This window comes from Coloeus monedula (assembly GCF_965178545.1).
Source record: "Coloeus monedula genome assembly, chromosome: 2".
NCBI classification, from domain to species: Eukaryota; Metazoa; Chordata; class Aves; order Passeriformes; family Corvidae; genus Coloeus; species Coloeus monedula.
This window is the reverse complement of record NC_138782.1, coordinates 16289535-16354961: the sequence shown is the minus strand read 5'-3', so window position 1 is coordinate 16354961 and position 65427 is coordinate 16289535. Positions and strand designations below refer to the sequence as shown.

Genomic DNA, 65427 nt, shown 5'->3' with positions numbered 1-65427 from the left:
CTCCAGCCATGAGCTGCCAGTGACTCGTGAACTTCCAGTCTTTCTGTCTCAGAGCATCTTCCAAGACTAACAGCATCCTGCTTTGTATGTGAGGGGGGAAAAAAAGGGTAGAATTTGTAGATCCTGAGATGTCTGTTTTCAGTGATGCCCATGGGGTGCTCAAAGGAGAGGAGCTGCTTGTGCTCCTCAGCCAGTCTGTGTAACTCGAGGACAGCAGCTGCAGCTCCTGGAGGAGAGGGTACAGTGACAGCAGTGGTTCCCATTCATTCTCCTTCTTATCTTTTTCCACAGTTTATGACTTGTATCTTCCTGGTCATATACGAGCTGACTCTCTGTTCAGAAAGAGGATACATTGCCAGCTTTTCTTATTCTTCCCTCACCATCCCTTGGCTCCCTTCTGTTATCTCTTCTCTCATCAGGCAAAGATGAGCTGTTTCCCCACTGCACACACCTCTAGGTTGGCTGGAATATGTGCCAAGGGAGGATAAAGCCAGCTCCCCTCACAGTATTTCCAACAAGGCCGGGTCCAGGGACCTCTGCACAGGCCTGCTGCTCTCCCCAAGGCTGCAAGACTGAAGCTGAGAGCTTTCATCTGCCTGTGAAATTAGTCCAGGGAAAAGTATCTGTGTTTGTGAGCACAGCTCTCAGCACAGAGTTTTCCTGTAAAGCCTTTGACTGCATAAAGTCTGTGCTGAGGTCTGAGCCAGCTTGTTCCAGGACACTACATCCAGCAAGATTAGTGGCAATCAAAACCTTGTAGGTGAGAAAAGCAAACGCTCAATCAAATATGAAGTAACTCATCTAGGAGGCATATCCTGTGGTGTAGTTTTAAATTAACAGCCTTTTTTTCAGTTTGCTGTAGACAGCAGACTGGTGAAGCTCTGAATGCAGACCCCTGCATGATCTAAGATTTGCAGGTGCACTGTCTTTCTAAAGTGAAATTGAAACGTTTCAAAAGTTGATACAGCTTACAGACGCAGCAAAGGAACATGTAACTGGAGTGAGAGAATGCATCCAGCAGAAAAATTCTCATCTGTGGTGTTAATAGGATGTTAGAATGGGAATAATATATTAGAGAGCTTTCCCTGTAAGTGCCTTGTCATGGGCGTAATTAAAGGGGTGTAACACACATCAGTGGGTGCCTGGAGCAATCTGCTGTGTGGCTCATGTTTGATCCAAATCACTGTAATGCTCTTCCTTGTGTCAGCAGGACATGGGCGTTCAGACAGTTTAAAAGTGAATTTGCCCCTCCAAGGAGGGACTTGGATGTACATGTGCAAGAGCAATGTGTAGGTAGTGCTGGTGTTGTCTTGCCTTCTCTACACAGCTGAGTGAACACGGGTGAGCACACCCTCAGTGGCCATGGATTCTGTCAATAGACATCTGCTGAGAACTGGACTGAGATCCTCCAACCTTTCCATAGCAATTGCTGAACAGATGGTGAGCCATCATCCTTGTTATTTTTTGTTCCAGATTCATGGAGAGATGTGAGCTGGCAATTTCTTTTTCTCAGCTTGGGACCAACAGACCTTTAGAAATCAAAACATTATTATTATCCCATTAATTTCTAGGGAATTGTTAAGATTTGGATGCCTCATTCTAAGTACATAGACAGGACAGAGGCTAGTAAGAATTCCCAAACAGTTTAAGTCAGTATGGATCAAATTTTGGCATAAATCTGCAAGACATACCTAAATTTCCTTTGTCCCAAGCCCACATTTTGCTACAAAGGGCATTGTTTGGGTGTTATCAGGTGGATGAAAAGTTACTATCCCTGCTCCCAGCTTCTTCTGACAATAACCATTCATGATACACTCCTGATTTTTGTAGTGACCTGCTGAAAGTGCCTTACCTGTAGTCATTTTCTGTCCTGTTGGAACAGAGGATGTGTGTGCATGCAGCTGGTTACTGTTTGGTGCAGTGCAGTGGGGATCTCTGGCTCAGGCTAACTTTTAAACCCCTTTAGTGTGATATCAAGCATTCACCTGATCACACCATTCAAGTCAGATGGTTAGAAAAGTAAATAAAAAGATCTTGATTAACAATTCATGGTGCCAAAGCTGAGCTGAGAAGCTAAAACCCACCAGCATTGTCTCTGTTAGACAGCAAGGCAACAGAAGCTACAACAAACCGTTCTTACATAACGAAGCAATTATGTTTTCTCAGTCTCACAGGTTTTTGACAACACAGCTTTCTCAGGCTTTTCACTGATAACACTTTGAGGCTCTTCAGGGAAAGTATGATAAATAAGCAGTCACTATTGCAAGCATGGTTTTGATCACCAATTTTTACTGAAGAAATATCTTATGTTTTACATCTACGTTGATATGCTCTCACACCTGAGAAAGGTCACGTAGCTGTCACTGAGGGAAGGTGCAAGTCAATAAGGGAAGATCCCATATGGATCTAGAAACAAAACAAAACAAAAGAGCCATTGTATCTACGGAGGGAAGCCAGAAGCCTGGGTTAACTCTCATGGTTAGAAAGAGAACTAAGTAATGAAGCTGTCATAGAGTTTCTACAAGCCATTTTTTATCCTAATCTTCCTGAAATATTAAATTGCATGAGCTGCAGTAGCAGGCTCCCCAGACAAAACTGTACCGCACACACAAATTAAAAATAAATTATAAATGGCTCTGTACAGGAAAATGTAATTATTCTCATCAAAGCATTGAATGGCCTGCGGAGAACGTCTCTTAGGGCTTATAGAAACACTAGAAACACCTAGAGAAGGCTGCCATTTGTTGTTCTAAGGCAATAAAAACTAATGTTTGTGGCTGAATTCGGCATTAATCTTTGCAAAGCAACAAAGGCAACTAGGACTCTTTAAGCTAATACTATGAAAAATAAAGATGATTCCTACACCCAGAGGCCAGGTGCAAAAGGGTGTTGCATGGGTGCTTTGGAGATCCAGACATGAAATTGCACATTCTAGTTTGGCAGCTCAAGCACACCTCCGTGCTAAGAGCAGGGCCCCTAAGGACTTAGCCTGTTTTCAGAATGCATCACCTCTTCAAACCCTGGGAATGCCAGGAGTGCATGCAGAGAGCCCAAGCACTGGATGCATCAGGACCCCCTCAGATGTGCAAGTGTGGATTTCTGAAGGCACATTCTCCTGGTCTTAATTGCTCTCGGACGAGGAGAAGGAGCTTGGAGTGTTCTGCAGAGCTCAGCTGCCTCCAGAGCTCACACTCCTTTGGGACCAGATTCAGAAATATATTGAGCACCTGCAGCTCCCTTCTGCACTCTCTAGAAACTCCAGGAGGCTGCTGGATGGGTCAGCATTTGATTCTTCCATAATAGCAGCTACTCCCAAGTGCCTGGGAGAAACAAAACCTGTAGGTTTGGTATTGTTGCAGGCAGACAAAGGGACAAAATTACTGAATCCAAGTGAAATTCCTGGCAGGGTTTTCTAACATGAAGTACAGCCTGCTACCTGTAAAAATACCTATATACATAGTTTAGTTCTTGGTGGGGTAATAATTCTGAGCTCTTTAATGACCATAGATGGCAAGGGCTCCCTCTGAACGTATTTTGAATTGTAGTAGCTATAATAACTCAGCAAAGAACCCCAGCCACCTAGCTGAACTCCTGCTGTAGAAATGACTCAGGGGCAAGAGTGACGATTCAGAAGGTGAAATACTACTTCATGTGGCATGTGGGTGTTCTTCTAAGGTTTCCATCCAAGGATCGACCTTGTTTGGTTTATGAGATCTGGCAAGACCTCACAGCCCTTGCTAGCAGACTGTAATACAGAGCACTGCACTAACTCAGAGGTGTCAGATCCGCCACCTGAGATAAAATACACAGGTACCACTCAAACTTCTTATTAAGCCCTCAGCCTTTTCTGGAGGAATAATTTTAAAAGGCGAAGAGAAAATAAAGTCAAGTTACGTATGGAAAATGCTGCTGAAAATAGTCTAGGAAAAATAATGGCAGTAAATAGCAATGTTAGTACTATGTGAAGGTCTATTAAAATAATCAAATTTACACATATATCACATTTATTCTCAAAGAACCTCATAAACATTAGTTTTAATTAAACCCTTGTGCTATAAAAGTATAGCACCTATTCCTCTGTTTTATAAAGCTGTGTCAGACTTCCAAGGAAGAGATCATATATTCAGAAAGCAGCAAAGACCTGGCTGTGACCCTGGAGCCTTGGTGACCTTTGTCCATCTGGAAAAGGTTAGGACTCCTTTGTTACTCTATTTACTCAAGTAGGGAAAACAGATAGAAAGGTCCCTGTCAGAGCAGCTCTGCAACAAGTGTGGTTCTCACTGCAGCTACATCCCATAACCACCACAGAGAATGAACAGAGTGCTGGGAAATTCCCTTTTTCCAAGAAAAGGAGGAGCCAGGCAGTTCTGGGCTCCTGTTTTCATGTTGCTGAAGACTCCAGCCACATGCCCATCACAGTGTCACCTTGCAGTGTAACCCCCTGGCAGGCTGTGGTTGCTCCCTGCCTGTGAAGGTGTCCCTGAAAAAAGGGATGGGTGCGTGGTGGCTGGATGAGGAGCCTGGCAGGCAGCTGGGATAGGTTGGCTGCTCCTCCTGAAGAATGTGCTGTGGAGACACTGCATGATTTCTTTCAGACACTAGAACATGGCCATCATCATGTTAGGGAATGTCCATGAACAAGTAGCCTTTTAACCTTACCAAAAATAACCCCCAGGTCATCAGGTACTAGGGCATAAATTCATGATTAGGGCTGAGAACATAAGGAACATAGATAGGGAGGTGGACTTGGAAGAGCATCATTAAAGACCTGTACAGGTAGCTGGTTTTTTCAGCTGGGAAGGTGCTTGGAGTCAGCTGAGCCCAATTCCTGGCTAAGGTAGTTGATTAGGGCTCTGGAGAGAGAGAAGGGTAGGAACATGTGGAGGGCACTTTGGAGTGCAGTTTCCCACCAATGGTCTAACAGCTGCCAGGTAGGGAAGGGAATGTTCTTCCCTCAACACCTGCATGGTCCCGTGGCTTTCCTTTTACCAGCTCTGGCATTTATTTGGCCACAGAGAAATTATATTCGGCTAGCAAAGCTGGCAGAGACTCCAGCTCCACAGAAGAGGAGGAACAGATTTTCACTGATTCACAGTGGCAACAGGCTGGGAAAAGGAACAGAGCAAGGACAGCTCTGAGCTGAGACCAGTTGTGAGACAGACTGTGATTTCAGGTCCCCTCAGGATTCTCTTTGGATTTTACTTTATTTTGCTTTTGGAGGGCTTTTTTCCTTAATTTCTTTTCCTAATCAAAAATATTTTATGTGACTCAAGTCGTCAAACATTTTGCTTTAAAAGAAGTGAATGTCAGCTCCTGTGAATAACTACTGACTTAACTGCAAAGGCCTTTTACTTCCCCTAGCAACTCTCTGGTTAAAGAGAATCGTGCTGGAAACAGGCCTCGAAAATTCATTTTCAGGAGATTAAAGTCTGATGGAAACATGCAGCTCTTGAATGAATGTCCTTTTGTTATGCTAGGATTGCCTACAGAAATGCTTGCAGAAAATCTTCAACTACCACTGTGTTTGTAGGGAAGGAACAATTTAATTGCAATAATAACAAGGTGATTCTGAAAATATAAATCATGTCTGCAGCAAGCCATGCCTTAAGTGTAGATCACTTTTGCAGTGACATCTCCAAGGAATTGCTCATCACAGGAGAAGTCAGTTAGCATGGACTGTGGAGCTCAGTGACCCAGCGGTGGGAATGTGCTGGGAACAGTTTTCCTGTTATATTTCCTACCCTAACCTTTTCCGAGGAGTGAGGGAGAAATGATGCTATGGAAGCTGAGATTATTTGCAAGAGGTTATCACAAGCAAAATGGCCTTTTCTGGATGAGCTGGACAATTCTTGGGGAAAGGGGAGAACCTAATTAAATAATTGTTATTTGTGACTGGGAATGGGACTCGAGTTCTCTTGCTGACAGACTGCCAGCTGGGAGCAGGAGTCACTGCCACCCTTTATCCTCTGAGACCTAAGGGTTGGCTTTGGCAAATTGAGTCTGAGCCTCCTCAGTCAGCATAATGACAAGCTGGGAAAAGAAAATGGAGACAAAAATATGGAAATGTTCACCCTCTTCATAGGTGCTCTGTGGGCAAGTGAAATGAGGCATTCGTTAACTTTTTTTTGAATTGGATATATAATTAAAATAAATAATGCAAACTGCACTTGAATGTAATGGTAACACATATTTCTGGAAAGAGTTATTAACTTCTGGAAAGTATAGGTAAAAGCTGTGCAAATCAGGAAAGATTTCATTATGTAGTTTGGTGCAATTATGCAGTTGGTTTCTTATTAAGGCAAATCTCACCTTCTACATAAGCCTAACTTTTTCCTCCTGCCTGTGACTGGTCGATTTTATTCATTTCTTTAATATTTGTGTATATTATGTGTGTGAATATTCTCCTAGTATGATTCTTGATCACCAGGTGGTTTGTCAGCTCTGAATTTCAGAGGGGCCAGAGTTGATAGGACATGGTGGTCCAGAGGTAGAATCATAGAATTGTAAAGGTTGGAAAAGATCTCTAGGACCATCAAGTTCAACTGTTAACCCAGCACCACCATCACATTCACCACCACCAAACCATTTTATCCAGTGCCATAGCCACACATTTTTGGAACACTTCCAAGGAGGGTAACTCCACCTCTTCTCTAGGTAGCCTGTTTCAATGCTTTCTGTGAAGAATTTTTTCTTAATATCCAATCTAAACCTCCCCTGGCACAATTTGAGGCCATGTCCACTCATCCTGTCACTTGTTAGCTGGGAGAAGAGACTGACCCCACCTGGTTACACCCTCCTTTCAGGCAGTGATAAGGGGTCCCCTGAGCCTCGTTTTCTCCAGGCTAAATAACCCCAGCTCCCTCAGACACTCCTCTTAAGACTTGTTCTCCTTCACCAGCTTTGTTGCCCTTCTCTGGACATGCTTCAAAACTGAGCCCAGTATTCCAGGTATGGCCTCACCAGTGCTGAATATATGGGTAATTCTGTTCCATTTATGTTGATCATGGAATTCACGTGTTTGCCGTGGGTCTGGTTCACTTGGGTGAGTTAATTTAAACCCCATTGTGCCTGTGCAAGTATATACATCAAGAATTTCATTTTCTTGAGCGCTGAGAAATGAATGAAGAATGAATTAGCAAAGCCAAAGTCATTCAATTCTGCATTCAAGCAAATACCCAGGCAGTATAATTGAGCAAATGACTAAACTAAGCATATATCTGGGGACTAATAAACATAGATGCTGCTGGTACTCTGCTAGGTGCATAGAGCACTGTATATACTCTGAATAACCAACAGGGACATGTATTACATGTACTGAAATTAAATAGAGTTGCAATCATGCTGCTTCCATCAGCTGCTGCAGCCGCAGCTTATTTACATAGAGGGAGAAGACCTTTGGAAGCCATTTCCTTTCCTACAGGAACTGAGGGGACCAGCTCCTTCTAAAGCACTGGAACAGATCAGCCAGTTCAAATAAACCAAAGCAGGCCTGAAATTCTGTATTTGGATTCACATTGCACCTGTCTTGGTTAAGCAAGCCAGCATAAAGTCACTGACTTGGAGAGCAGGGGAGTTCAACACTGAGCTGTTACAGTAGAATGCAGACTGGATCCTGCTGTTTTCTTTCCTTACAGTGATGAGGAGAAAAAAAAAATTTTTTTTTGCAGTTCTGAGTACTACTTTGCCATGTGTTTAACCTGGTGGGAATCAGAAAGCAAAATGCAAAGAGCCCCTGGTCTCTCTATGCCATGGTTCCTTGGGGGCCCTTGGAATGGAGTGCAGCACAGTCTGCCCTCACTGAGAAGTCATGAGGATAAGGGAATTAGGTCATGAAGGGGCTAAGTTAATGGGTGAGTTGCCTGAGACAGATATCAAAATATAGCTTCCTTTTCTCTCATCTCTCCTAGTTACATGAAGCATTTGAAAGAACTTTATTATTCTGTGTATTACACTGGAATATAATTTATAGCATTTGTCAGTAGAAAGTGACAGAAAAGCCACCACAGCAACAGGCTGCTGAAGGAAAGTTTGATCCTTCTTTTGTGTGTGTGTGTGTGTTATTTAGCAAGAAATACAAAGACTTTCTCACATTTATTCCTGATGACTTCCTTCTATGTTGAATCCACTGATCTTCCACTCAAATAATAGTTTTTTAGACATGCTTCAGTTAAACAGACATCCAGAAAGATACGAGGTTAATTTGCTGCCCTAAAGATATTCACCCCCATGAGCACATGCTAAAGCAAAGATGGAGCCTGTCACTGTGCAGCAGAAGCTTCTGCATGCCCAGTATTTTGAAAGATGAGACAGCTAAAACTCCACCTCAAATCTTGTGCTTTCTTTTCCTCATACTTTGTAAAGACCCGGTTTCTAATAAAACAAGATGTTCTGCCCTGACAAGCCTTTCACTTGCAGCATTTGGCTAAGCTCTGTCACTGTGAGCTGGGGTGCTGTGACTTGGCCAGATGATAGCATTGCCTCTCAGACACACAGATTTAATCTTCAGTCTCATTTCATTCTGTGATTATTTCTTGCTTCTCCGTGCTCTTGTTTTGATAATTCAGAAGGAAATATTTTCATCAAGTGTCCAAAGTGTGACCAAATGGTGGTGTAGGGTTTTTTGTGGCAGCTTTTTTTTCTTTCAATTCAAACTTCATTCTCCTTCTCTTTAGCAAGATCATAGGTGAAGGTATGCAATGGCCCAGATTCATTCCCAATTGCTTCCCTGGGAGTGTGCCTGCTAATCAAATGTGGGTCTTTCTTTACCTATTGCAATTCCTTCTGCTTTTTTTTCCACGCGTACGCACCACCTTCCATCCCCTCAATTTCTCTGCAGCTCTATTCACTTCTGAGTCATTTCTCTGTTTTATGGCTGCTCCTGGTGTAGCCCCTGGGATTCAAGAGCAGGATTTGGGACCAAAGAAGGCTGGATGAAAGCACTTCCCCTGATGCAGATGTGTCCTGTCACATCTGCATCAGTGATGTGAGAGGGCACTATAAAAACACTAAGCTGGATCCAGACTGAAAGAGCTGACAGTTTTGTGATTCTCAAAGCTCAGCTGCCTGGGAAGGCTTTAGTAGTTGCTGTGAGGTTCACAGGAAGACTTTAGTCAGGTAAGCACCTAAAATTCAGTGCAGAAACTCTTTATGCAGCCCTTAGTCCATGTGCCAGCCCTTTGTAGATCTTTGAGGCCTCTTCAGTCCTCCAGAGTGGCACAAATATGCCACCCAGTTCCTTCCACAGAGACAAGGGAGTCGGTGAATGAGCTCTCAGGTTTAATCTGAGCCATCAGCTGTAATGGAAATCAATGTTAATTAAAGAAAACTCATCCTTGTTCAGGATGAAGCAAATGCTAGTTCATTTGCAGAATTAATCACTCCAGGGGCAGACTGGCATTTCCCCTTCTCTTTTGGCATGGGTGGAAGCCACCTACATGTTTGTAGCTTCCAACTCCCTCCTGCTGCGTGATGGCACAAAGGGGCAGATTTGTCACTCTCTGGGGACCAACCACATGAAACTGTTTTATTTGCTCAGTCATTTGCAGGGGGTGTGGGGAGCAGAGCTGCGTGGCTGGTTTGTGCCTGGGAAAGCCAGCTGGTATGGGTGGCTGCTCTAACAATTAGGAGAGTGCTGTTACTGCTGTCTGTGGGGGAGTAATCCATCAAAGACAGTAAACATCTCTTCACCCACCACAAATGACCATCCCCACGTGCAAGGAGCTAGGAAAACCTTCCCAGCTCACTGAAAAAGAAGTCAGGGCCAGTGCAAGGATCTAAAAAACCACAAATACTGATTTTCCTGGGGAGCACAAGGGTGGAGGGGACAGAAACTGAAGCCTCAAAGGGCTTTTCCTTTCCCTTGTGATAGATTAGGAAATGCTAACCTTTATTACAGCATTCGTGTCAAACCCCTGTGTCAGAAACCCTCCAATTAGCAGTTCTCTAACTCTTCCAGTGCTGCCACCTTTGAGCCTCAGGCCCCAGCAAAGGCAGTTCTGGCTCCCATTCTCCTCTTGCTCACCTCACCCCCTTGGGCTCAGATTTAATGTTATGTTCTGCATGCCACTGCCCAAGGAAGCTGGTCTCAACAGGGATGAGAGAGAGGGAAGAGGTGAGTCCAGGAGCTGCATTCCCTGAGGTTGCTTCAGCCCTGATGGGACTTGATAAACTCTTGTCACGCCTGTGAACAGCAATAGCTGAATGGGTAAGTTTGGTGTCCATTCAGGAAAAAGAGCAGCTGGCAGCTGTGAGAGAAGCCCTGTGGGGAAGGAAGATTTGTCACTGTCTACTGACAAGTGGTGGAAAATAACTTACGAGGGCAGGTCTTTTCAGGTACAGGGAAGTTTGGGGCATTTTGTCAGCTAGTGAGGGGAAATAGCCATAGTGACAAAGCTTCATCCTCAGGCTGCACTGTAAGGGACCCTAGAAAAAAAAAGAAAGGGAGGTTGAGGGTTTTGTTTGTTTGCTGATTTGGTTGGCTTGTTTAAGTTTGTCCATTGTTGATTGTTTTATGGCATTATTTAATTACAAAATCTCTGATAAAAATCCTTATAAGATTTAGATGGGTATCTGGGTGGATCCGAGGCAATGGACTGGCACTTGGACCATGGCAAGTGGCTGTGATGGCTTTGAGGAGGTACCCCAGCTGCTGGGGAACAAGCACTGGAGGTACCTGAGGGATGGGAATGAGGCCAGGACAGCCAGGGCTGAGCAGACAGCCCTCGGTGGAGGTCTCCTGTTTCAAGAAATATGCACTAAATTTGTTCCCTGGTGGGGGTGTGTAGTGGTTTGGTCCAAAATACTCATTACTGTTTATCTGCTGTGAGATAAGAATTAGGAGAAACGCAAAGCAGGCACCAAACTTGAAAGAATATAAAGAAGTTTATTAACAAACCTAAAAGAGGGAAGAAAAAAAAATTATACCACCTTCAGAACTCTCCTCCTCCCCCCACCTTCCTCCCTTCTCCCACTGACAATGTGAAAAAACAACCCTTAAGATGTTCAGTCTGTTTACCACTTCCATAATAACCTTGTTTAGTCCATTTAGAAAGAGAAGTCTCTTCTTGCTCATGCTAGGAAAACATTATCACAACGAGACAGCCGCCCACTTCCAAATATTGTTCAGTCCATTTAGGAAGAGGAGTCTCTCTGCCTGCGTGTGAGTCCTTTCCCCCGACTTGCAGCTTTTCCCGCAACTGCTTTCGAGGGTCCACTCTTGAAGTTTTTTGGGGTACAATTTTAAGGTTGAGCCGTTCAGAAACAAAAACAGAGGCCCTTCTCCTTCCCTGGGAGCAAAGGGTCTTCATCATCTTCATCGTTAAGACTATCTCTGGGAGCTCTCTAGGTACTGAGGTTTTCTCCTTTCCCGTTTGGAGCAAAAGTCCTCATCTGGTTCATCTCTCCCTGTCCAAACTTCTCATGAAATTACAGCTGCGTCAGCATCTGCCTATCTCGGCGCAGGTGCTTTTGCTTACGAGTTGAACACTCCACCCCCCATATCTTCATGAAATTACAACAGGATACTCTGATATATCATAGCTTCACAACAGAATTTCAGCTTTAAGCATCTCCTCTCTCTCTTCCCTCAGGTTTCAGCTCTTCACAGCAGTAAAAGGGTTAATCTCACCTCGGCCTTGCAGCTTTGCAGCTGGAATGTTGAATTTTTCTTATCGCAGTGGAGAGGGGGGAGAGCCGAGCCGCTCCGGCTGCCCACGGCAAGGCAGTGGGGGGGGTTCCACGGCTGGAACAGGTCCATGGCTCCAGGATGGCCGTGGCCCGGCCCGGCCTGGCCCCCACACGAGGCCCGCAGCCACCTGTGCCAGCGCCAGAAACGAGAGAGAGCTTGGAGGGGGAGTTTGCCCATTCTTAAATGTGGATCACAGAGGCGGTCACAACTTTAAGTGGCTTAGAGAATTGTCCATATTCAAACTGGCCAGCTGATAGGTTCTATCAGTTCCCAGAGGAAACTGTAAGCACCCCTTAGCAAGGACGTCCCTTCCGGGACTATGCTTGCTAAACTATGACAGGGTGAAGGGAGGCATTCTGGAGTAGAACAACAGTCAGGACTGCTGGAAACTGGAAGAAAAAATGAGTGAGGCATAGAGAGGCAGTAAAAGCAAAAAAATTGTCTTGTAAGAGCACCTTCACAGCAGGAGGACTAGGATTAAGAGAGCTGTCTGCTGCCGTCTGTCTGTCCTTCCCACTGCCTCACTCCGTACCCAACTGTTTTATACCACCAGCCTCCTGAGGTGGGAGGGCTCATCACCTGGGCACCAAGCTGAAATGTCACTGCCCCCCTGTACAGAGTGAAGGGTAACACTGTTCAAGCTTTTCCCTGCAGTGCTTGAACCCCAATCCCATCAGAGCCTTCCAGGACGGCTTCAGGTGCATTCACCAAACAAAAGTTTTCCCCTTCCTGCAGAGCTTGTAGCCTAATCAATACAGCCTAAACACAGAGCAGCCTACAGCTGTTTTCCATGCTGCTGGTTTTGGCCAGGAGCAGAACAGCTCTGTTATTATAAACCATGTGGTCCCACAAGCCTGGAAGGGGAAAGAAAATAAAATCCAAGTGCAGACCCAGCAGGGAAGTGAGGCCTGAACTGAGCACAGGCAGTGCAACTGAAGGTACTCCAGGCCTTACTTCTGATCCAGTGGATAGTTTGGAACAGAATACATAATGTCCAGTGCCCTAGCCTTGGCCTCTTATCAAAGAGAGATTGATTACTGTAGGAGTGGTGGTGAGCCATGGGCATTTGAGAATCCCCACGTTAGAACTTCATCTCAACTTTCAGCCAGTTCTAATCAGAATCTGATTTAAGGTTCAACATTTTTTAGGCTGTGCCTGGTCACACTCAAGTTTTATTTGACCTTTAAGCACCCTTCTCCAAGTTACGTGTTCCTTTGGCCATTTGCCTACCAGCCCAAACACAAAAGGTCTCTCCAGCTGGACAGAAGTGTCAGGATATTTTCTACGTGTCTGACTTGCAGCCTCCCCTGTCTTGTAGTAAAGGCAACTTTCCCTTTTATGCTCCCTACAACAGATGGATGGGCTTTTGCCCATTTGCTAGCAACTGTACTGCGAAATCTCAAGCACTTGATATTAATTGAATTATTATCAGTTAATAACAGCTTTCTGTGAAGTGTAAACTGATATGCTAAGGAGGAGTATGCCTAGCAGTCAAGCATTTTCTAGATTACTCTTCCATTTACTAAAAGGAAGCATTTGCTAAAAAAAAAAAAAAAAGACAGATTTTGTCTTGCTGTGCAAGATGTGCAGTTCAACAGCTGCAGTTTTCTCAGAAGGCTTTTTGGAGTTAATCAGCAGAAGGGCAAAGGACAGGCAAAATCTGGGCCAGGAGATTTTCTTGGCGGATTTTCAAGTCCATTAATAACAGCTCAGTCACCGGCAGGGTGGGGGAGCAGATGAGATGTGGGGGTAAAGCCAGAAGGGCTGAGCTGCTGGAAGGAGTGCTGTGCTGCACTGTGATGGCTGAGAAGGCAGAGCAGTCCAGCTTCCAGACTGGCAAAACCACAGCACCAATATGTGGCACAAAGCACTGAGCAGGCACTGGAGAGGCACAGTGTTTTGTTGCATGCATTTCTGTGCCTCACCATGGAATCAGGACCTGTGACGTGTGTCCAGCCCTAAGGATGACAGCAGGGACCTGCCCCAGGAGCCACTCTCTTGCCCAGGACTGCTGCCTCCTTGTTTCCCTGGCTTCTCACTCCATCTTAGCATGGGCTGAGGTTTGTCTGCATCGTTTCTGTGTTCATTTTGCTGCCTCTCAGAGAAACAGGGCACTTGGACCTTTGCTTCTCTCACCACAGCTGGCTGGGGGGATCGATAGGTACCTGTGCCAAGAGCAGAGGTACATGTTGCTGCTGAGTGGTCATTGGGAGAGGTTTCCTGACTTATTAACAGCACAGATGTGTCTGGGAATGGCACAGAGAGAAGCTCCTCTGTATCCCTGTGTCCTGGCATAACAGGCATGTGCTGGGACCAGCCCCTGCCTTGCAGCTCCCACTCCCTTCAGTCAGCTGCCACTCTCAAGTCCTGTCACAGAGTCATGAGGTCTGTGCTTCGCTCTTGCTCTGCTGTTTGTGTTGTCAGTGGAATCTGGGAAGACTTTCTTATGCCATGCTTGGATGCACTCTGGATGCCACTCCAGACTGACTCCTTTTCTCTTCCATGGGTCAGGAAGCCTCCCCTCTGTGGTTAGCAGGGCTGGCACCCATATGTTCCATCCCTCGCTACCTCCCCTTTGCTCTGTGCTGTTGGCAGGGGCTGAGAGGATGTTTTCCTAATTTTGTGGCACGAGGAGCAGATGGGCTGAGCCTGTTGCTGAGTCTGCTTCCTCCCCTTGAAGCATATTTGGCAAAGGGGAGGAGATGCTGGAAGCTTGGTCTCTTGCTGGACTTCAGTTGGGGCATAAGGCTGGTGCTTGGTGCAGGTCCACAGCTGAGTTTGCAGCGTGGGCTCAGCCCCATGGATCACACTGAGGCACAGCATGAGAGTGTGCAGACTTATATAAATCTGGTTCTGGCTCCTGGGGATGTGTTTGTTGGGGTGAGATCCCTCCTGTTTTCACTCACACCACTGCCCACAGGGCTTGTAGGCATAAGCCAGCCATGCTGCAGCAGCTCAGGCGAGCAAGCAGAATTCTGAGGCACACTGAGATGGTCCCACATGGGTGAAATTGCTCTTAGGGGTAAGCTGAGGAGGAGCCTAGTGGTATTAGTCTTCACCTGAAATACTTCAGTTGGATGTCTTGGATGGGATGAATCCATATGGAGAACCTTGCACCAAGCACGTGTTCTCCAAAGCACCTTTCCCCAGCAGTGTTTTCCATGGTGGGTCCTCGAGCACCCTGCAAGTGCTGGGTTTGCCCTGCCCCACAGCATCCCTGCTCACAACATTTATCTGGCCCTGCAGCATCCACTCTGGCTGCTGTTTAAGGAGTGTGTCCTCCAGCTTGTAGAAGCCCTCCCTGGGCACTATACCATTCCAGTGGGCCAGCGTGGAGACGGGGGGTAAAATGAGCACCAAATTGCACAGTACTATGGCTAAGGTGCACTTCAGGAGGCTTGCAGGGGATGAATTTCATAGAGAAATAATGTGCACATCTCCAGACAGATTTACAACCTGTAGCACCCCTAAACAACAGCTGTGCATCCTGATGGACCAAGCAGGGAGTTGAGTAGGCTGCAGCAAAGTGTCCATGCTCAGGTGATCTGAGACAGGGTGGAGGATCTGGATGCTTGTTAGGGTATTTCTAATTTGTTTTAGGGTTTTTAGGGTATTTCTTTTATTCTTCTGGTTGTCCAATCAACGAGAGAAATGAAATACATTTTTGTGGTCCCACAGCTAGTCTAGATGGTATTATGTTCCAAGCCTGTCAGATTCAGGCAGTTTGTTAAAATTAGAGATGATAGATTTATGGCCCAGAAGGGATTGCTACAGCACGCAGCAGGCCAGACTTCCCTCTCTGATTTCAGCTTTTCTAGTCCTCTGCTACTCTCTTGGTGTTCTCCCCTCTAGGGACAAGGCTTTCAGGCACAACTCTGACATAAACAAAGAGGAGCAGTAGCCCAGAGGCTACTGTTTTGTGCAGACTTGGCCATGGCCACTGTGACAACAGTAGACCCTGGGTGCTGTTCCATTCTGGCCCAGGGATCTGCCTCAGCACCTTCCCTTCTCTCCATGTCTGCAGCTCAGGACAGGAAAACAAATATTTGAAGGTTTAAGAGGAAAATAAGGACAGGGACAGAGATCTTCACTGTTCTTTCAAAGAAGACAATGGCTTGCAACTTCGACCTCTAGCACCAAGGATTTTTCTGGTGTGTCAAACTGGGATCAGATCATCATTCCTATAGCCCATTTCCAGCACACTTTCCTCCTTCTTGGACCGGGTCTGGTTTTTTTGTCACTTCCCTTGACAAAATATGTATCTCAGCATCTTTCTCCCCCTGCCACACTCTTTTCCAGGCTTTTCTGCTTTACTTTGCACTCAAGCTGCTGTCACTTTTTAATTGCAGTCCTAGTACTTGACTCAGCTCTTGTCCAGTGGGGTGAGATGAGGTGTCAGGCAGTAGCTGTGGTGTTTGGAGTGGACATGCTGTCACATAAGTGCAGCTCCTTTGCAGGTTACACAGCCCCTAATTGCTGTGAGTCTACTTTTTTTTAAAGCAACGTTTCTACCATAGTTCCATGGGGTAAGAAGCTGATTAAAATGTACCAAACCGTATCATCTTTAGTGCTTTGAAAAATCCCTGCAGCTGGTGGGTGGCTGTGGGGGAGGGAGTGATTGATGCAAAATGTCCCCTCTCCCCAGGAGATCTTTCTCCCCCACACCCATAATCCTACTACTTCGTACTTATATAACGCTGTCATCTCCTATAGCACATATGCAACTGATTTGTCACCAGGAGGAAGCTCAGACAGAAGTTGGAGCAAGGGACAGAGACCTGGGGGGTCCTGACTTTTGTTAGTGGGCTCCTGGCTTTGGTTTTCCTCTCTGCAAAGGAGATCCTATAGATTTTTGCCCTGCTCAGCTGATGTGAGATGAAGTACATGTTGACAGAAATGTTTTGAGATCCTTTGATGGAATGTGTTAATTTATTAATGGAACCTTCTTTAATCATCACATTTCTTTCAATTAACTAACGAAAGCCCTTTGTGAGGGCGTAGTGTGCTGTTCAGCAAGCAAAACAAACCCCCTGATCCTCAGAGAGCTCCCCCAGCCGTGCGGAGAGAGGCAATGTTGGAGTCCTAAAGGGTGGCAGGACAAGAGCTCTGCTGCTGCTGCACACTGCCAGGCTGCACTGGGGCTCAGTAGCCTGCAGCACGTGGGATGGGCTTGGAAAGGGTGGGTATTTTTAGGGAGAAGGGATTAGGCAATATGGACAAAATGAATCTCAGCCGAGGGGAAACACTGAGAGATGCTTAATGTGTATGTACATGATGCATGTATGTTATTTTAGGAGAAAGCTCATCTGCCTGTCCCCTAAAGCACATGACAGTGCTGGGACAGTGCTCTTGAGCTCTGTCAGCCCCCATCTGAATTGGGAGAGATTTATTCAGTCCCAAACACCACAGATATGCCTGTACTCTTGGCTCGGGGGGCGCTAGGGGAACTGGTCAGCCCAAACACATTTATAAAAGGTTTTGCATCTATGTAGCAGCAATGGGAGTATTAAATTCCTGGCACCACTGCCATGTGTCTGGGATATGACCAGAAAAGGAAAGGCTGCTACCCTGCCAGAGTGTGGAAGGGGCAGTAGGGGAGGGAGAGAGAGTGAGCAGTCACTCTGCAACAATGGGGAGGCAGAGTTAATTTTTGCCAGCTATACAGTTTTAGTGTAACACCACTCAATTCATCTCCTGAGCTTTAATATTTAAATCTTGGTATTTTTGCATATTAAATCAGGAGAAGCAGTTCTTGAGGCAGGAGCAGGGATTGTTTGTGTTCTTGCAGCCTCCAGGTTGGGTGGCTGCTGTACTCAGCTAGCAGCAACAAGTATCATTAGGTTTAATTAGTGATCAATATGTCATTTCAGCTCATGTGAGAAAGTTTACCAGGCAGACTGTACTGGATTTTCTGGGAACAACGCAAGGAACAGGAATATTTCAAGAATCCTTACAATAAGCAGATACTGCTGCTAGGCCAGGCTCATCCTCACAATGTGGAACCTACAACACTGGAGCTCAGTCTTTGTGCAGGGTCAGAGGGATGCCCTTGGTCCCTGGCTCCCAAACCCCTTTTACTACTGCTCAGCAAACTCCCTTGTGAGCTTGCTGACTTCCCTCTTGAATTATTAGGTTTTCTGACTTTGAAATACCTGCTGTTTGTCTGCTCTCTGAAGTTCAGCCCATTGCCATTAGAAACAGGGTGTCTCTATAACTCTAGCCAGCTTTTTAGCAGAAATTCCTCCCCAGCAAGGCTCCCTGCTTTGTCAGGGCCATCCCTCCTCCAGTCCTGCACACAAGGCATGCACTGCACATGGTCCTCGCTGTGGGATGTCTGGGAGGGCAGCAGGAGCAGCTGCAGCTGGCCCCAGTCCCAGCACTGGGAGCACATCCTCTAACTCAAAAAGTTCTGACACACAATTCCAGCCAGTGGCTGTGCAGCAGTGTGTCACATCATCACATCCAGTCTGAGCTTTAGTGAGTCTGTTTTTTTCTGGCTTTAGGTTCATCAACAGCAGCCTTTTTTATTCCTTTCCCTCCATCCAAACCTTGGAGCTGGTCTTTTTTTATAAGAAAGTATCTCTTACAATGGCTTTTTTTTTGGTCCCATAAAACATGAATGCTCAGCTGGAACTTGTACTGAATAGAAGATAAGGAATTCCTTTCTTGGTTAATGTAGCCTAGATGCTTTGTAAATTGCTTACTTTTTTCTCCTGAGGCTTTACTCTCTAGTTAGATGCTGGGTTGTGGTGGTACCAAATTCACAGATACACCTGGCAGAAACAGCGAAAACAAGAAAACACCAGATTGGGGGATAAAACTAAAAATGTAGAACGAAAAAAAAATAAAAAAGAAAAAAAGGATTAAAAAGAAAAAAGAATTATAGTTCAGTTTTGAAGGCCACACTATTCCTTTGGGCCACTGAGTTTTATTGGCCTGTCTGGGGCTTTTGCTCTTTGCTGGGTCCCACCAAGCACTTTCCATGCACCTTCGGGAAATAGCACAAGCTGGGGGGAAGCAACTCCCAGCCCATGCTTCACACGGAGAGCCCAGAGTCAGTTACACCTTGCTGCCTACAATCCTGTACTTCTCAGAGGCAGCAAAACAAAATCAAATCTAATTAACAGCCTCTGGGACCTGGTACATTCTGTGTCTCTTGGGCTGGCAAATTGGAGCAGCCAAGGATGACTTAGGAGTAACTTCAGAAACAGGATTCAGAACTGAAACACAGCTACATAACAGGTTTGGATTTAAAAACACAGCACTTCCACTTTTTGCACGAGTTCCAGCATCCTGAGTAGCAGAAACCAGCTTTTTGCAAAGGCTTCCTGCTAATGTTGGTTGAAAATTGCATGCTCCTAACACTTCTTTCTACCCAAAAAATACGGTGACCTTTTGATTTTAGATTAGAAACAGGGTATTGTTTAGAAAATTAACACTCTACCCTCTAAAATCATAAGACCTTCCACATCTTTATTAAACTTTATTATAACCAAAATGTCCCCCACAAAAATGTCAGTCGTTGGTTTACCACAGCATTTTTCCCTTATCCGTGGAGAGCACCCAACCCAGAGAGATCACTGTCTGCCTGGACTTCTCAGCATATGTGATTTGCTGCTCTTCCTCATTAGCAGATGTCAGCAAGCCCTCAGCCTGTCATTCTTCTGGCTTCAGATCCCCGGGCTTGCACACCAAAGGAACCAGAAGGTTCCCACCTAATAAGTAACATTTGGTCACTGCAACCTAGTGTTAGAACCATGGAATGGTTTGGGCTGGAAGGGACCGTGAAGATCTTGTAGTTCCAACCCCTCTGCCATGGGCAGGGACACCTCCCACTACACCAGGGTTGCTCAGCGCTCCATCCAACCTGGCCCAACAGTGAGAGATATGTCCTGAAATTGGAAAACATGCAGAGCTGCAAAGTGGAAGCCACAGGCACGAGGTACGTGGTTGCCACTTCAGTGACATTTTTAGACCTCATAGCTCACCTGCTTCTGAGCTGTGGGACCCACGAGTCGTGTCACGTGTTGGAGGAAATCCCAAGCGGGGACGAGGCAGTCCCACTCACTCTGGCAGCACGCACAGGCAGCAGCATGTCTGCTGAAGTCATACTCAAGCGGTATTTTTAACGTGGCTTGAAAGAACTGCCAGCTCCTCTGCTGCTGAAAATGGGGCTATTTTTAGCAATTAGCTGTATTCAAATGTTCCTTCCACGATCTGCACAGGCAGTAAATGGTTTAGTGGATTACCAGAAAGGATCAGACATTCCCCTAGATAAAAGCAGTGTTTGGTCTGTTAAAAAATGCCAACTCAGATGGGAATCTTCGCACTTCACAGTACCAATTCACCCTGGGGCAGGGTTGGGAAAGGGATATAACCTTGGGGCTTCCTGTTAACATTTGTGTGTGCCCCCATTCTGAGGAAAACTTGACTATTCATCTACGTTGGCTGGTTCCTGATAGTGCTCTGCATTACTATAGCTTCTTTCAGCTCACAGTCTCAGACCTCTCCCTCAATAACATGGAGGTGGACAAGATAATCGGTAGGTGAGTGGGATCTATTCCCATCTGGCAAACTTTTGCTGTTGAATGTAGTCCTCGATAAAATCCATTTGAGTTTCCTGGCATGTGGCAGTCTGTGCCTTCCTATAAACTATATTGTGTTGTTAATAATAACTATAATAATGGTTAAGAATAACGTTTCTTAAACAGGTCTTGCATCAGCCATCAGGCTGCCATGGGGTGGCAGGAGATGGATGGGATCTGGAGATTATATGCACTGTTACAGAATAAGAACTGTGCCTCAGGTGGCCCTGATTCTGCAAATACTGGAATTGCTTTTTCGCAAAGCATATGCTTACACTTGGAGTCTGCAGTCGAGGAGTTTAAGCAGAGACACAAAATTAAACAAGTGTTCAACAGATTTGTTATAATTTTAAGTCCTCTATTTGTTTCAGAGGGCCTGGCATTCAGTATTGCAATGCAATTTTAATGCCTCTTGCATGATCTGTAAAGCTGGGGAGTTATTCAGCTGGGGAAAAATGCAAAACATTGGTTGCATGCAATCAGCAGCTTTCCCTGACTTCTGGACAGGGGAGAGCCAGAGGCCTGCCAGATTCAGTGTTTCTTTGATTGGAGTATGAGAATGCTGCAGGTAGTGGGTGCTGGAGGCAGCTCTCCCATCACTCAGAGCCCTTCAGGAAGGACTGGATGGAAAAAGCTCCTTTCAGTCATAAAATCACCTATGCAATAGATTAGCAGAGCTACACCAAGACAAGTTCTTTCTTCTGCATGGTAGGGAAGGGAGGCATAGTCTGCCTTTTATTTCTCTTGGTGAGAGTTTCTGTGAGTCAAGATTTCCTTTGCAAGCCAATATGGAAACTTTAATGCCTGACATTAAATATTCTTTTTAAAGCTGTACTGAACTGAAAAAAAAAGTTAATTAGAGCTTCTTGCAAAGGAAATTAAAAGTATATTAGTTAGAGTAGTGACATTTCCTTTTGATAGAAAGCTGGTGTTTCCAAGAGTCTGAGATAAAGGCTAATAGGCAGGCTAATCAAAGAACACAGGAACAAGTCCTTATGCAATACCTCTGCCGTCTGTTCAGTACAAATCCATTTGATCTTTACCACTAAGCAATGGAATTTAGCTTCATGCCACAGAAAAAGAATCTCTGGGAGTACATGAGAAGAGTTGTGTCCGGGCCACAAGCTTTCTGTCTGGGCTCCCAGGCACCCTTCTCCATGGTCAAGTTGCAGTGAGATGTGGAGCTTGTCTTGACCTACTGTAAAACCACCCACCAGCCATAAATGTAGGTCTCAGATCCTGAGGAGATCTCAGAACTCAAGGAGGTATTAGAGCCTGAGCCCCAGACTCATATTTATGTCTGAGATGTGGGGAAAGTGCTACTCTGCAGCCCAACTCTGGATCTTACATTGTCCTTCATGGTTCTCCTTCTCTTTTTTCTGTGTTTCTATTCTGTTCCTTTTCACCCTCCTCCCAGTTATCCTCTTCCTTATCTGCTGATACGTTTCTCTGTAGCATCTTGCTCTTTCACTGTTTCACATTGCTGACACTAAAACCCCCATTTCTAAAAGTCACAGGTGATCATTTCTTACTCCAAAAAGCATTGCATCTAATGTAGGAGGAATGTTGTATTAGAACTCCATTTTGTGGACAAGATTCACTGGGTGGAGAAGTAGGAGCTCTTGTTTTGGTGCAACCAGTGGTGCTTTGATTACACACAGAGCACAGCATCCATAGGTAATTCATCAGGACAGGGGTCAGGCTCAAAAGGGCAGAACCATACTTTCTCCAAGTGTGGGGATTTTTTGTATCTTCTTAAAAGATTAGAGTTCTGTTGCTTGTAAAGCAAGCCAAAGAAGCTGCCTTCAATGAGCTTTCCTCCTCACTCAAGAATGAGATAGCCAAACAAGCGTTTGTATCAGGCAGTCTAGCTTCTTCAGGCAATGCTGCTCTGGTTCTGAGTTCAGGCAATTTCTGTTTCAAATAGCCAGTGGATTTCCTTTTCTAACTACACTAATTAGCCTCAATCAAGAATAAAAAATCTGATGCTTCATCCTCTGGCACTGCATGTTCCTTGATAGAAAAGAGACAATCTGGTGTTTGTGTCTTTCCCCATGAAGAAGAAAAGCTTGAGTGGGTTTTGAAGCCCGGTGTGAAAATTGGTGAAAATCAGAAAGCCATCCAGAGCAGCTGAGGCCACCAGGGAAGGAAGTGAAGGGAAATGGTTGCAATTTCAGCCTCCCTTCAGAAAGCCACGATGTCACCTTTCTGTGAGGGCTTTCTGGTTTTAGCTATAAAAAGGGATGGGGTGTGCACTTTGCACACACCTTTGTCAGACTCCACCACAACGTGTATGCTGAGCTTGAAAATTGAGGCATCCATCCCTGCCTGTATTCACTGAACCTGCTGGACATTTTGCCATGCACATTAGTGTGAAGAGGATCTCATACTGATTTTCTCTCTTAAAAACTGATATTACAAAATGACGGACAGCCTCAAATTCCATTAAGCTCAATGCATGTGCTCAGCTACTGATAGGATTTGGTCTCTAGGCTTATATGTGGTTTATATCTCTTCCTCCTTAGTGGCATATCCAATGCCATATTACCTCATCAGTCTTCACCAGGAACACAAGAATTACTGCTCCATTTAAAAAAATAGTGGAAATAATTACTTTTTTCCAATGTGCTGCTAACAGGCTTCATAACAGTCACAGGCTGGGGTGAATGGAAAGGGACCACTGCTGGCCTCTGCTCAAATCTAGTCCAGCAACAGCAGGATGCTCAGGGCTTCATTCAGCTGAATTTTGAATTATCTTTATTATCAATATTATTATTGATGGAGATCCCACAGCCTCTCTGTTGAATTGCTTCATCACACTCAGGATAATCCTTCTCTCCTTCTATCAAAACCACAAGCTCTTTTTTGTTTCAAATCTATTGCCTTTCATCCCTCTGTTGTACACCTCTCCAAAGGGTCTGGCTCCACCTTCTCTAAACACTCCCAATTAACAGAGTTTGTGTCACATTAAAAAAAAAGATGGGCAGAGTTGCAGAATGCATACCCAGACTGAGACTTCAGATATTATGACTCTAGCAGAGTTAGTCTGAGCTACTGGCTCAGATGATTGGTTCACTGAGGATCAAAAAATGTACAAAAATCATGTTTGATCTGAGAGTCAAACATCACTCACAGCTTCGCACAGATTAAGGAATTCGGACCAGATTTGTCACTAAGAGGAGCCGAAAGGAAACCTCTCCAGACAAGTTTCCAAATCAATTGTCCAAATTTCTTTTGAAAAACCCTGTAAGTGCCCCAACACTTTGTGGTGGTCATGTCTGAGATGTCCCTTTGTCCTTCCAGGTGGATTTGATATGTGATGTTAAGTGCTGATCCCCTCAGGAATGCAGATTCCCTTTAAAACTGGCAGGTGTGAAGCCAAACCAGAGTAAAAGGCTGCAATTCTGTCACTGTTCCCAGACTTCAAGGGCAGCTCTGGATTTGGCTTTCTGCATTGGTCACCTGATGGCAATGGCAGCAATGTGGTATCATGGGAGTGATGTCTGTGAAACAGGAAACCTTAAGGAACTGTGAGTAAGAGGTCTCTTGGGAACTGTACTCTCAAGTATCTGAAGAGCTGTAGTCAGTCTCTTCTGCTGAAGCTCACACTTTTGGGTGCTAGAGCCACCTTGATAGATAGCATGTAATGCAAAGTTAGGAAGGAAATGTGTGTCAGGTTTAAGGATCCAACGGGCTTGTAAGTGTGTGTTTGACTCTAGACAGGCATAGAAGACTTGTGCACTTGAGTGAGCTCAGAAACATTGCTGCATCAGGACTAGGGTGGGCTTGTTCCAGCAGCAGGGCCAGGAAGCTCTGACCTCTGAGGTGTCAGGAGGCCAAAACTAGAGATGCACTAGGGAAGCTACACCATACAAAAGCTGGTGGAAACCAAAGTGCTGCTATACATTTATTTTCTTTTTTTTTTCCTACTTTGTCCTGAGAAGCATACAGTGTCATACTCTGGCCTATTTTGATCCCTGGGGATGTGAATAGAAATATGACTCATGATAACTAATTAAGACTAGTTGCAGAACGATTAAGCTAAACAGTATTTTCCTTTGGGAGAACCACAACTATTTCATGCCCTGGATAATTGATTTTAATATGCTTTCCCTTGGCTAGGAAATGCAAGCTCCTTGCTACACACTCCCTGCTGGTTTTGGTCACTGAATTCTTGATGTTTGAAAAGGAGATAATGAAAGTTATCATATCCCATTTATTCCTAGAGACTCTCGGTTCAGTGGGGGGTCCGAGCATTCCTTGCCGTCAGCAGTAACGATAATGGGTCTCACTTAATGAGCAGCCACAGAGATAGGCATGCACAGGACAACAAATTAGCAGCTACACGTGCAGCCTTGATAGAAGGAGGACCACAGGACTCCAGGATCTCTCCCAGAGGCCACTGATTTGTGGGTCCTTTAGGTCTCTGCAGTTAGCTGACACTGTAAAGGAGGACGGCTCTTTCCAAAAGCAGTTTGTGAGATGTAACTGCAGACTGTGGGGTCAGCAGAGGAGATGTGACCAGAGGAGGCTGAGAATAGCAATGAGGCCTCTGCCGAAGCTGACCCTGGGGCAGGTAGGAATAACTCCCTTACTCAGAGAGAGCTAAAGCAGGGATGAGACAAAGTACCTGTAGACAAGACCTGGTGAGCAGATTTGGGGCCTTCTGCTTAGGGAAATGTCAAAGGTGGTTTCTCTGCAGCAGCAGCTAGCACATCAACGAGGGCAAGAGCTGCTTGCCCTCTGCATCACCCTTCACAGCACTGGACCATAGCCAGCAGCACTGAGGGAAGTCAGGGACATTTAAGCTCCCTGTAGGTAACTAAAAGTTGATTGTATCTAAAATTAGCTGCCAGCAGCTGAACGTGTGCTAAGCCGTCCCCAAGTGGGTACCCGATTTCAGCTCTCTCACAGGAGGGATGTTCCACCTCTCAGCACCCATGGCACAGCAGCTCTGGCTGCCTGCAACCTGAGCAAAGAGGAGCATGCCCTCCTACACCCACCAAGAAGTCAGTGTGCCCAGAAATAAGATGCGTGAGTGGCAATACTGGCCTTGTACTGCCCTTGTGCAGTTTTCTCTGGCTGAAAAGAGGACTCCAGTTTCCAGCACCACTAATCCTCTGTAAAGTTCACTTGGTAGCTGGAGAGATTGCTGCAGCTTTAGTGAAAACAAACATCTTCCTCTGAGATGTGTTGCCTTTGGCCAGGCTGATGTGTTTATCAAGCAGTCACTTTCGTCATTGCTTGCTTTATTTTATGCCATCTATTACCAGTGCACTGTGTGCCTTAGCTCTGTGCTGTGTTTTGTGCATCGTTTGTCTGCAAACAGTGCAAACAAAGTTAATCTGATTGTAGCTGGTTTGCTGTAATTAGAGCAACACTGGAGTGTGGGTCCTCAGTGTTGACATTGTTCTCCAGGATGAGGAGAGCAGACACCAGGACTCCTGCGTTTTGCTGCCAGCCTTCCCTCTCTGGGCCATCCCTCTCTGTGCCATCCATTGTGTAAACGGGATCTGTGGAATTAGAAACCTGAATAAATACAAGCTGCCTGGGTTAGGGACTGAATACTTTGCATATTTGTGAGTGCATCAGATGCCCTTAAAAAGTGTATTTTTATTAGGACAAAGAAATCAATTATCCTTTAATCAGGATATCCCCTAACAGTTACTAGTCACAAAGGAAGACTAAGATTCCCTAACAAGAGTATACAATTCAAAAGAAGACTGCCAAGATAAAATGCGTGATTGTAATAGAGCTGAGAAATACTTCAGAAAGTTTATTAAATAAATGGTCAGTGCTCCTCGTTAGGGCATTTACCAGCAGTTCAGAGTTTTCTGAAAGCCATGGATTACAGAGGAACTAGATTGTTTTTAGCAAGTTATAACTCAGGCAGAAGTATTTAGCTCTTCCAAATAGTGTAACCTTTGCTGAGCTCTTAGCTAAACCCAGGGCTCTAGCTAAACCCAGGGCTCTATAGGCAAGAAGCACCTCGCAGATTTTTTACAACTGAGGAAGAAGGACATTCACAGTTTCTGGGACTGGACACATTTCTGTCTGAAGGTAACTGAGAATGAGAGAGCTGTAAGGAGAGTGATGAGGACAGGTCTGCCCAGTGTAACAGGAAACCTTCTCATCAAGAGGCAAGGGAGATGAATTATGGGGTAGTGTAGCCTCCACTGTCACCACCCATTTGTTGCACTTAATGAATTACTGGAATCAGTCACATAATGGATGCTCAAAGACCAGAAAAAACATCCTGCTGCTCACCTGGGCAGAGCTGCAGAGCACCCAAACAAATGCCTCAGGCCTTTGCCTGACAAAAGGAGCCAGTGTGGGTACAAGCAAAGCAAAGTCTGTCTTTAGCTGGGCTGGGAAAGCAAGGTCTCAGCTGTCTGTGTCTATCAAAATCAGATGGGATTTAAATTTTGGGTAAGTTATGGGGACTAGCTGGGTCACTAACTGGACATGTTTCAATTCCCTGTGCAGTTTCACTGCTCTTTAACAGAATGCTGTAAGAAATCCCCATTTCAAAGGTGGATTTGTTTTAGAGGCTGGTGGTGCCTGTGCAAAGGGCCTGTGCAGCCTCCATCTACCACAGAGCACCTGCTGGACTGCAGAAATGTCATTTTCTTCTATACCAAATTAGCACAATGCTACTGAGAGTTTCATTGGCTCCTCTGTCCCTTTTAGCCCTCTGGCTCTGCTGGTTTGCTTTTCTTTATTCATTTTCAAGGATCCAAACTGGGAACCATATGCAGACTCTCCACCTGATATCTTGTGCTGCCCAGTATGTATTTTGGCAGCTGTTCTGGACCAGAGGATACCCAGACTGCTGGCACAGGTAGGGCAGGTATCTGCCACCCCAGGGATGTGGCCATCTGCCCTGGGGTGCTCTAGTCAGGAGTCACAGCTTGGCTTTGAGCCTATGTGGAGACAACATGTATTTGGGATTAGAGCTTCAGATGGGGAAGCTGCCGTCCTTAATTAAACTCCTCCATAAGGCTGTAGCTTGGGATTGGCACACACAGATCTCTGAGCACAAACTTTGCAAACTTCTCTCCTTGTTTCTGCTCTTGAACATTTTCAGTGCTGCAGCTGGTGCTTCCTTCCTTTGGCAGCAGAGCTTTTTACAAGTGGCATCCACACAGGCAGGATTCCTAACAGCCCCACAGCGCTACAAAGGGGAAAGGTGGTGCTTGGGAACTCAGGTGGGAGAACTCAGGTAGGCAGCATCCACACAAAAAAAGGTAGCAAGGTAGCCCATGAGGGAGTTTGCCAACATTTTTCATTAACTCTGACCAAGGCTGACGGAATGGCTGTGGGATTAGCCCAGGATTTGGGAGACTCTACTTTTTTCTTGGGTGTGATTTCTTATTCTTGCTGGCAGGTAGCAGAAATCAAGAATGGACCACAGCTGCCCATTCAGCAAGTGCTCCTCTGTCTCCAGCTCACTGGGCTGAGCATTTCCAAGGTAGGACCCATGGTGAGACTGAAGATCATCTCTTCCCCATACAGAATCACACACAGATTCTGAAGATCATCTCTTCCCCATGTTATGTCTCCTCATGGTCATCATAAATTAGGTATGGACTTTATCTCCAAAGCTCACTCTTCTATGTCCCTTTTAACATTTGCAGTTAGGAGAGCTCTAAACAACTCCTTTCAGCATTACTTTGCCACAACATCTGCCTTTGGCTGTAGGCTCTGGTTTAATTAACCTGCCACAAGAACAAATTTCCTTCTATTCTTTTTTAATTTCCCACTCTCTAATTTCATCACATAGTGATTTGTGTCTCGGTTGCCACAAGGGGACAGTAAACCAGGGATAATGGCACAGTCTTTCCTATATGGGGATAATGTCAGAGTGAATAACCTCAAAGCCTGGCAAGCACCCAGGTACTAACTGTGGCAAGTTCTGTGGCTGCACTCGGCTCTGCCACTGGCTTTGGAATATTATCTTCCTCAGATTCAGGATATGCAAGCCACACCACTGAATTAAGTCACACCTCCTTCCTTGCCTTTTCCTACATCTATTTTCCTGGGCATCTGGAAAGCTAAAAAACCAGGTTTACTTAAGGCAGCTTTCTAAAGAATGGAGGGACCTTCAGGGCAGCTTCACACAGAGCTCTGTGCTGGACTGTAATGCAAAATTGCTCAGGAGGGCTGAGAAGGAGGCCAGCTCTGGGCGCCAAAACTTCACCTCTGCCCTGCAGGAACACTCTAAATTCAGCTAAAGAGATTGCATATGCTAATGATCATCCAGGAGAGAGGAGCCATGGGAAGTTATTAAGCTATTCAAAACATATTTTAGAACCCCCAGACAGGACAACAAGCCCTCTGATTTATTCCATGGAAAGAAAAGACAATAAGATGCTCAGTTATGGGGGGTGCACAGCCTCACATCCCTTTCCCACTGGTGTAGTCTCAGGGATGTCAATGGGATGATCACTTGCATAAGCAAGAAGGCACAGCTGAGCCACAGCAGGGGTTGCCTGTAGCCTCTTGCCTGGATGCAAACAGGGTCCTCCCAGCCACACTTGATTATATGCAGTGGCATGAAAAAAGTGGGTCATCAATACAGACAGGACAACCTAGCACTGAAAGGGTTTTTGTTACAAAACTCTCGAGCTGTCTGATATCAGAGGCCAAATACTATAAAGTCTCCTGCAGCAACAAATCCAGGCTTGAGCAAGAACAGCTCTGACTCCCCTACAGGCTGTGAGCAATCGTGTTCCCTATATATGTCCCACATTTTCTCACCCTTTGTGAGATGCTTAGCAGGGTGGAAATCTTGCAGGGAGACATCTCAAGCATGTGTCAGAAGTGGAGCCCAAAGCAACACGGTCTGGAAGATTTCGTGCTCAGGGTTCTGTCAGAACAATCCGAGGGGAAGCATTTGGTCCTGTGACACTGAAGAGATAACTTATGTCTTCCTGGTACCAGGAGTTTGACATACTTCCCTCTGCCTTTCAGGGGAATCTGATGCAAAATGGCCCAGAAAAGAAAATATAATTCTTTGTGGTGCCCTGAAGCCACAAGCCAGGCACCTGAATGCTTGGCACTGAATTTCACAGTCTGAGACGCTCAAAACTGCCAGAGCCGGGCTTTCTTGGGCCATTGTTTTCTTCTTTACTCTGTTTGTAGGGTTTGCCTCTGGTGAACAGAAGTTGCTGGGGGCATCCTAGCGGTGAGATTCCAGAAACAGAGGCTTTAAGAAAATTCCAAATACCCTGACATTTATGATGAAGCCTGCAAATCTGACCCTTTGATTATACCCCCTTCCTCACCTCGGCTCCTGTCTGCAGCACAGTGAGCTATGGGAGCCCACGGGCACGTGGGTGATATGGGTTGGTTTTCCTGGGAAGTGCTGCTCTGAAAGCACCAGCAGCCAGTTTGGCATCTCAGCGTCAGTATACGGAGATAAGCAAAACACCTCTGAGAATAACCACGAGCTCTACTCTGGTAACTGAGAGGAAACACAAACCATTGGTCTCATGTGTTGGTGCAGCACTTGTCATCCAACAGGATCTCAAAAGTCATCGGTCCACTGAGATGGGAATATTGTTAGAAAGGGATGTAGACAGCCTGTGAGGGATCATAAAAATATTTCCCTCTTTAACTGCCCTTGCTCCTGCTGCGTGCAGGCTCTGGTAAAACCCAGCAGCTAAATATGAGAGCTCTGGAAAAACTGGATTAACCTAAAGGGATGATTCCCCAGAAAAGTGGCCACTTCTCCTAGCTGCTGCCAAAGCATTCCCTGTTTTGTAACAACACTTGGTATCCTCGGAGCTGTTTGTGTTAGCACTGACTCACTGGTCCCCCACTGCCCTAGGAGAGGGAAGGGATGTGCTGTGATCCACATGTCACACTTGGGAAGACACAGAGTGAGGCAGCTCTGTTGAGATCAACACATTTATGAAAGGGACTGACATGATTTGGCAACTCCTGACACCAAAAATCAGGACATTTTGCCTACAGATGAAATTACACTGCAATAAGGACCATAACAATGTAATTCCTGCTGTGCAGGCATTCCTGTTTCAAAGCAAGGCACTGGTTGTAGCCAGACAAACTCCTGTGGAATTCTCAAAATGAGGCTGAAAAGGTAAAGTGCCCAGAGCTTTGAGCCTGATCCTTTCAAGCAGTGTTTGAGCTCATTTGTACAGAAGAACCACCTACGCCTTTCATAAAAGAAAATCCACTAAACCCCATTTTGAATAGTATTAATATAGTATTCATTCATAACCCAAAAAGAGAGAAAGGTTAAGCTTTGAACAGCCATTTGTTACAGTCACTTTCTTTGCTTGTTTTCATGCTTGCATGCCAGAGGAAACATCAACAAGAAGCCATTTCTCTTTTGCTCAAACACTAGAAATAAATAATACAGAAACAAAATAGTTTTTTTCAGAGAAACTGGACAAATCCTTAGAAGAAAAATTCCCCCCAGGATGATGGCGCACAGGAAATCCCTGAGCCACAAATCTCGTGAGGCTGGGAAATATTTGGGAGATCAAGTAGTGCTTGTTTGGCCTTTCTTAGGTCAGGTCTTGGCAGAGGCAGGATCAGGGTGAAACAGGCCATTGACTTGACTTAGGACAACTCTTCTGAGTCAATCCTTAATTGTTTGTTATTTGCTTTCCTCTTGGATGCCCTTGGATGGAGCAGGGTGGCAGCAGTTTTGCTGAACTGGGTGAATGCTGGTCCACGCTTCTCTGCTGGTCACATTCAAACAGGGCAAACCCCATGGCAAACAGTGTGAGGGGCAACCCATCACGTCACCCAGATGAACTCTCCTGGGTTTTCTCCTCATTTTTTCCCCAGGGTGGGACCAAATGCACTAATCTGCCTCTGAACCACTGGCGTCTGGGCCAAGACCTCCTGGAAGTAATTTGCAAGGGCAAAGATTCCGCTGTGTGGAGCACCTGGATGTCTGACTGTGTGTTCGCAGCACCATCTAGTGCTTCGCAGAGATTTGTTTTCCTCCTTCCCCAAATCCCCGGTGATGTACCCAGGACCCATCCTTCCCACGCGGAGTCCGCAGGCTGTTGGGGGGCTCGCTGTGAAGGCAAACTGCGTTCGTTTGACAGCCTGGAGATGGGCAGCACGGGATAAAAGGTGTGTCAACATCTCAGGTTTGCTGAGATGCTGGTGTGCACCTCCGAGTGACACCTGCACATCCTGCCTTAGTTGAACCCTGGTTTCAGAATCTCTATAAAATTAATGACAAATATTTGGCAAGGGTTTGGAGTAACTTCAGTGCTCTCCTCGTCCTTTCTCCAGGGAAGCCGCAGAGCCAATGCCCTCTGGTGATAGTAGAGGATAATTATCTACTGTGAGGTAGAAAAAAAACCCAGATTTTTTATCGAAGTGCTCTTCTTTGTTTTTGTCAGCAGCCCCACTGTTATTTCTAGGGGCTGGAGGATCAGAATCACAGAACTGTCAGGGTTGGAAGGGACCCCTGGCGATCACCCAGTCCAACCCCCCTGCCAAGGGGGAGCAGGTCACACAAGAACGAGTCCAGGTGGGGTTTGACTTTCTCCAGAAAGGGACTCCACGACTTCCCTGGACAGCCTGTGCCGGTGCTCTGCTACCCTCATGTAGAGAAGTTCTTCCTCATGTTGGGGTGGAACTTCTTGTGTTTTATGGCCATCGCTCCTCGTCCTGTCGCTGGGCACTACCGAAACGCCTATCTGGGAACGGCATCACGCGGCTAACATTTATCTGCGGGAGAGCTGCTGAGCTCAGGTTCTCCCAGGACGCGGGAGCCTGCTCTGTGCGGGGTGCGGGACAGGGATGCAGGGGGACGGGGAGGGTGGCGGCGAGACTCGAACCCGCGTTCGGCACGGGGCAGCGCGGCCCCGCACCACGAGACGCGCCGCCGCGCCCGCCTCCCATTGATACACAGGAGGAACCTCCAGGCGCGCTTAATCGATGCCCGAGCGGTAGAGCTGCCCGGCCGGCAAGGCGGGGGTGCGCGCTCGGCGCTCGGCTGGCGCTGCCGCGGGCGGGGGCGCGGCGGGCGCGCGGCGCGGGGCGGGGGCGCGGCGGCGGGAGCGGCGGCGATGGCGGAGCCGGCGGAGAAGCTGTACCGGGCCGAGTATGCCAAGAGCGGCCGCGCCTCCTGCAAGAAGTGCGGCGAGAGCATCGCCAAGGACTCGCTGCGCCTGGCGCTCATGGTGCAGGTACCGCGTGCCGGGGCCGCCGCGGGCGGGGGGCGGGCTGAGCTGGCCGCTCCGCTCGGTACCGCCGGCGGCGGGGCCAGCCCGGGGCTCCGCTCCCTCCGCCCGCCGCGGTGCTCCGGAGCCGCTCGGCCGCACCTTTCGCTGCCGCGGGGGCGAGCGCAGCCTATTTTTAGCAGGGACGCCTTCGCTCGCTGTCGTGTCCGCAGCAGCGCCGGTGCCCGGGGCAGCCCCGCTCGCAGCGCTCCCCGGGGCGGGGGAAGCCGCTTCTCCCGCACCTCCGGGCTGCAGGGGCGGCTGGAGGCGAAGCGGTGCAAAGTTCACCGTACGGTGACATGGTGGGGCCGGGGGCGCGCACAGAAGCGCTTTGTTGCCGTCCGGAGGGCGAGGCGAGCTCCGCGGCTCGGCTTTTCCGTGCCCCGGGAAGCGCCTGCCACTCGCAGCGCTCGGTGTCGGGGCCGGGAATCCCCGCTCGGTGGGCGCTTTGCACACGAGACGGAGGAACTGCGGCCCGGAAGGTGTGGGAGGCCTGGGGCAGCCCCAGGATGAGCCGGGCCCCGGTGGTCTCGCAGAGCTGGCTGCCGCATGGCAGGCGTGAAACAGCTGAACCGCGATGGGCGAGCGGGCTGCGAGGGCACGGTTTGCTCTCCGCTGCCCTCACGCTGTTATTTGCCTTTTGGGGAAGAGACTGCTCGGCTTTCCTTTGGAAGGAAGGGAAGAGCGCCGTCCTGTATTGGGGGGCTGGGAGCTGTGCACGGACCCGGCATCCCGCCCTGCTGCGGGAGGATGCGGCGGGAATCGCTGCTCTCCTGGGAGGGGGGTACTTTATCCCTCGTGGCTGCAGCAGGGCAGATGGGAGGGGGCACCTGCAGCGTGCTGGGGGCGGGCTGAGTTTGGGGGTGTTGCTGTGGAAGGTAAGCAAAGGCATATGCGTGTATCTGCGGAAGGCGAGCAAGGACGTGGCGTGCGAACGCCAGCGCAGAGCCCTGCGGATGAAGGGGTGCTGTGGCCCCCGGCCGCCCGAGCAGCCGGGGACGTACCTCGCTTGTGCCCCCGGGAGAAGCACCGCTTGTACGGGGCGGGGGGGGAGGAAGGGCCCGGTCCCCCCTCGCCCGGGCTGCGGGGGCCTGCTGGCTGCCGGGCGGGGCTGGCAGGTCTGCCGGGGCTGGAGGCAAAGCTGCTGCCCCGGAGGGGAAATACCTGCCTTTGCCTTTGTTCCCCAGAGCCTCCTTCCCCTGGGAAAGATGTGGGACCGTGCGGTGCCAAGCTGCAGCGTTTGCTCGCACGTGTTCCTGTGCCTCTCCTTTTGTCTCCCCGGCTGCCCTCAGCCGCTCGCTGGAGCTGCTCCTCCTCCCCTGCTCCGGCTGCTGCTCCTCGGCTTCCTCACGTTTGTTATCCATTCCTGTCTTGCCCAGCAGTTGAGGCTGATGCGAGGCGTGTTGCCCTTCCTCAGCACCGGGGCCAGGGGTTGTGTTCTGGTTCTCTAGGGTTTGTTTTATGGAGCGATCTCCTGGGGACCATGACATTCCTCACAGAGCCGGTGCTTTTCATTGCCAGACATCTCCCCAAAACTGCCGGCCTTACACCAAACACTTGTGTTTTTATTTATTTCCCCCACAACCTCTTGAATTTGCTTGCTTTTTCCTCTGCCCACTGCCAGTTTTTGTACCAGCAGAGCACACCCTGCTGCTGAGCATCACACTGTAAATGCATGAATTTCACCAGAGCACGCGGGCCCCTTGCTTTTTACTGGGGAAATCCCCTGCAGAGCAGCCTCTGTGCCAGCATCAGTGCATCAAGCGTTTCTGCAAATTGTGCTGGAGAAATTAAAGGGAGGCCCAGACCAAGTCCTTGGCTGTGTTTGCTGTACCCCCCCCGCCCCCTTTTTGTTTTGGTTCCTCAAGTGAAGAGCTCTGAATGACAGTGGGATTCTGGGTGCTTGGCACAGAGCAGGCACCCAGGCCCTGCAGGACCAGCACCAGCTTTGCCTTTTGCTTCCAGCTGGAACCGAGCGGTTTCTGTTATCTGAATGTGCAATATGAAAGCCAATCGGTCTCTTTTTTTCTTAGTTTGTTTAGGAAACTATGGTCTAGAGATAGGTGAGCGGAGAGAAGTTGTGTAAACAAGGCCTAGCCTGCCTGGAGGTTTCATTTTCCACACAGAGAAAAGAGTCTAAAACTCTGTGTAGAGGAGATTACTCACTGCTTCTATGGTTGTCTTAAAGACTGAGCCAGCTCTGCTCTCTTTTGTACACCCCAGTGCCTTGAGCCCCAAAAGCTTTTGTGTTAGGAACAGCCCTGAGGAGTCCTCCAGGAAAACTCTAGGTAAAAGCCCAGATGGGTCCAGCTTTCAGTGCCAAAATTGCATGTGACTTACAGACACATTGAGAGCAACCGCAGGGTGGCTGCTGTGGTACTGTGAGGGTAACTGGGTAATCCAAGTCCTGGCTTGTGGGAAGAGTCCATCTGGAAGTAAAAATGTCCTCTTACAGTTTGGGTAGATGGTTGGTTGTAGTTAGAGCTCCCAGCTCTCCTGGTTCCATGCTGTGGTCTTCGAAGCCCTTTCCTTCCTGCTCATGCACGGAACTCTGCGGTTGTTTTTGGCTCCCTCCTGTTAGTGAGTGACACATGGAAGGTTTTCCTACGTCGTTAGTTCTGTATCATCAGTAATAATAATTGTACTGCACCGAGTATTATTAGTACAGCAGCTGTTTGTGTGTGTTATTTGGAGCCAAACCACTGAAAGGTTATTTTGCCTGGTGGGTAATTGGAGCGATGCCAGGATGGTACCTGTTGTGTCTGAGTTTTAAACAAGAAGAACACTCGGAAAACAAGTGCTTGGTGTGCAGCAGGGCACTCTGGAGCTGCACTTTAAGGAGGACTTGGGAGATGCTTCTGTCCTGATCACAGAATCATGGGATAGTTTGGTCTGGAAGGGACCCTGAAGATCATCTCGTTCCAACCCCGTGCTGTGGGCAGGGATGCCCCCACTAGACCTGGTTGTTCAGAGCCCCATCCAACCTGGCCTTGAACACTTCCAGGGATGGGGCTCTGGGCAGCCTTTCCCAGGGCCTCACCACCCTCATCACCCTATCACTACAAACACTTGTGAGAACTCCCCTCTTCAGCTTTCTTGTAGGCCCACTTCAGGTACTGGAAAGTGTTATAAGGTATCCCTGGAGCCTTCTCTTCTCCATGCTGAACATCTCAAAATCTCTCAGCCTGTCTTCACAGAAGAGATTCTCCAACCCTCTGATCATCTTTGTGGCCTCCTCTCGACCTCTGACTTTATTTGGGCTCTGGTGTTTCCCTTGAATTTTGTCTCTACATCCTACAGGCACTCAGGAATTTCTTCAGGCTACAATCCTTGGAGCTGCCCTTTTCATCTTGTGTCTGACATGGGTTCTCCAGGATATGGACAGTTTGCTTGAGAAGTGGCTCTCAAAGGGACTGTGGAGTGAGGCCAGCAGCCTCTTGTGCTGCACAGCCTCACAGGGGCTGTGTGAGGCTGTGACCTTTTTTTTTTTGTTCAGTAAAACAGATGGTCTGAGCAGCAGGGCGATGAACTGGTTAAGCTAGCTAAATGCTCCTTCCATGTCTGTCCCTTGTGGGATATCTCTCCAGCAGCTTGTCTGTCTTATTAGATTTTCTTCTTAGACTTTGTCCTAAATAGTATCCATCTCTTGATCCAAAGAAAAATAAAAAAGAAAAAGAAATCACATGTGTTTACCCAGATACTCCTTTTTATCTTGGGCTTTGTTTTTTGTTTTGTTTTTTCCCCTTGGTTCTGCTTCAATTATTTCATCTTGGCCTAATGTGCTTTTTTCCTAGTCGCCCATGTTTGATGGCAAAGTCCCTCACTGGCACCATTACAGCTGCTTCTGGAAGCGGGCTCGAATCGTGTCCCACACGGACATTGATGGCTTCCCTGAGCTTCGGTGGGAAGACCAGGAGAAAATCAAGAAAGCCATTGAAACTGGAGGGCCTGGAGGAGGTAGGTGGAATTACTCATGATGTTTGGAGTTCAGCTGGAACTGTGCTCTCTTCTGTTGGGCTGTTATTATGGTGATTTGATGTCCATGTCCCTTCAGCAAGTGATGTCAGAAGAATTGTTGAGGTGTCTCCTCGCTCCAGGGCTAGGATGCTGACAGTATCATCCAGAATGTCAAATCAGTGAGGGGAAAAAGCCAAGTCAGTTGGCAGATATATTGAAAAATATTTCTTGTTGTCATGATTGGTGTTTTTAGTTTTCAGTTCTTTAATGTTAGCAGATGCTGTTGTAGTGTGTTGTTTTTATGGTACCTTCAGTGCAGTGCATGGTTAGGGTGGCTCTTGGATGCTTTTGAGCATGGACTGCTTGTCTTGCTCTGTATTCAAATTCTGGACAAATGAGTGGCTGGAACACCAGAGGTTTATTAATGCAGACTGCTAACAATCTGGGGCAGAGAATAAGAGAATAAGGGAATGCATATTAAAGCTGAACTCTGTATTTGCTTTGTTCTCCAGGAAAAGGAGGGGAACAGGAAGGAGGTGGTAAGTCTGAGAAGAGCCTAAATGACTTTGCTGCAGAATATGCCAAGTCTAACAGAAGTACTTGCAAAGGCTGTGAGCAGAAGATAGAAAAGGTAAAAAGTTCTCCATCTCATCTTTTCTTTCACCCGTTTCAATTCAAACAGTGGCTTTTATAATTGCTTCCTGTCTGTCCTACATATGGAAAGCACTTGCAGAGCTGCATTTCTCTGAGGAGCAGCTGTGTCCTGGACAGCTGACAGTAAAGGCATCCCTCAGGCATGGTAGCCTGGGCTTCAAGCCTGGTGATCCCTCCTTTCAGTTGGGTCTTAGAGCAGACTGGGAACGCTGCTCACCAGCATTTCTGTGGCAAGACGAACACCACTAACTGCAGCTTTTCCTGCTTGTTGCTGGACTGCAAACCAGCTACTTGTTGGGCATCTGAGAAGTAATTTGCAGAAACAGGGTAAAATCATATTAGCGTTGATGTTTGGGTGGTAGGGACATAAAGTTAATTTTTAGATTTACTTTTATGAGGCTTGTTCATGAGAGTTTCACTTGGTAAAGCTTACTGGAAGTTGGAATAAAGACAACAGGATTACCCAGTTTGAGTGGATTTTGAACAGAAAACTACCTAAAAAAGTAACTTTTTCAACCTAGCAAGAGCACTGAAGAAAGCAGAGGAACTGTAGTGAGAGGGCTTGAACAAAAGTTGCAGACTTTGAGAGAGGAACTGTTACTGTTTTACAGATGTTTAGGTAACTTGTTAACATCCTGCTCCTTCCAGAATGGCCTAACAATTGCTCTTGTGTCACTTTAATCTACCTCAGGGCCAGATCCGGATTTCCAAGAAGATGGTGCATCCCGAAAAGCCCCAGCTGGGAATGATAGATAACTGGTACCACCCGGACTGCTTTGTGAGCCGCCGAGCAGAGCTGGGCTTCCTCCCGGCCTATGGGGCCACCCAGCTGCTGGGTTTCAGCATCTTGAAAGCTGAAGATAAAGAAACTCTGAAGAAGCAGCTTCCAGCTACCAAGAGTGAAGGGTAGGTGGTTAGTGTGAGAAATTGTGTTGTCTGGAGGAGCCATTGCCTTTAAATACATCCATGATAAATGTTTAGCGACGTTGTTGTCTCTGTTAAAAGAATATTGGTCGTAGGAGGGTTTGGTTCTTCCTGTGGCCTCAGGCAGATGACAACAGACGTTCCCTGTCCCTGGGAACATGTAGTCCAGTTGCCCCCCGTGACTGCCTTGAGGAAATGCAGAGACCTGCAGCTGTGACTTGGAGGGCTGACGTAGGGCTTTCAGCCATAAAATAATGTCTGTGTAGTACAACTGGATACTGGACTCTGCATCTCCTTGTGTGATACTGTTATCAGCAATGGTTTCTCTGCTCAAGAGAATTGTTAGAGAATTGATTTGACATCTCTTGTCTATGAGCTGCTGATCTGTGACAGGCACTGAATCTGATAATGGTGTTTATTGGCCATGTAGTGCTTACACTTGGATGCTTTCGTTTGCTGAATCTGTTATAGTGTGTCTGAAATTTCATTGCCTTGCATTGAGATTTTCAGTGGAGGCTCTTGGCAGAACTTGTACTGACAGAGAAGTGTTTCCAGGTGACTTGTTAGCTTTGTGAATCTTTCTTTGTTAATGAAGGCTTTTGTTACTTGTTCTTGAAATGACTTTGCCTAGAGTCAAACACAAACCTTCGTAACACAAACCATTGTTGCATTGTCCCTGTGGAGGAAGGAACATAGAGTATATCTGGATCCTACAAATAAGAAAGATCTTGTAACTGGAAAACATTGGGCTTCTCTGTGTACATTTTAGACTGAATTCAGCTTTGCTTTTGCAAGGAGTCGCCGTGAAAATGTCCAGTGAGGCTGATGTTTGTTCTGAGAAGCCGTGTCAAATGTGTGGCCATGTCAAATCTGTGCAGTCTCTGTCAGTATTGGTCCTTCAGATGTGCAGCTGATGTGTATGGTGTGCAGTTGCTTGGCAAGCCACTGCTCTAGAAGCATTTGGCAGTGGTGTGGGTGCTGTGGGGAGGGTCCTGCAGTGCCACAGGATGGGGGCTTTGGCCAGAGCCCTGCCAGGTTCTATTCTGTTCATCTCACTCAGCTGAACTGGCAGAGACCAAGAGGATCTCTGTGCATCTGTTGGGCAGCCTGCTGTCTTTCCATGCAGGGATTTTACCTCTGTGTGCATTGCTTGGTGTAAGCAGAAGTGCAGTATTTTAATGCACTTAGAGCTTTTCAAGTAGTCCTTTGCTTTTTGTGCTGAGATGCGAGTTCTGCTTTGTCCTAGAACAGTGAGTTTAATAGGGTTATTTGTAGTTTTCTCCCATGTCCTCAGCAAAGCTCCAGAGATTTGACTGTGTAAGTGCTTCTCTTGTCTGTCCTGACTCTGCTTTTCTGGCCCATTTCTGGGATGCAAAATATGAAGGCTTTGTAAAGGAAGGCCACAAAGTAGTTTGCCAAGTCACTGTGTAAATAAAAGCCTAGAATTGCAGTGGAAAAAAAGCTTACGCTGGTGATGTAGAGTAATGTGAACCAGGATCTCACACCAGAAAAGCAGCAGGATGTCTCATCTTTCCTGCTTTCTGAGCACTGCCTGAACAAGCCCCTCAACTGTGAAGTTGCTGCCTGGCTCTTGTGGTCCACTACCTTGTGCTGTTTGGGCTGTGTGCTTGAGCCAAGGGTGGTAAGGGTCAATTGGAAAAATAGCTGTCTGTCAAACAAACTGCATGAGCGAGAGTGTAAATAACAGCATGAGTGGAGAGGTGTGGTGTGCTAACTATCTGGTGATTTGGCTGCCAAGAAAGCACAGGAGTTATGGAGAAGCCAAAAGAGCACTCTAGAAACTTGAATGAGATGCAGTTACCTCAGATAATTCACCTTGTGCATTCGATGAGATAACAGAAATTAACAACAGAACTTACAGCCGCTTGCAGAAATTATGTTAGTGTCTGTTGCAAGTGAGATTCTCAAAATGATCTTTAAAGATATTTCTAATTGTGCTGTGTTCAAATTATATTTTGACTCAGAAGTCTGTGCAATTCAGATGTGACACATCCAAATTCAGGTGCTGCTACTGCATGTCCAGCCCATACTCTGAGGAGAATCTCAGACTTTGGGACTGCCCTGTGAGGCCTTTGTGTAAGAGTGGCATTGTGACGTGCCTTTTCCAGATGGGAGAGGTGAGGTGCTGAGCAGGGCTACCAAGAATAAGTTGGAAAATCCTTGTGAAGGCCAAATATGGGAAGATTTACTGCAAGGGTTGTGGCTCCTTTCCTCAGCCAGTTCTGGGTGAGACATGCAGCCCTCCCTTGGGCTATGGGCTGTCCTGTCTGCAGCACTCTGCAGACCGGGGAAAAGAGGCTCTTGTGTCCTTGCCTGTGGCTTCTCTGTGGAGTGAGTGCCTGTATGCTGGTGTAGGAAATGCAGTAGCAGCTTGTGAGCTCCTTTTGACAGTATTTCTTTGGTTGTGTGTGTTTTGCCCTCCTGCTCTGAGCTGTAATACTTCCTGTATTTTCTGCCTCGCTTGTTTAGATGGAATTGCTGCCCAGGACAGGAGCAAAGTGTCACTCTGGAGATGTTATGCAGCACTGGATTAGCTGCAGAGGTTGCCTGAGGCAAATGCTAAGTGCTCAGGTCTGGCAGTGCTTTACAGGGAGGTGAAAAGGGGAGTTCTTGTTCCTCCCTGCGTGGGCTGCTTGCTTTATCCAGGGTTGCTGTGACTGTCCTTTCCACCTTTTCATTGTAGGGAGGGGAAGAGGGGAACATGAAAAATAGAGTAGATGGTCAGGAAGGGCCACGCTAGAGTTGGGACAGTTCACTTCCCTCTTCATCTTCTCTGAAGTTGGAATAAATCTTGTGTGTCCTCCATGAAGGTGAGAAGTGGTTTGCATTGCCAGGGAAGTACCAGTCCTTCCAGGCAAGCTATTGAGCTGTGCCTGTCAGAGGTGTAAGACTGTCCCTTCCCCAGCAGGAGAAATGGTGTGCACAGTAGCACCCCACTGCTGTGAGCAGCACACAGTATTGGGGCTCAAGGATGGAAGACCCTTGTGTGTGTCTTCTCGATATGTGTCAGTCAGGGTGTATTTTACTGATTGCTCTAAAATGTGCTGTTCTGGGAAGATGCAGGATGAATTCAGCTTTGCCATTCCCTTCTCCAGGAGACATAAGATGATTAGTGCTTGCTTTAGCCTTGGGCATAGCCAGGCACAAAAGAGAAGGTGGTGACCAACAGCTTTATGCCTCCCTGCAGCTGAGATGATCCTTCCCACTCCGTGGTTTGTTCCAGTGGCTGGAGCAGGTACAGTAATCACTGTCTTCCAGAGCAACTGCTGTCCCCTTGACTGGGAGGAGAAGCTGCCAAAAGTGTGAGTCGCTGCTGGAATTTGGACGCTTTCCCTGGGCCACAGGGCCTCTCAGCAGAGTGATCTCCTTCCAGCGGCTGCTGGGCTGGATTTTCTCCTTTTGGAGACCAGGAGACAAGTTACATTGTAGGAGTGAGTGCTGGCTTGCTGGAGGCAGCCTGACTGTCAGCCGACTCTGCAGTTATGCGGGGCTGGGCACCCTTCCTAAGCACTTGCCTCATTAAACCCCTGGTTCGGGAAGGTGAAGCAGAACGCTTTGTACTCAGGCTGATCAGTGTTTTACAGATTCTGTTGTGTACCCCTGGCTCTGTTAAAACTTGAGGAGATCACTGCCTTCTTGGTGGGGCTCAGTGGATGCTCTGGTCTTGCTCCCTGCAGGGGCTGCAGCCAAGGAGGAGAGAGGACATGCTTAGCCTAAGGACTTTTGGAGGCACTGCTCTGTGCGTGCTGGAGTCAGTCCTGCCACCTTGGTTGCCGCTTGCATGATTTAGAACACAGGATGGAGTTTTTCTCAAGCTGCTGCTGGCAGCACAGTGTGTCTGTTTCCACGGGGCAGGGAGATGTACAGCATAGCCCCTGCTCACTGATGGCACCTGGCAGGGGCACAGCTGGAAGATGAGCTCTTCTGCAAAACCAGCCCCTCAAAGTGCTCTGAACTATAGTTTGGTCAGAGGTGCTAATGATGCGCTGTTGTGGCCACTGCAAATAAAATGAGCAGTAAGCCGAATTTTAGGGCCAGGAGAGTTACTAGAACTTACAGGTCTCATGCAGGAGTCTCTGGGAGGAGAGTGCCTCTTGACATCCTCCTGCAGCATCTTTATAGCTGTCATACAGAGTTAGTCTTAATGGGAGCAAAATCCTAGAAAGTGAACTGTTTAAAATTGCAAGTAGGAGAGCAATCGAGCATGCCAACTTCATGACTTAACCATCAGCCACAGCTTACAAAGCTGAGAGAGGCTTTCTTAAAAAGAAACCTGGCTGATGTTTTGTAACTGAAAGCAGCTCTATCAAAATGGAGTGTGAGATCCAAGCTGTGTTCATGCTCTGCCTCAAGCTGCACGCCTGTCCTACCTCAGCTGGGGCAAAATTTCCCTTGGTGTCCTCACAAGGAGAGCACACACTCCAGGCAGACAAAGGGGATGACATGCCTCTGGAAATGTAAATTAGCTTTTTCAGAGGTCCCTTGTCATATTGAAGTCTGCCAAAATCCCCCAGTTTTCATTTGGCTTTCTTTTTCCAGTCTTTCTTGAGTAGTGTTTTCTGTAACTTCTCCCTTCAGCTCTAAGGCCTAGCAAATAGCAATAAATTTACACACACGCAACTCCCAACAGTACATCACAAAACCATTGTGAGCCTGGAAGCATTTTCCAAGCAGAAACTTGCACCTGTTTGATTTCAGAGGCCTGACTTAATTCCAGGCTGAAGAGAAACTAGATGGGAAATACCTAGTTTCCCAGTGTGTTAGCTCCTTAAAGTTACCGTGTTTGCTGTCCTTTAATTCGGTATGGGCTGTCTAAGCTGGTCAAGCTGTTGATTCAGCTGAAAGGCACTGTGGTCTTTTAACCTGCGTTGCTACACCTCCCCACGTTTGGAGAGCTGTTCAGGGTATGCCTTTGGTGTAACTAATACAGGTGTAGATGAATATGCCTGAGAATGTTGCAGTCTTTCACGTGCTCTTCTCCCACACGGTATGGTTACCTCGTGGAAAACCTCTTAAGTGTAACTGACCTGATTGAGGCAGCTCACATTGCAGAGCCAAGTGCATGTCTATAATCTAGCACTGAGGAATTTGAAAAATGGGTTTGCCTGCCAACACTGAGGATATTCAAGTCTCTGCAGATAGCGGCAGTCAGTAATCTGAGCTCTGGTAACTGCTGGACAGCCATTGCAATAACTTCCTTTCATGTGTGTGTGGTTTTGTTTTGTTTTTCTCTACTAGAAAGAGGAAAGGAGAAGAGGTGGATGGAAACGTGACTGCGAAAAAGAAGCAGAAAAAAGAAAAAGAGAAAGAATCAAAGCAGGAAAAACAGCTGAAGGTGAGTTTTAGCTGCTCACAACCTAAGAACTGCTTTGTTGGAAGAGTGCAGTGTCAGGCACTCAGTGAAGAGCTGTAGCCTCTAGAGAAGGCAGTACCTTGTACCCAGAGAGAGCAGTTGCAGCACAGATGCTCCTTGTGTCCTGGCACAGGAGGTGCCATGTCACTGAGGCTTTGCTGAAGGCAGTTCACCCTGCCCCTTTCTCTCAAAAGACAGGAAGGGTGTTCTCTAGGACTTGTGCTTATTGGATTTAAATAGATTAGGTTAAATGCCTTTCATCTGAGAGGCTGGTTCTGTGCTCCTTCCTATGTCATGTGGCTGTGGTGGCTGGAGCTTGGAGCCCGAGCACTGTTGCAGAAAAGCTTGGAAAACAATAAATAGCTCATTGTAAAAATTAAACAGAGATAAAGTGTGCAACTAGATTACTGAAAAATCAAATCTTTTTTACCCTCTGGGGAGATGTGTTCAGTTCTCGGGTACAAATTGTGATAGATCACAGCTTTCTACCTTTCACTTTCTAGAATATTGTGGGAAGAATTCCCAGTAGAGCTTCAGGAATTTTGAATTTATTGAAAGTTCCCAAGAAAAAAAACTAACAAGCTGCTTTTGCTGCAGTTGAAATCTTAATGGAGCTGTAGAGAAACAGCATGTCTGGCTTTGAACAAAGGTTTTCTCTTTTGTTGCATTGGCAGCACCTTAATTTTCAAAAATCCCAGCTGAGATGTTTTTAAGGTTTTGCTGCTGCAGGGGAGATGTTTAGGACAGATCGAGGCATTTTGTGGATCACGGTTAGCTTTGGGTTCACTTTTTTTACAGCAGTTCATCAAGCATGGTCATTGTCACTGAAAATTAGACCATTTAACCCATCAACCACTTCTTCCAGGGTAGACTACATTTTAACTGTAGCCAGTGGATAACATTCAGAAACCATCTGAGATATTTTAGGTTGCTTCTTTGCTTCCTAACCCTTTCAAGTTTGGTAGAAAGGCCCAAAAGAATGTGCACGCTCCTGTGCACTGCTGCAGGTGTCTGTTCTGGTAGAAATTCCTCTAATGCTTAGTTATCTTAAAAGTAAAGTGGCAATCAGCATTTCTGATTTTTGTTTTTGATGCAAGGCTCAAATGCAGCTACATCCCCACTGTTCTCAGTGTCAGCTGGGTAGGTGAAATTTGCAAAGAATGTTGAGAGCTTTCTAAGTAAGGGCACTGATATTTGAAGGATGTGATTTTAAGGATCTGTTTTAGGTGTTTGGTAAAGTGTGTGACTCTCCCTTTTGGTAAAGTTACTGGTTCTTGGAGCTCTTAATCTCGCAATCTGTGTTTAAGATAACATGGACTTGCTAAAACCTTGTGTACATACTGCAGTTTTAGGAGTGTTCTTAGCTACTTGCAATCAATTGCTTTCTAACCTGCTGGGTTATGTCAACAGGAGCAGACAGAGCTGATCTGGGGCATCAAGGATGAGCTGAGGAAGGTCTGCTCCACTAATGACCTGAAAGAGCTGCTGATCGCCAACAAGCAGGAGGTCCCGTCCGGGGAGAATGCCGTGAGTTGGTTGTAGTTGCTCTGCGTGTGTGCAGGGTCTTGGCATCGGTGAAGCTGACCTGACCCGATAGTGCTGCAAGGTCCATGAGTCTGAAGAATGTTCCTAACATAACACTTAAGAAAGAGATTTGGTGCAAAGCCCAGTCCTTCTCTCCCAGGACTCTGGTACTGCTGTTACACTTGCTTGTGAAGGGCGGTGTGGTGGTGAGTGATGCTGAATTCAGCACCGTAGTCGTGGTGTAGTGCTTTTATTCTGCTATTCTCAAAGTGGTCCATATTTTTTTTGGTGCTGGCTGTTCATGAGCAGGTTAGTTAAGGCACTGCACATTGCCTCCCTCAACTGTTAAATTATGCAAAATGAAGCAAAAACTGTACAAATTCTTTCCCAGTTTCTTTTCTAAAAAGAGTCCGTTTCGGTCTATGTAACTTGTGAAACTCTGCTCTGTTTCAGAGCCACATACTGCTTTAAGTATTTGTATTTATCAAGACTCTTTAAAGGAGTGTGGGCTGGGGTGTGGGAAGTGTCTAGACTCAAAATCATCATGGAATACTCTTAGGCCAGAAAACCTGGACTTGTCTGAGCCTACATTCCCACCTACCTACTCATGTGCTCAGATGCAGTAGCTGGTCTTCTCCCTGGCTGTTCTGGCATGGCAGCCTGGTCAGGTGCTGTGTGGTAGGTATGTTCTGAACCACAGGATTATAGAATGGGTTAGATTGGAAGGGACTCCAAAGATCATCTCTTTCCAGTCCCCCTGCCAGGGATTGGGCAGGGATACTACCCCCTAGATCAGGTTGCTCAAAGCGCCATCCAACCCAGTCTTGAACACTTCTAAGGATGGAGAATCCTCTGGGCAACCTGTTCCAGTGCCTCACCACTCTCAGAATGATGAATTTATTCCTAATATCCAATCTAAACGTACCTTCTTTCATTTTAAAGCCATTGTCCTGTCACTACATGGCCTTGTAAAAAGTAACCTCACTGCTCTCTTGTAGACCCTGTTTAGGTTCTGAAAGGTCCTTCTTTTCTCCAGGCTGCACAATCCCTCAGCTTGTCTTCACAGGAGAGATGCTCAAACCCTCTGGTCATTTTTGTGGCCCTCCTCTGGCCTTACACCTGCGGGTCCATGTCTTTGTTCTGGTGGGAGCCCCAGATCTGGACTCAGTTTTCCAGGTGGGGTCTCATGAAAGCGGAGCAGAGGGGGAGAATCACCTCTCTCCTCCTCGAGAGGAGAGACTGAGCCAGGGGTGTGAGCAGGAGAAACCTTGTGCCATGCCTCTGAGGCATCATATATCCATCAGTGCGGGTGAAGGCTTGGTTTATGCTCAGAGTGTGCGTGATGTGCTGGAAATGTCTGTCTGCGTGCCAGCAGCCTGGCAGCTGTGTTCTTGTGCAGCCCAGGGTAGCACAGTGCGTGTGCTTCCAGCCTCCTCCTGCCATGACCTGCTCTGTGTTCTTTGTTGCTTTAGATCTTGGACCGAGTAGCAGATGGGATGGCGTTTGGAGCTCTGCTGCCCTGCGAGGAGTGCAAGGGGCAGTTTGTGTTCAAGAGTGATGCTTATTACTGTTCAGGGGATATCACTGCCTGGACCAAGTGCGTTGCTAAAACGCAGACTCCCAACAGGAAAGACTGGGTAATCCCAAAGGTGGGTGTTCACTGCATATTTGATGTTCTGAAGCACATTTCTGAGCTGATTGAACAAGCAGCAGTCAGTGCTGGATGCCAGAGAGCAGAGTGTGCTGCACTGCTGAGCAGCTGTGACAGCGGGGAAGTCCTGTCTCGGCCACATCCCTCCAGGAGCAGGCAGCTAATACATAAATAAACCATATTTTTTCCAGCAGCACTAAATTGAAAGAGATGTTGCTGATTTCATTTGAAACTCATCATTTACCCTCTTCCAGCTTTGTTTTCTCAGTAAAGTGAGGTTTTGTCCAGCTTAGTGTGAATATCTCAAAAATCATTTCCAAGATGTGCAGTAAATACCAACATCTGGCTAGTGCTCAATTCATCCTTTAAATTTTATAATAATATTTATTGGTTTTAAACTCTGGTTGTGCTTCCATCCCACAGGAGTTTCGGGAGATTCCTTACCTGAAGAAATTTAAATGTAAGAAGCAGGACAGGATCTTCCCTCCAGATGCTGTGACCGTGAGCTCGGCACCTCCTCCCTCCGCATCTGCTCCTTTGTCAGAGACCGTGTCTGCACCCAGAGGTAGGTGTCTGGCTGGGCATGAATTGGTGGAGTTCAGGATGATGTTCAGGCTGCCATTCCCAGCCAGACGTGCCACCCTGAACAGTCCCACTGTTCTCCTGCCCTCAAGCAGGCAGAGCTCTCCTGGTAAAAAAGTGTCTTGTGTGCTTCATCTTCCTAGCACAGGCAGGCCCTGATATGCTGGGTTGCGTGTGGTCATGGGCTTGAGGTCCTGTTGTTTGCTCACAGATCATTTTGGGTGTTTCTTGATGGTGAGGAAATGATGTGTATGCAGAATCAGAAAGGTAATGGCTGATGTTGCAAATTGTATCTCAGGGGAGACCTGCTTCAAAATGCTGTCTTGCATGGTTTCTTGGGGACCATCCAGGGATGTCCATAATGCCAGATACTCTACATATTTTTAGGTTTTAAGGGCAAGAGGGTTATTCAGGGGTTTGTTTTGTTTCTAAATCATTACTGAGATTTAGCTTTACCAATCACTGACTCCCTTTATGGGAAATATGCCAGCACACAAACTGGCAAAAAGTTGGACTTAAGAAACTCCCTATAGGTTGCTGGAATGAGTTGCATGCTTTGGTGATAAAGTCTGTCTGCTAAGAACTATGCTGGCTTCTTTCTTATTCAGCCTTTCTAGTTCTGGCCATAGTTTCAGGTGCAGAGCATTATTTGTTACTTGGTTAAAAAGGTGGGACTAATTCTGCAGTTAACTTTAGCCAGATCGTATTATTTTAGCGATGAAGACAAAGTAACCCAGGTCTTGTTGCTGATTAGCAAATTGATTCCAGCCCGAGTCCTCTGAAAGTAACCTCAAAAGGCTGACTAGATTTAAAGCCAGGTTGCTTTGTTTGCTAACAACCCAACTAATCTGCGTTGAGGGGAGAAGAGGAAGCACAACCCTTGGCTGGTCAATCAGAGTTGATAGCATTTATCTTTTAGCAGTGCATATATACTCTTGGACACTTGCCATGTCCTGAACCAACCTGAATTGCAATGTTAACACAATATGATGGAGCCTCAGATGGTTACTAGTTTGCTTCTGACTTGTTATGGGGTTTGCATGATAGAACCTTGTATTGTCCATAAGATCAAGACTGGGACAGTGTTGCTTGAGAGATGATTCTCTCTGCAGCCTCTCAAAAAAAGATTTCCTTTTGAAAAGGCAGGAGCTTTCATGTGGCAGTGAGTTTCTCCCATGCTATCCAGGCATCAAAAGAAAAGGGAAGCAGAGCACAGTCCCTAGTAGCACAGTGCTGAAAACAGACTGATTCTTTTTCTTTTTACTTAACAAACCAAGAAAAGGGCAAATATGCCTACATACCATTTCCCTGTCTTATATCCCTTCTGTTTGTTGGCAGCTGCAGAGCTTTGTTGTCTTTCCTCTGGGAAGGGGAACACCCTCCTGCTTGCTTAGCACAGGTCAGACCTGCTTGGCCCCTCATCTCCCTGCCAGCTGAGCCAGTTGTACAGAGAGGGGAGGATGCTGTCCCTCTGTGCTTGCTGTTTGTCCAGGGGACTCTGTGCCTGTTGCTAACGTGTCATTTCCAAACCTTTAGACAAACCACTGACCAACATGAAGATCCTGGTTGTTGGGAAGCTGTCAAAGAACAAGGAGGAGGTGAAGAGCATTGTGGAGGACCTGGGAGGAAAGATGACAACAACAGCTAACAAGGCCACCCTGTGCATCAGCACACAGAGTGAGCAGCCATGCCTCGGTTACTGGTGGCTCTGCTTCAGAGCTGAGCAGATTACAGAGGACACTTGTCCTCAGAGCTGTCTGGGGATCAGTGTTTGGATTAGGGGGAGAGTTTTATGTGCACACATGGCCTGAGTGTGCTTGGAAAAGTAAAGACAGATGTGTGCTGTTTGAGTTTTGCTTACCCAGGCAGGCTGTGCCTTAAGGCTCTCTTGGGTCAGTGGCAGCTGGAGTTTGTATGCAGACCATGGTGGTGTGCAAGCCACCTTTGTTGGGATGAGGGGTGCTGGGGGCTGTGTCCATGCTTGCCTTGGAGAAACCCCAGAGCTGACTGTGGGTGCCTGAGGGCAACTTGTTTGCTCTGCTGGCAACTTAGAGCCTGCTCTTGTTCTGTGTTGGAGTTGTGCACACTGACCGCTGAGGTGGGAGATCTGCTGCCATCCATCAGAAAGTCCAGCTCCAGCCAAGCTCTGGGAATGGGAGAGCTGGACCAGCCAGGTAAAACAGGTGTGTTCCTGCTCTAGCCCAAGCTGCAGCTTTGAACCAAGGAGGGACTTGGCTCTCCAAAGAACATGGTGAACACGAAATGTAGTGGAACTGTGCTTTCACAAAGTGTTACAGAGCCCTGAATCATGGCCAGAGGGAGAGGCTGAGGTCTAAAACCTCACTGATGCTTTTTTTTCTCCTTTTCCTATCCTGCCTCTGCAGAGGATGTGGAGAAAATGAGCAAGAAGATGGAAGAAGTGAAGGAGGCCAAAGTCCGTGTGGTCTCAGAGGCGTTTCTTCAGGATGTGAAATCTTCCAGCAAGGCCTTCCAGGAGCTTGTGTCTCTCCATGCGCTTTCACCTTGGGGTGCAGAGGTGAAAATGGAGCACGAGGAAATGGCTGTGGATGGGAAGAGCAGCAAGCCCCCGAGTACAAAGAGCACTGGGAAGGTCAAAGAAGAACAAGGTGAGGAACAAAGCAGTTGTTTCTCCACAGACCTGTTCAGAACTGTGCATGCACAAAGCAAACCTGCGTATAGTCTGTCGTTACTCTTTTATTGAATTTTCTGCACTTTTTCTCGTGGTAAGTTTATATAATGGACATCAGGGCAAGACTAGCTTTAAGTAAACATGAAACTGTCTCCTGAGCTGGCTCTTGTTTCCCCCACTTCAGTCTGCCCAGGCTCCCTGTCATCAGTCCAGTCTCTTCCTCGTAACACATCAGATTCTCCACCAGTCTGGCTCAGTGTTGCAGTTCCAGGGAGCTACTGGGACACCAAAAATGACAGACTCTGCCCAGGGGGTGTTGGCAAGTGAGAAAATACTGAGGTCCAGAGCGCCAAGTCTTTTTAACAGAGGAGGAAAAATACTGGTGGCATTGCTCACCAATGCCATTGACAGCTTGCATTATTAACCCTGGATGGTGAACAAAACCATCGCATTTGCTCACTTCCCTTCAGAACCTCTTCTCTGTGTCCTCCAAGTGGAGGTTTCTGTCATACAGTTGGGTGTGTTATTGCCAGGCTGTCTCACCACAGTAGCATCCCCAGGGAATCCAAACATTCCTGTGAGGTTTTTAAATCCCAGTTTCACATTTGTGGTTGTGTTTATCTGCAGTGCAGGTGAAAAAATTATACAGTGCACCCCTTGGGGCCAGGAGAAAAGAAATAGAGAGAATCTGGGGAAATCTAATTTCTCATTTACTTGCTGGGGTGGGGGCTGTGATTTGGCTGCTTGAACTAGGTAAAAAAAAGCCGTTGAAGTCCGTGTGCTCATATACCGGGAATCTGATTCACCTTAGGGTGATAATTATGCAAATTGAGAATTTTAAAGGTTGATTCAAGTCAGACTGTGTTGCTCACCTAAGAAAAAAATTAACTGTCTTTCACTGCAGGACCTAGCAAGTCTGAAAAGAAAATGAAGCTAACAGTGAAGGGTGGAGCAGCAGTAGACCCTGATTCTGGTGAGTGATAACAGTGCCTGTGCCTGCACCACCCACAGTCTTCAGGATGCGTGATGGTTTGCAAAATGTTTTTTTTTCTGTGAAACGATGAGGGTTCCATAAAGGAGCATGAATTTTTAAACCTTTTTCATTGCTGTCAAAGAAAGCATATTGATTGGCATCTGATGCTGGATATTCCAGGATTTTCTAGTGCAGCTTTCAGAAGGACCACTTAAACTAAGGCATGCACCTTGTTCAGCTTTAGGAGCTCCTGTCAGTGGAGTGAATAAAGGCCCAGCCAGCAGAGGACGCAGGTTTGGCATGAGCATCTACTGATGCTGCTCTCCAAACCTGTGGTGCATGGATGTTCTGACAATTTGTACTGCATCCGAGGCCAGCCTTTGGTTTTCGGTCCATTTGCTAATGGGACGCCTGCAGAGCTGCATCTCTCCTGAGGATTCCTTCTGCTGGTCACACCGTGTTTGATCTTAGATTTTATATCATCCTCTATCAAAGGCTACAATTTTTTGCCCTCTAGTTCGGGTTGATGTTCACTCCAGTTTATCTAAAGGTGTGTGCTCACAATTCATTAAAAGGAAAACATGCTCCAAGTAGTTTTGCATGAGCTGTGTGGTCACTGTTTTTGCAGTATTTTTGTTAAATCACACTGCTGCGTGAAACACTTGGATGAGTGCAAATGCAGGAAGGAGAGCTAAAACAGTAACCTCCTCCTCTGTGTTCTAATTTGTTTCTCCTCTGCAGGTTTGGAGGATTCTGCTCATGTCTTTGAAAAAGGTGGGAAAATTTTCAGTGCAACCCTGGGACTAGTAGATATTGTGAAAGGAACAAATTCCTATTATAAACTGCAGCTGCTAGAGGATGACAGAGAGAACAGGTGAGTTTAGTTTTCCCTCAAAATACTTTTGTTCACTTTTTTCTAATAAATACTGGATTTTTGACACTCCAAAAGCCAAGTATGAGTAAAATGTCTTTGGGGAGGTAACAGATTGGTATAGTTACTTGAAAAAAGCCCCACTACAACACAAACAAAAAACCCCAAAAAACTAAAAGAACTTCTCCAAACCTACCAAACAAGCCACCCATGGAGAAATCTCTGATCTGCATGGAGACATTCATTGTCGTGTTGACAAAACCTAAGGTGGGGTTTTTTCCCCCATATTCTCTAAGTTAATTTTGTCTTCTAATTGCAGAGCTGTAACCTTGGGAAACAAAACCAGATTCTGGCTGTTCTACCACAGTGTAATCCTGAATTGTGTGCCCTGAAGCATAACAAAATGCATGAAATAGTCAGGAGCTGATCGTGTGTTTAGCTTTCCAGTCTCATTGGGTGCATGGCAGAGCTGTCCAGTGGTTGCATTGCTAATTAGATGAAGAGATTGAGAGGGTTCTTTAAAATGAAACTGCCCCTGCCAAGCACATAAATGACACAGAAATCCAGGGTAGCAACGACCGTGGTTCAGCTCCAGATTTATTGCACTTTACCATGTTTGTAATAAGCTTTTGTTGCTGCCTCGTGTATGAGGTTGTATCAAGTGTGGGATTCAGTACGTGGAGGGATTTCAGTGCCTGCATTTCATATGTGACATATTGGAAAGGTTGATTGATTGTATCCCCATACATACTGCAGAAGCTCCCCCAAGGCGGTGTCAGTAGTACAAACAGATACTTGATTTACTTCTGGTTTCTCTAAAATACTGAACTCTGGGGCCCGAGGCTTAAAGATGCGTTGTCTTTGTTTTTCAAATATATGACCCCAATAGTCTGAAGATTTGTATTTGCAAAACATTAAGATTGAAGAGATGTTAGCCTCTTTTTTCCTGCTGGGCACCCATTTATCCTCAGGGATGTAGTTCTGGTGTGTTAACACTAGGCATTTTTATGCCAGTTCTAGGACATGTGGTGACTCCTCTGTTGATTTCCCACAATCACAGATAAGTGAGTGTGTTCCATAAAATTAATGGTATGCCAATGGCTGATAGCACTGGAGTAGCTGATGCCTGTTCTTTTCTCCCATTCCATTTCTCCAGATACTGGGTGTTCAGATCCTGGGGCCGTGTGGGCACTGTAATCGGCAGTAACAAGCTGGAGCAGATGCCATCAAAAGAAGATGCCATCGAACAGTTCCTGAATTTGTATGAAGAGAAAACTGGCAATTCTTGGCATTCAAAGAACTTCACTAAATATCCCAAAAAATTCTACCCACTGGAAATAGATTACGGACAGGTAACCCTGAAATGCCCCACTCCCAGGTGGAGCATTGTTGAGATTCCTCGCTGTTGCTGTTCTGTTCTGTGCTTACTCTTGGATCACTTGCACTTAACAAACAAGGGGAATGAAGTGCAGCTGTTGCATCTTTTCTCTGCTACAGGAGAGAGCTGTAGATCAAGGAGTACCATCCATTAAAATAGACCTGCTGGGAAACTAAGGATTTTTCTGTTATCAGATCTGATGTTCCTTCAATGCTTGTTCCTGTTTGCTCTGTAATTTTAAGGATATTAATCTGAATTTAATTCAGCAGTCAGTTCACATACATTCTGTCTGAAAATGTAATTTTTTTTAAAATTTAAAATAGATTCTACTCATCTGTCTACTGCCTCCAAAATCCTCCCAAATGCTGAAGCAACTCCTATGCAGCATTTCACTTAATGCACATATTGAGCAGGCTGAGAAAGAGAAATTATTCACTGCCAGTAAGATTTGGCTATTTAGACAGCTAAGCTAAATAAGAATCCTCTTCCTTCTTTCCAGTGGGGGTTTGTGTGTTTATTTAAAGGCATACCTGTAACCTGAACTATTTTCAGACTAAATAGTTGAATGCTGTTAATAGCTATAAGGTTGCTAGAGAACATATTTTCAAGACATTGTGTTTTCCTGTGGCCAGATTAATGGATGTCATCTTTCAGTGCAAAGCACTCGAAGCTTGGCTTAAATTCTGGAAATTTGAATATTGCAGTGGCAAAGTGTCTGTTTCAGTGTAATATACAGGGTTACTCAAAGCACCTGGCTGATTTATTCGTGTAAGGCTCTCTCCATGAAGGCATTGGGATGGTATTATGGCTAATTGATGATTCCCGTACACATCTACAACAGGTTTTATTACAAAAACTTGGTGAAACTAGTTATTACATCTATTTTGTCATAAAAGCAGCAAAGTAAACAGTCATTTTTTCATATGAAAGTCTCTATGCAGCAGAAAGCTTGCAGAAAAAGTAATTAATACTTGCTTGAGGTGAAGCAGAGATGCAAAGAGAGTTCCTATTCCCTTCATTCTTCTTTCTGCTTGCTTTTTACAGTGCCATCTCTTGAAATAACATCTGCTAAATTACTGAATAGGTGGTTTTTTTAAGCCCACTTTGTTCCAGAATGTCAGAGCAGTGTCCCACGCTCCCCATGAACTTCAGGCTAGTCATAGTATGCACACACTAAATTGGTTTTGAGTTGTTGCCATGGCAGCCAGCCTGTTACTTTTATCCTTTGTGATTTTGCTAATTCTGATACTATTTTTACCTTTCAGGATGAAGAAGCTGTCAGGAAACTGACAGTAGGTGCTGGGACAAAATCAAAACTTGCTAAGCCAATCCAAGATCTTATTAAGATGATCTTTGATGTGGAGAGCATGAAGAAAGCAATGGTGGAATTTGAGGTGACTACACACATTCACGTTTCTCCCTTCTAACCTTCCATCATACACAAACAGAAGCAAGTTCTTTGTAATCCAGGGTGCTTCCTACTTCCCAAAAGTCAAGTGTGAGTTTTAGATCTGTCTTAAAAAAAAGGCAAGAGCCTGTCTGGAATATACCAAGCCCTGGAAGTAGTAACTTAGTAATGGCACATGCAGTTCTTAAAACACAGGTGCATTCTTTGTCTATCAATGTCTTCAATTTAATAAGCCTATGAGAAAATTGTGTGCCGGTCCTGGGATCAGTAATCATTCTGTGGTTTTGTTTGTTTGTGTTTTTCTCCAGTCACACGTGCATAGTGACTGCTGTTTGCTGAATGCTCCTGAAGTATTAATACAGATAACCAGTGTGGTGGTCATGTGACACTGGTGACACTCCTTTTTTCTAAGCAGGGAGCCACATTTGGGGGCTGGGAAGTGCACAAATACCATGGATTTAGGTAGCAAATGAGACGCAACTCAGACTAGAGAAATGCTGCCAGTTGATACATGCACTAATGGAAGTGTCTCATCAAAGTCCAGATCCTCTTCTGCACAGGGTGGACTTGAGATAGTTTCAGTTGTATTTCTCATTTGTTCTAATAAAACTCTATTTTCATCCATTCTTCTTTCCTCCATACTCTTGATCAATCCTTCTAACAAGCCTTCAGAAAGTGGTTTGTAGCATGATCTGTCTCTCCTTGCACTGTTTTACTGGTGTGCAGAGATCCTGCTGTTTGTTTTAAGGCAGCCATTCAAACTAATTCTAAATAACAAATTTCAGGTTTTTTCAGCCAGCTTAGTTATCCTGCCCAAAGACTTCATATTTAAGTTGCTGCTCTTTGATCTCTGTATCATTATTTGGTGTATCTACCTCTCGGAACAGCTTTGCACCATTTTCTGCAGTTTACCTGAAAGCTTTCATGGCTTGCCCAGCATTTTATAGTACCTTGGTTTAATTATGTTCTCCTATATCTTCAGTGGTGTTTTAAATCAAAGTCTTGTAAAATATGAATAATTTTTTGTAACTGGCTAAAGGCTCTGAACTGATCATCATCTCATGTCATTTGGTTTTGTAGCACTCTCTTGAAACTATGTTAATTCACACCATCTGCAGATCTATAGCAGAACTGAGACTCCAGATGGGCCAGTCCTCCTATTAGATTTATCTTCCTGTACTGATGCTGCTGAACAGCTGTTTTCTGTTAGAGGAAATAATATTTTTTCTGATTAGTGGTTTCTATGTGTCCTCCAGAAATGACTGTTTAGTTCCTTTAATCAGCCTGATCATAAGTATTTTGTTCCATCCAGGCACCTCTTGCTTTGCCAGAACTGTAGCAAATTCTTAGTCCTTCCATTGCATGACAATGGATTTATCTGATGTATTTATCTTTCTGCTTCTAACTTAGCTTTCAAGAATTTCACCTCACCAAGCATACAGGAGTTTATTACAATTACCTATGTCATTGTTTTAGATGAAATGACTTGTTAGAGGACTGAGTCTACTCTAGTGCCGTGCCCTCCCTTGCCTGGGTGGAAGGCAAACATCTCCCTTGCCTCTTGTGATGATCCTGGTGCACACATCTGTGATGTAGAGCTAAATCTTCCCATTGCCCTCAGTGCACCTAGCAGTAATTTCAGTGCTGTTGTTTTAGGCCCAGCCCTTTGGCTGCTGTGCTCTTTTGGCACATCTAATGATAAAGCTTTGGGTGCAGTTTAGCTTTAAACCAGAGCTTAGCTCTGCAGGACTCTGTCTACCTCCCGTGAATCATAGGAGATTCCAGCCTTTGGCTGTTCGTGGGCTCTGTCAGAACTGTGCTCCTAAATCACGTGACTGGGGGATGTTTTATTTTTTAAGTGTTAGTGTTTGTATGTTAGTTATTATATGTGTTAGTTTACAAGTTTATATAACTTACAATTATTATAGGTATTACAATTATTATAGGTTATTCTGCACATCCAAGTTAAGGGGCTCATTTTACTTTTATGTGTCCTGCATGATTTTTCAGCTAATAATGACATAATACAGATTGGTACAGGTGGTACTCAGCAAGAGAGTATTGGCCCCGAAAGTTTGGGAGCTATAAATCTATTGCAGATTGGTTTTCATTAGAGTATTAATCTTGGCTTTGTGCCTCTCATGTCCCCAAGTCAAGATCAGTTTTGAAGCCTGTCTTCCCTCTTGCAGCCTATCTTGGCTTTTCTTGGTATCTGGCTTTAGGTATGCTTAGCTGTCACTGAAGGTGAAAGTTCCTAAGCCCCAGTACAAGATGGAAATCTCCATGCAAAATCACTTCAGGTCTTTCATTCCAGTGTCTGTGGCTTAGAAGAGCCTTCTGAGTTCATCTTGCAGAGAACATTTGCATACAGCTGGGTTTCCTAGATCCATAGTGGATAAATAATGTGGGACTTAGCCAGACAGTGTGTGACAGTCATGGTTTCATAGGATCTTCTGTCCATGAGCTAAATCTTAAATCCATCAACTTCAGTAAAAACTAGTTTGACCTGCAAGAGTGTGTGGTGAGTACTGTCAAGAGTCTGGAGGGTGTAAGTATAATCTTTCTAAAATACTCCACTGGGCTTGATTTCTATTTAACATTTTTGCATTCAGATGGTCCTTTAACAATGTAGGGATTTCCAGCACTCTCCCAAGATCCATCAATACGCAAAGAAAACCAACATCTAAATTAAATCAGTGGATAAATGCGGGCAACCAAGACCATTGCTTTAACTTAGTTGAGGGCTTTTGGCTCATTTTTCATAAATGAATATGAAGCACCTCACAGCCTCTTTGCATTTGACCGTTGATAATTGTAGAGTAAAGTTGGGAGAGGGTGTCTGGATTGTACCTAGAGACACAGGTGATCTTATGAACAAGAATTACTTCATTCAGTTTGCTTCTTTGCCAGCCTTAAGTCTATGGTTACTTATGTGTTCAAGGAATGCATCTGACATGAGGTTAATATTAAACTTCATGCCAGACACTTAATGTCCTATTTTTGTGTTGCCCTAGCATGTGTGCTTGGCTTCCTATTGCAGTATTCCTTTGGTTATAGGATGTCTTCTCAATGGTGTGTCCTTCTGATGTAATTCCTCAATCCACAGAGTCTAAAATGTTTCCATTCTTTGTGTGGTCAGTCCTATTAGCATGGAAAAACTAGTTCTCTAGAAACCAGAGAGGGAATGTTGCAGTGGTTTAAATGTAGCGAAATTTGGGTTTAATACTTATATCTTTATCAGATTGACTTGCAGAAGATGCCACTGGGAAAACTGAGCAAGCGACAGATCCAGAGTGCATACTCCATCCTGAATGAGGTTCAGCAGGTGAGCATGAAAGAGATGTTAGAGCAAAAAGGGAATTCAGAACAATTCAGGGAATTGATCTGGGCTCAGAGTGGGGTGAATGCTGAGCTGTGCATATAAAGATCTGTGCTTTCTCTCTTTCTCTCTGAAGAAGAGGATGTGGCTTCCATGGGTAACCAGTTAGTTCTCTTCACTGTTGTACCAGTGTGGGCAGTACTTGGGTCTTTCATGTCTTTATAGCTCAGCCTTTAGGCTGCACCAAACGTAAGTGGCAGTTGAGGAAATGAAGCTGGTGCCTTCATCTAGTAGTGAGCTGGTGTTTCTAGCCCAGAGAAGTCTGTCAGAGGATGAGAATAAAGGTTGACACAGGAAAGGGTCTGGTTTGATAACGTTGCTGTATTTACACATTGTGATCTGAACCATTCCAGAATCACTACATAGTATTACCTGTACAGATTGCAAAAATGTACCAGCATAACCCATTGTTTTTGCCAAGGGCTCCCTGGCAAAACATGGATACAGGAGGTTCTTCAGTTAGAATAGACCAGAACCTTGACAAGGATATGCACCACTTACAGATCCTGAAGACTTTATTTTGCGCTCCAGAAACATAATCCCAGTTGAATTTTTCTCATACACAATTCTGTGTATTTCTGTGCAAATGCTGTGGGTTGCTGCATGCAAGACACTTGAACAGAATTGCTCTTTTTAGTCCTGTGAGAGTTTCAGCACGAGCACTGTTTGTATTGCTGCTCCTGTGTTAGTCCTTAAGTATCTTGTGTGTTTTTATTGCTATGGAGACTTAGTCTTAGTAATTTTCTTTGGTGCTTGTTGTCTTGTCTAGGCAGTTTCTGACAGTGGTTCAGAATCCCAGATTTTGGACCTCTCCAACCGCTTCTATACTCTGATTCCTCATGACTTCGGGATGAAGAAGCCACCTCTCCTAAATAACTTGGAATACATTCAGGTATTGACTGGAAATTGTATGTTGTTTCCAGGCAACAGGTCTTGATGTCAGACGTCTAGCATAGACAATATGTGAGGTTTTAACACTTACTTAACTGCATAAAAGCACATGGTTAAAGTAAGTGTTCAAACCTTACAAACAAAAAGATATTCTGAAGAAAAACAAGTTCAACCTCATGCTTTCATGAGCATTTATTTTATGTGCATGTATCTGGGTAAATAGTTATATGCATAAGGTATTAGAAGATAGAGATGTTACGTGTATATATCTGTATGTATATTTTAATATATTTTGGGGTGTATATATGATGCCTTAGGTCTTCAGGCATCATATATGTATTTAAAGACAGTGCTGTTGTGTTATTAGATGGCACCATGTGGCCTGTGATTGTCATAAACTTTTAAAATTTGGGGTATCCCAGACTTACTCTGAACATGTCAAAGGCCTAAGTAACATAACATAACCTATTTAAATCCTTCAGGCTAAAGTGCAGATGTTGGACAACTTGCTTGATATTGAGGTTGCTTACAGCCTTCTCAGAGGTGGAAATGAAGATGGAGATAAAGACCCAATTGACATCAACTATGAAAAACTTAAAACAGATATTAAGGTAAATGAAATAAAAGGCAAAGAGTGGCTGTGAATATAAGCTGATGTCCTGTTAGTTTGGAGCAAAACAAATCACCTCAGCTGTAACTGGACAGATGTATTGGCACCGAGATGGGTTAAGGAACTGGAGCATGTGTTCAAGGAGATGCAGAAAGAGCTGAGCTGTTTTGACCTGGAGAAAAGAAAGCTCAAGGGATATTGTATCAATATCTTGGAATACCTGATGGGAGAAGGAAGGAAAGAAGACAGAGGCAAACTTTCCTCAGTGGCTTCAGTGACAAGAGGCAATGGGCACAAATTGAAATACAGGCATTTGTGTTTAAACAAAAGAGAAAGCTTTTGTTGTTGATGTTGTTTGTTTTGGGTTTTTTAATTTGTTTACTCTAGCAGTGGTCAAACACTGGAAGAGGTTGCCCAGAGAGGCCACAGAGGCTCTATTCTTGGAGGTGTTGAAAGCTTGACTGGACTCAGTCCTTGGCTGACCCTTCTTTGAGTAGTGGAATTGAAAATCATCTCAGTTTCCAGCATTTTCTCAGACATTCTGTGGCTGGCTGTATATCTGTGCATCTTCTCTAGATAGGAATGTATTTCCACCTAAATGGTGGAGGAGGTTTAAAGGGGGCAGTTGAAAGCATAGGGTGGATGTTGTCATGTTGTAAGATGGCTGCTACTTTGTGTGCTGAGGAAACTTCTCATTTGCCTCTTTGCAGGTTGTTGACAAAGATTCAGAAGAAGCCAAGATTATCAAACAATATGTGAAGAACACTCATGCTGCTACGCACAACGCATATGACCTCAAAGTTGTGGATGTAAGCTGGGCAGTACTGGGCTTTATCTTTGGGAGGATGGACTATCCTAAGTTGACTTGCTTGTTTGCAATTGCCTTATATTTTTTGAGTAGCTTACCCAGTTTCCTCTGTTGGGGGATGATTTGATAGAACATTTCCTTTTAATTAGAATAGCAAAAGTCTAAGCAGAGATGAATCTAAGCTTAATGAGGTGTTTTTGCTTTCGTGTATATTTATTTTAATTTAATTTGCTTCAAAAGGAAGGTGGAGGAGTAATCATCTGAAATTGAGCCTTAGTTCATTGAATGATTTTTTCAGAAAAATAGAGCCTCATGAAAATGCAGAAGAAAAGGTGGAGAAGTAATCAATACCAAGTACTTGCATGATTGCCGCTACCTCTTTTTTGCTAGCATGGCACAGCAAATTGCAAATACTGAAACCCATCCTGATCAATTTCCCTAGCAGATCGATGTACATTGCAGATCGGATGATATTTTTTTTTCTCCCCTCTGATGAGTTGCATGAAGGTAACAGTTTATTTGCTTAGTTATTCTTTTCCTCCTGTCCGCTTCTGAACTGAAGATCTTCAGGATTGAGCGTGAGGGAGAGAGCCAGCGTTACAAGCCCTTCAAGCAGCTCCACAACCGCCAGCTGCTGTGGCACGGCTCCCGCACCACCAACTTCGCCGGCATCCTCTCGCAGGGTCTGCGGATAGCTCCGCCTGAAGCTCCTGTGGTAGGTGAAACAGCTTCTCTGGCTGCCAACACCCCTGTGCCCAGAGATGGCCACAGGCAGGGATAACTTCAATAAGGGAATTTCTGTGTGGGGAGGGCTCTGTGTTACCTGCCAGCATTCAGACAACATTGTGTCCCCCGAGTGGGTTGCACGCTGGTGTCCACGAGAGCTTGAGTTGCAGCTTTGCTCTCCTGGGAGCCCAGCCAGGTGGATTCAATGCTGCCTTTGTGTTATTGCCCCCATTTTATTTATTTATTTATTTATTTATTTATTTAATTCCTGCTTGCAGACCGGCTACATGTTCGGGAAGGGCATCTATTTTGCAGACATGGTATCCAAGAGTGCTAACTACTGTCACACATCTCAAGCTGATCCCATCGGTTTAGTACTGCTGGGAGAAGTTGCCCTTGGAAATATGTAAGTAACTTAGGAAGAGTATTTGCCAAATGTGCTTAATACATCCTCATAGAGGGTGATGCTAAGATTCAGTGTGAAGAAAAAGCATGTGTTTTTTCTTCAGAAACAAGATTTGTTTTTTCTTAAAATAAGAGCCATTGTTGCAGGTCTAGCTGAATCTTGTACAAAATGCCAACATCATTAAAGTTAGTAACCAAGACAAATAAGGGCTGTTGAGTTCCAGAAGACTAGAATTTAGATTAACTTTATATTAACTCATCATAAACTGAAGCCTGAAAAATTTGTGGTTTTTTTTTTTCAACAGAATAGTTTAAGATGAATGTAAAGTGCTATTGTGTGTTCTTTGTGCTGTCCAGGTATGAGCTAAAGAATGCCTCCCACATCACAAAATTGCCCAAGGGAAAACACAGTGTCAAAGGTAAGCATTAGTAGTTCTCATTGGTAATCTGTAATTGATGGCAGATGGGGTTGTAGCTCTCTGCTTAGCGAAGAAAACTATAGTCACTTCTTAGCTGTACTTCCTTTATGAAGTTGCATAATGTTGCCCTTTAGTTGCATCAGGATGTGTATGTGGTGTTCTAAGATTGAAGTTAATACACTCTGAGTGTTAAGACTGATGGTGCCTGAAGTTCAGGAGGAAACTTTCATTTGATGTTACACTGGAGAAAATACAAAGTGCATTCTCCAGCTTCTTACTTGCTTTCATTGTAACAATACTGTGTATTTTAGAAGAAAGATGAATATACCAGAAGAATAATTGTTTAGCTTTCAAAGTGGCTTAGAAGCTTGGACAGAAGGGAGAAGCTAAGAATAAAAGTTCAGATGGAACAAGTGCTCTCGTTACACTTCTATCTGCAAAAAGTGTCATATATTGAAAAAGAAGATAAGAGAAAAGACTTAGATGTCTAACTCAAGCAAAAGAAATGGCAATTGTGACTGTCTTCTCTACCAAGATGGGAGAGTGAAGAACATTATCTTCAGTAATGAGTGGCTTTTCTTAAACTATTCATTTTGAGAGGCTTAAAAAATCAGTTGCCTAAAATAGAATAAAATATGATTTAGCACCTGTTTCAATACATACTACTTACGTGCTTCTGGATGTCAAATCAGATTTATATTGAAAATGTTAACGAGAATAAGACTTGGTTTGTTGTACTTGTCTGAAAATCCTGTGATGTGCATGTTTTCATTAATGGAGGTAGGATATGAGAGCTACAAATCTCTTCTGGTTTACCTTTGATATACAGATTAGACAGTTAACAGCTGAAAGTAAAATTCTCATTTTTAATGTAGCAGAGTACAACTGCCATAAAGATGGTGATGCTGAATTGAATAAACAGACTGTATTCCTTGTGTTATTTTGAAGATACTTCAGTATATGTGATGTAGTATTTGGCTGGCTGGGTCATTTTCTATTTGTGCAAAGTCTGTGTTTGCCTTCTAGATTTGCAACTAATGTTGTTTTCCCTTTCTAGGCTTGGGCAAAACGGCGCCTGATCCCACAGCCACTACCACCCTTGGTGGTGTAGAGGTTCCCTTAGGGAATGGGATCTCCACAGGAATTAATGATACCTGTCTTCTGTATAATGAGTATCCTTTGCTGTTACGTTGGCTGCACACGGTGTTTGAATGTTGCTACGTTTGCAGGACCTCACTAAGGCCAGTTGGGAGTTTTGCCTCACTGTGTTTTGTTTGTTTTAGATCTGCTTTGGGGAGTATTTGCAGACAGCCTCTTCTGCAAGGGGGATGATTTTACAGTTGTTGCACTTAAATTGTCATTCTGCAAAAAAAGGAAACAATGCACGTACCAATAGCTGTTCCCCAACAGGACTCCATACCAAAGCTATTGGAGTGGCCAGGCAACACTGCCCTGTAATGTCTTGCCCAGGGACAGGGGAGGGGAATGCAGCCTGTGGTTTCACATCACTCCAGTCTGGTTTCTTCTTCATGGTGCTGTGGCAGGCCAGCTTGGCCAGCAGGAGATGGGGCAGCCAGCTCTGTGGTCTTGCACTCTCTCAACACATCTTTTGTATTTCCCAAACCTCTGCAAGTGTTGAGGTAAGCCCCAAATGCCCATCAGAGATACAGCCAGTAAGTCTCTTTCTAGGCAGAAGTGCTTCCAAATCAATTAGTGCTTTAAATCCACAAGAGGTCATAAGAATACAAATAAGTGATGTCTAAAGTCCCAGCTCACTCTCTTCACTGCCAGTGAAGCAGGTAACCCAGTAATTAAATCTGTGGGTTTGTAGAAACTGCCTTTGGCCTTGGTGAGCTGTTTTCCTCCTACAAGCAGTATTGGCAACACAACTCATGGCAATACTGGTTTTATCTTGAGTTTTCTTAAATACAGCATCTGTCAGATGATGAACTATAGTAAAGTTGATATTAGCTGGTTGAGGTAACATGATGTGTATTTATTTTGTTTTACACTTCAGGGTTAGAGGTAAGTTTTGTGGCCTAACGCATTCCAAAACAAATAGGTTAGCTGGGACTGTCTCTGGAAAAATAAGAATGTGCAAACACTGCCAACCATTATAGAGCTCTTCTCTGTGATTCCAGTTTGGGTTTTCTAGGGGGAAATTAAGAGGGCATTAATGACTTTGTGCTGGAAAGTAGCAACAGAACTGCAATTATAATTGTAAGTGCTGGGTCTGAAACTGCAGCTCTCATCTAGGCTACATGGCTTCTCTGCTTAGATAGAAAGAGAGAGGTATGTTGCTCTGACAAAAATTAATTTTCAGGAGGCACAGCCCCTTACTTAAGTTGGTTCACCTGCCTGTCACTCAGGATTCCTGCTGCACATTCTCTAAATGACTTAATTGCTTGTTCCTAGCTATTGTATAAAACATTTTCAGATTCAAGGAAAAGTCAGATTTAAAGTTTTGTTGTTTGAGAACTGGTTAATCACACAGGCATCTGTATGGTAACATAAGTTCAAAGGTAAAGTTTCACTGTGTTTTGAGGTTTTTCTGTGTTATTAATATCAACTACTGTAATTATTCCTTGACATTCTTCCCAGATATATTGTGTATGATGTTGCTCAGGTAAATCTGAAGTACCTGTTGAAACTGAAATTCAACTATAAGACATCACTCTGGTGAACAGTATTTAGAAGCCCTGTTAGAGTTATACTGTAGTTACACTATAGCTTTGACTTCTGACATGCTTATGCATTGACTTCTCTTACCAAGATATCAAGAGCTAAACTGCAGAAGAGATTACTAAATCCTATTTAGTACAACACTTAGTGAAAGTTTTTCTATAAAAGTGTGGCAATACATGGACCTGAATTCTGATGAGAACGAGTACCTGGTTTTGTTTTATACCGCTTCTAATTCTGGTGCTTTAAGTGTTTCTTTTAATTGACCAAACTGACAAGAAAGAAAAAAAGAAATTAATCTGGTGTTCTTAGCCAAACAGAGCTGGGCAAGAGCAGGAGAAGAAACTTGAGCATGTTTGTGATACTTGCTCTGTTAAGGTCCCCCCTTGTTTAAGAAACTCTTTTTCAGTTTTCACTTGAATAAACAATAAATGTGCATTTATTTTGAGGTAAAAAAGAATAAAAGCTAATTTCATACTAACAGCTTTATGTTTCAAAACTTCCAAATTGTTTTGGTTTTGAGTCATAATTTAAATGTATTTGGTAGAATACTCTTAGACATGGTATCTCTCTTGAAGATCGACTGCCAAATATTGAAATCTGTAGTCATGTTTCAGGAAGTTATGGTGAAATTAAAATTTGGACTTTCCACTGAGACTTCATCTGTCAACAGTTGCTGTGGTAAACATGGAAAATGAGCTTGTGGCTGTTTGAATTTAGTATTAGCCCAAATAAACCTCCTTTAAATACCTATCTTCAACATGATGTAAGTTGGTTGTTGTAGACTCACATCCTAACAAAGCTCTAAGTTGAGTTTGGGCTCAAGCTTCATTCATCAAGACCTGGGGTGAGGTCTGTTGCTACACTGTCGGTGGTCTTGAAATCCCTGTCTCAAAACAGCAATACAAACTGATAATTTCAATGTTTCATGATGCTTGTTACTTCTCACTTCCAGTCAGTCATTGAGCAGTATGGGAGCACTTAACCATAGAACAACATCAGATCGTTCTCTTCAAAAATTACTGATTTCCCTGAGGCTTTAGGGGAAGTGATGGCTAATTCCCAAGAAAGGGAC

At 45.4% G+C, this 65427-nt stretch overlaps 1 protein-coding gene across 1 annotated transcript; it reads left to right on the top strand.

Moving 5' to 3' along the window:
- The first annotated feature begins 32318 nt into the window (after nt 1–32318).
- Nucleotides 32319–65053, top strand: PARP1 (poly(ADP-ribose) polymerase 1). Its single transcript, XM_082299409.1, has 23 exons — nt 32319–32453; nt 36281–36443; nt 36956–37074; nt 37789–38003; nt 43281–43377; nt 44806–44922; nt 46392–46568; nt 46994–47135; nt 48689–48829; nt 49537–49779; nt 50707–50775; nt 51517–51649; nt 52803–52998; nt 54290–54418; nt 57674–57757; nt 58581–58703; nt 59185–59313; nt 60023–60121; nt 60683–60835; nt 61125–61252; nt 61609–61670; nt 62728–62842; nt 64272–65053. The coding sequence occupies exons 1-23, from the start codon at nt 32334–32336 to the stop codon at nt 64351–64353; spliced, it is 3036 nt and encodes a 1011-aa protein (XP_082155535.1). The 5' UTR covers nt 32319–32333; the 3' UTR covers nt 64354–65053.
- The last annotated feature ends 374 nt before the right edge of the window (nt 65054–65427 follow it).

Excerpts from the sequence above, each read along its gene's own strand:
- PARP1 (XM_082299409.1), top strand. The coding sequence starts at position 32,334 with ATGGCGGAGCCGGCGGAGAAGCTGTACCGGGCCGAGTATGCCAAGAGC. Across the intron at positions 46,569-46,993 it reads AAGACTGGGTAATCCCAAAG|GAGTTTCGGGAGATTCCTTA; the intron begins GTGGGTGTTCAC and ends TCCATCCCACAG. Across the intron at positions 57,758-58,580 it reads TCCTGAATGAGGTTCAGCAG|GCAGTTTCTGACAGTGGTTC; the intron begins GTGAGCATGAAA and ends TGTCTTGTCTAG.